The sequence below is a fragment of the Eurosta solidaginis genome, chromosome 5 (assembly GCF_040869045.1).
Source record: "Eurosta solidaginis isolate ZX-2024a chromosome 5, ASM4086904v1, whole genome shotgun sequence".
Taxonomy (NCBI): domain Eukaryota; kingdom Metazoa; phylum Arthropoda; class Insecta; order Diptera; family Tephritidae; genus Eurosta; species Eurosta solidaginis.
Genome location: NC_090323.1, coordinates 274,734,947 through 274,806,655, shown reverse-complemented (window position 1 = coordinate 274,806,655; position 71,709 = coordinate 274,734,947). Strand labels below are relative to the sequence as shown.

Below are 71,709 nucleotides of genomic sequence, written 5' to 3'. Positions count from 1 at the left end.
TGCCGAACGATCCTTCTCGCAATTACATAAAAAGAATCAAAGCTGCTGAAAGAGCTACAACGCGACAAGAGCGACTCGAGATGTTAGGTATACTTTGCATTGAGTCAGATTTATTGAACAAAATCTATATTGATGATATAATTGATGAATTTGCCGAAAACAAATGTTGAAAATGACATGTTTAAAATGTAGATAGTAATTTTACTGATTTATTTCATTGTGACAATAAAATTTTTATGAAAGATATAAGTTTGTATTTTTTAATCGAAAAAAGAAGGGAACGGACGTGAAAAAAGGGCCTCCAAATTTATGGTTGCCTAGGACCCCGTTGAGGGTTAATTCGGTCCTGGACAGGTTTGAGGAAATAATGATCCATGCTCCGGCTAAATTTTTATACTCAGTTGAGCAGAGCTCACAGAGTATATTAAGTTTGATTGGATAACGGTTGGTTGTACATATATAAAGGAATCGAGATAGATATAGACTTCCATATATCAAAATAATCAGGATCGAAAAAAAATTTGATTGAGCCATGTCCGTCCGTCCGTCCGTCCGTTAACACGATAACTTGAGTAAATTTTGAGGTATCTTGATGAAATTTGGTATGTAGGTTCCTGAGCACTCATCTCAGGTCGCTATTTAAAATGAGCGATATCGGACTATAACCACGCCCACTTTTTCGATATCGAAAATTTCGAAAAACGGAAAAATTGCGATAATTCATTACAAAAGAGAGATAAAGCGACGAAACTTGGTATATGAATTGAACTTATGACGCAGAATAGAAAGTTAGTAAAATTTTGGACAATGGGCGTGGCACCGCCTACTTTTAAAAGAAGGTAATTTAAAATTTTTGCAAGCTGTAATTTAGCAGTCGTTGAAGATATCATGATGAAATTTGGCAGGAACGTTAATCCTATTACTATATGTACGCTTATAAAAATTAGCAAAATCGAATTACGAACACGCCCACTTTAAAAAAAAAATTTTTTTAAAGTCAAATTTTAACAAAAAATTTAATATCTTTACAGTATATAAGTAAATTATGTCAACATTCAACTCCAGTAATGATATAGTGCAACAAAATACAAAAATAAAAGAAAATTTCAAAATGGGCGTGGCTCCGCCCTTTTTCATTTAATTTGTCTAGGATACTTTTAACGCCATAAGTCGAACAAAAATTAACCAATCCTTTTGAAATTTGTTAGGGGCATAGATTTTATGGCGCTAACTGTTTTCTGTGAAAATGGGCGAAATCGGTTGATGCCACGCCCAGTTTTTATACACAGTCGTCCGTCTGTCCTTCCGCATGGCCGTTAACACGATAACTTGAGCAAAAATCGACATATCTTTAATGAACTTAGTTCACGTGCTTACTTGAACTCACTTTTTCTTGGTATGAAAAATGAACGAAATCCGACTATGACCACGCCCACTTTTTCGATATCGAAACTTCCGAAAAATGAAAAAAATGCCATAATTCTATACCAAATACGAAAAAAGGGATGAAATATGGTAATTGGATTGGTTTATTGACGCGAAATATAACTTTGGAAAAAACTTTATAAAATGGTTGTGACACCTACCATATTAAGTAGAAGAAAATGAAAAAGTTCTGCAGAGCGAAATAAAAACCCTTAAAATCTTGGCAGGTATTACATATATAAATATAAATTAGCGGTATCCAACAGATGATGTTCTGGGTCACCCTGGTCCACATTTTATACAACTACCACTACTCCCTTTTAAAACTCTCATTAATACCTTTAATTTGATACCCATATCGTACAAACACATTCTAGAGTCACCCCTGGTCCACCTTTATGGCGATATTTCGAAACGGCGTCCACCTATAGAACTGAGGCCCACTCCCTTTAAAATACTCATTAACTCCTTTCGTTTGATACCCATATCGTACTAACAAAGTCTACAGTCAGCCCTGGTCCACCTTTATTGCGATACCTCGAAAAGGCGTCCACCTATAGAACTAAGGCCCACTCCCTTTTAAAATACTCATTAACTCCTTTCTTTTGATACCCATATCGTACAAACGCATTCTAGAGTCAACCCTGATCCACCTTTATGGCTATGTCCCTAAATAGCGTCCACCTATAGAACTATGGCCCACTCCCTCATAAAATACTCTTTAATGCCTTTCATTTGATACACATGTCATACAAACACATTCCAGGGTTTCCCTCGGTTCATTTTCCTACATGGTTATTTTCCCTTATGTTGCCACCATAGCTCTCAACTGAGTATGTAATTTTCGGTTACACCCGAACTTAACCTTCCTTACTTGTTTAAATTATATATGGCTAGAGAAACAAAATACCCTAAAATGACGGTTCTCTCTATTATGCTGGTTTACTTCAAAAGTGCACATGTGACATTGTGCCTTTTTGCTGGGCCAATTCCAAGTTGTGGGTAATTGTTTTGCCAACACTCAAATTATTAAGTAAAAAACAAAATAAAAAAAACACATTAAAATTCAATCAGAGGCTTAACACTAAAACCATTATTTAAAATTATCCAAAATTAAATCATATACATATGTATGTAAGTGTCGTCTCGCCGCAATAATGCGTATTTTCAAAAGTGGGCGCCACAACTTATCGTAAAGTTAAATTCTACAGCCGGCAGTTGCAATCGGATCCGGTTGGAAGCACTTGACTTGGAGTGCCAACAATTTCATTAACTCCGCACATGATGGGACGGACAGACAACGGAAGTGAAGTGATGCAGCATGAAAATGGGTAATTGAGCAAATTAGAAAGGGTGAAAAGGCGAGAGTGATTGGCGCGTCGATTTAGCGTATTGCTCTCAATTATACATATACTTATGTACATATATATGTATGTATGTACAAATCTGTTAATACGTATCTGTGACCTTGCGTCATATACATATCTCAATTCAAATTACATTGGAGTATCTTTGAATATATTTCAGTGGGTATGCATAATCTTTATTCAAAAAAAGTTTATGTTGCAAAGGAACCGAACTTAAGCTATGCATATACCCAGTTGTAATTATTAATGTACAGCAATTTACAGTTTGCCTTAATAATTAACATAAGTCTTTGGCGGTAGATTGTCCAATTTACATAATATGTATAATATATGTATGTATGTATCTGGCCTAACTTTTCACTTTCATTGCATCCAACCGAATATCCAGTGTTCTGAACACGGTGTTAGCAGTAATTTCGCTGGAGGAATTACAATTTCCTTACCATGACTATTTGTGCCATAGTTGGGCGCAATATTTTTTTTCCAGCCTAGTGATAGCGCTGCCTTTCACTACCCCTCATCTGAGTGGAAAAGTTTTAAATTATTTGAAGCTTTCTATGTTCGACTCAAATGAGAGAAGAAAACTGTTTGTACAGACCGCATCGTCACGGATCTGAAAGTGATCGAAATCAATTTTTTAAATCCGAATAGATCTAAAATGGTGAATGGGATGGGTGATATATTTGGGCTAGCGATTATTATACCCACACATTAGATCCACAATTTAATATCATTTTAATAAATAGTTTGACAGTTTCGCATCTTGGTTTAGTGAAAATTGTTTTTCGATACGTGGTCGTATAACACGACACGGGTCCACCTTTTAAATTTTAAGTGAATTTCAGCTTCACTACCACTCATTGTGAATTCATACAAGTAAAAAATCGGTCTATTCCTCCATTGCCATACCTACTTGTCAAATACTTGGTGGCCGGGAGAACGGCTGTCGCGAATGCCCAGGAGAATGGAAGAAAGGTGTGTTTTTTGCTTGCGGTTAAAAAATTGGAGTGCCATGGATTGCCCATTTGTGTTTCAAACCAAAATTTCTTCTACAAAGAGAGAGACTAGAAATTAATACTCATTTTTAAAATCTAGTTAATAGAGAAAATATGAGCAGCTTATTAATAAAACATTTTAAAATACACACAGGTGATCCAGGCTGTTTATTATTGTGAACGTTTTTATCAAACATTCGCCACTTGTACGAATTCACAATGTTACCACTAATGCTGATGGAGGCTAAAAGTTTTTACATTACCACTCAAATGTGAGCGAAGGCTTGTGCATTAATGCACTGCCCACAACTCTGATTTGTGATTGCTTGAACTTGTTTTAATACTTCATATTTCAATCTAGGGATTCAAATAGTAATTGATTTACCAGGCAAAGAATCCTAGAATATAAGGTGGAGTGGCATAAGGTCAACGGCCATAACATCAATTGACCTTATGACCACTACAAATAGCCACAGAGTAAATTGAAGTGTGATCATAAGAGATGGCCACAACGCCAAGTTTCAATTGATCACAATGTCAACGAGGCTTTTCCCGAAGTTGTGATAAGCTCAACTGTTTTTCAATTAAAAGTTCAGAGAAAATTTAGATTAAAAAATCTTAGAAGTAATTTGTGTTGCAGTACTTAGCAGTTTCTGGGTATATGTTGCTGTTACTTAATGCAACTGGGTATTAAAACGGGCATACAGTTGTAGCAATAATCGCGCACAGCCATTTGTTGCTTTCCTACAGAGGGTGAAATGTGTAAATGGCTGTACGGTTGGCACAGGACAAGACACGTGGTTGAAAAACGTAAGTGGGGTAATTGAATGATTGAGGAGTATTTATTAAAGTAAACTCGAAGTTGTGACTAATGAATTGTATTTTGGCCATAAGCCAGAATGAATCTTATAGACAACGTTAATGATACTTCCAAAAATGTAACGTTATATTTAGATGTAGGATCATTCAAGTCCGAAAACGGTATTAAAAACCCAATTGCCTGATCAACAAAGGGCTAAATATTAAACGGAAAACAACAACCAACATTTTGCTGTCTCACCGAGAACGGCATCTGCAATGTAAGAAGCTTTTCATGGCAAAAAATACACTCGGAGTGCTTAGAAAACTTTTTCTAAGTGAAAAAACTTTTTTTCTAAAGATAAAGATGTTTCTTCTCCTGGTTCTAGAATCCCCCAGAACCTTCGCTGTGGTAGGTGTGTCGCGCTTCCATCTCACCAGGTCGGCCGCCAATTCCATAGTACCTAACTAAACCCGCTATGGAATTCCGTTTTAATTTCTACATTCTTCAGTAAGCCCGAAATTGTCGTAAAATCTGTACCACTGGTTTGCAATGGGAATTGTTTATCAAAGAATAGAAGTTATAGATTACAAACAAATTATCTTCTGGCCTTGTTTCATTTGCCAAAGTAAGATTACAGACGAAGTTTCCTGGTCGGGTACATCGTTACTATTCACCATATGGGTTTTTATGTAGGTATGCATATTAGGTAGGTTTACATCTGTTTTTTTTTCGTCATATAAATTCCAAGTGTTTTGATATTATTCCAACTATTGGTTATTCACAGTCAGCAGCACTTGAGCATTCGCTAAGCGGACACTTGATAAAGGAAGAAGTTTACTCACTTATTAGCGCCGACGGGACGGTTCGACCTCCAGTGGTGATTTGGCACTTAATCGTCTTCAAGTGGCCAACTAACACATCGACAATTTTGTGGAATATGAGATTTCGGTGTAACAAATTACATACTTACATACAATGGGCATGTATGTATATTACTCTACATACATATATATGTATTTGCTTTCAAAGCGTAAAAGACATTGTAGCAACAACAATGTTTCTGTCATAAAGTGGCAACAGAAGCTGACTGAAGTAATAGCAAAGCATCAACACTCCAGTCAACAACAATATCAAGTAGCGCAGTTCCAAAGTTTATTATTTACTTATGGTAATTCGAGAGCAAACATAGCCATCATCATTATTACTATTCACGTTCCCAGTCATAGAGATCGCGTTCATACTCGTTGCCAGTAGATATTTATGTTAATATGTATATAAAGGGTGCCTTAAAATCATGAACATCCCACCCAATCAAAAGGAGGGTCAATACGCATTGTTCAAATAAATCACCCCTTCGGAACCCTTTTAATAGTCATATTGAAACATTTTTCTGAAGTTTTATTAAAAAAGATTTGAAATCGGCAGCTGTTAGATATGATACGAAGCTGAAACATGTCTGCAGGAGAGTTTTTTGCCAGCAATAAATGTCTCGAAAGAATTGGCTTATTCACAAATTTATAAATTCGAATTTGCTATGAACCCAGAAAACCCGTCTCGTTCCTGGCCGACCTGATTTTCAATTTTAATATTGAAGACCTCGAAAGGAAAACATACCAAATCCACTGACAGCATATTAATGCTCTTTATAGATACCCCAGCTAGTGCTGCAAATCTAGGAACTATCAAGTTTTTTCTTGGGTAGGCGCACAGTAGTCGAGCTGGGCCATTGACAATTTCTTAGTGCCTTCTACTGATGGTCCCTGTACTGTCTAGCTTCCTCTAGGTTGACCCGGTCAAAAAAGGGTTAATTTCTTAGAGCTCTATTGCTACAAGTCCTTGATTGAAATGTTGTTACAAATAAAAGCTGCCTTTATTAAATAGATAAATGAAGACAAAAAATTTAGCTTTTGAAATATTCTAAAGAATGAATTTAAGGGTTCTTATTCACTCTGTCATTAATACTGTGACGAATATTAGCAACACTAAGGGATACTATCATCTCTAAGCCGATACTAAGCAGTCACTTGTAACTACATAATCAAATCAATCATTATGTCTACACATATGTACATACAGCAGCGGACAGATACTCACAAAAGTATGCAATCATCAGCAAAGTAGTTCTCACACATACACATGCATATATCTGAGATGCTCACAAAAGTATGCAATCATCGGTCGAATTATCACTCACATATACACGCGCATATGAGAAGCTATAAACGTACATCTGTAGTTGTAGCTGGTGAGTTTATAGCTGGTAAACAAGTAGTAAATTTTAGAAGAAGAAATGCCTAGAAGTATGCGAACGACACAGCACAGAGTATAAAAAGAGCAAAAGCTGAGGAAGCTACACCGTATGCCCGGAGTCGGCATAAAACATGTAGGTCCCGTCCGGCCAATTTGTAAGGAAAATCAAGAGGAGCACGACGCAAATTGGAAGAGAAGCTCGGCCTTAGATCTCATCAGTGTTATTGTGAAGTACTTTAATAAAGGCCATTTTGCATTATTGAATATTGGAGTTATTTATTCAACAATTTAGCGATACGAACATTAGTAGAAGGTTGCAAATAAGCGGAATTTCCCTAAATTCGTTACAATACTATACAGAGATCGATATTCAAACTATTTATGTTTTGTTTGTTTAATGGTGTGTTCAATTTATACTTATTATTAAGAATTCATGAGCTTAACACCGGCGTATAATAATTGAATATTCAATTATTATGTTTTTCTAAGAGAAACTGAAAAGAAAGAAAGAAACATTTACTGGCATATTGCGATGGTACCACTTCGAAAACTGCCAACGTAATCATCATCAGGCAATTTCGTAATGTTATCAAAGGTTTCACCGAGAATCGAACCGAACATTACGAAATTGCCTGGTGATGATTACGTTGGCGGTTTTCGAAATGGTACCATCGCAATATGCCAGTAAATGTTTCTTTTTTTCTTTTCAGTTTCTCTTAGAAAAACATAATAATTGAATATTCAATTATTATACGCCGGTGTTAAGCTCATGAATTCTTAATAATAAGTATTCACCACGAGAAACAATTTTGCTCATAAAAATCTGTATACCGCCTATACCAAGTTTATAGGAAAGCTCCACATGGCACCCAAATCTAATAAAAGGTGGAAATTTATAGAAAAACTTAAATGGGCTCACTACTGCGCGTGGATAGAATTGTCTTCGCAAGAAACATCCAGAATAATAAAGAAAAACTAGAAAGGCACCTTTCAACACTTAAATGAATTTAGCTGTCCATCCAGGATATTTAACAACCTAGGAAAAAATTAGGCAAACCCAATATGGCACCTGAAGATCATTTTCTGTTCTAAAGGACTGGACTCAGGGTACAAAAATTAGTAATTTGGCTTCACCGTGTAGATTAACGCCGAACTTACAAAGTTCAGAACATATTTTGCAAGATTAATTTCTTGCCGGGAAGGTTTTTACAATTGCATTTATAAATTTGCTCACAATTAAAGATATATTCACGCCTCTACTCATTTATGCGTTTGTGTTCTAAAGCTAATTAATCCTAAATAACACGGAATGGTCTAATAGAAACCCGCAAGGATTTACTCAAATAAACATTCAAACATACTGCACCAACATGTTGATACAGTGATAAGATATAACTTTTGTATATACACATTCATATGCATGTATGTATGTATGTATATGGCTCAGTATGCATATAAGTATGTGTGAATGCCGATCACCGAAAAATACGGTGACTAAGCCAGCATTCAGGTAGGTCCACAAATCTATTGCACATACATTTGTACATCTTTAGATACGAATCCGGTACGCTCGCCCACAAACAAACAATCTGCGATTTATGAGATGCGGACATTTAAAGAATACGTGTGTATATGTGTGCATACACATACCAAAACATTGCATTAAGTGAGGATTACACTGTTGTGGATTTTCCGGCCAAGTTTCCGGTCAGTATCAATTTAAAACTGAAGTTACCACCTACTGACTAAAAGGCGTCGCGACGCAATTTCCTCGTCATTCATTTGCGATTTGTCAGCATTCCTAATTGCTCGTTGGCCATATACAAATGTATGTATGTATGTATATATTAAATAATTATGATTATGTGTATATGCGCTTGTACATGTCTGTAGAGGTAGGCGTACTTCCGCTGAGTTTATGAAATCAATCTTATCTACATGGAGTAACATTTCCTTTCACGTTTAAAGTGCAAAATTGCGTATCATGGTTTTGTAAAACCTCGTAAGTGGTATCGGAGAAGGGCGAAATGTATAATTTTATTTTACCAACCAAGATATATTTATTTTCTACTTGAAGTAAGCTTTTGTTAAGAGGATGTCGAAAAATGAGTCTTAATTTTTTTATCTTTGCAAATACAAACGAAATTCTTTTATTGTAACTGGGTTACTTGGCATTCCATTTTTATAACACACACTATACTGGTCCTGAGAAGGTCTATAATGCATTTTTAGACTCTTTTTTATTATTTTTCAAATCGAGAAGCATACATTAAGGAGCTTTAGCTAGTTTAACAGAGAAAAGTATATGAAAACGACTTTAGAGCTCAAAAGGAAATTAGGAGGGACTAAAATGATTGACACATGAATTTTGAATATATGCCATACTTTAAAAACAATTTCAGATGTATTTGCAGGATGAAATATAAATAGCTAAAAAAAAGTTCCCGAAACCTGCTCACCTGTCTTTCAGCTCGATTTCCTTATATGTATGTATATGTACATATAATTTAAATAGTAAATAGCTAGCCTTTCCTGATTTGCTGATTTGAAGGGTGAACTCATTGGATTGGCATTCAAACTTGTAATTCTTGATGTGCCTTTTGCTCTCTAAAACTCTACAACTTTACTTAGCGTGTGTGATATCGCAGATAAAAAGTACCCATCAAACATCAACAACAAAAAATACATACATATGTATGTATGTATTTCTCCAGCCTTCGTTAAAATTACCTAATAGTTTTTAAATTTTTCTCAAACTTTAGAGAACGTTATAAATTTCAAGAAAAAATACTGAAATTTACAAGGGGGAAGTTCTATAAAGTGTATCAAATTGTTTCGATACAGAAAAAATAAAAATTAGAAATACTGTGTTGGCATTTTTTCAAAATTCTTATAAATTTCAGAAAATTTCACCCTACAAAATTTATGTCAATATATTTTTGGCGTTAAGAATTGAAACTTATATATGGGCATTTCCAGGAAATGGTGAACCAGCACGGAATTTAAAAGTTAAAAAACTTAACATTTTATGAGCATAGTTTAAACTACAGTTTAAGTTGATATTTTTTTCTTAACTCACACGTCTACGCTTCTACGTTACCATGTCCGTCAATGCAACAGGCCATAGACATAGAATAAATATATTACTTTTATTTAATCTATAACGCTTTTTTAAAGAAATAAAATAAAGATTTAAGTAAAATTTTCTATTTATTTCATGTTTATATTGTATTGGTTGCAGCTATTTACACAATTTAGATAAACGTTTGTAAAATTATATTATTATTTATAATACTGTGTTTACGAATGTCCAAATATAAACATATGCAGGGTTGCACCAAATGAAAAATATAGTTGATTCAAAAGTAGACTACCTACCAACTTTGTTGCATGCAATTGTCGCACGGACCTTTATATTATTCAATTGTGAGAAATGGATTCGAAAAACGATCAGTGTAAACGGCCTTTTACATATCTACACCCAGCTTATATTTATGCATATGTACCTATGTATTATAAATTGAATCGGATAACGTTGGAGTGTAATCGTATAATGAAGTCAAAATAGATATAAACTTAGATAAAGATTTTGATTGGCCATGCCCATTGAGCCGTTGAGGTTTTTGATTATAACTACCGAAGGAACAACATCATGGCCTTCGAAATGGAACTCTGGCCTTCATCCACTATTATAAGGCGTAAACATGAACCCTACATCCAAAACACTAATATTTTCTTTGATCTTCAAAAGCCTCTATCAACAAAAAAAAAAAAACAATCTTGGAACAAAAAACTGATAAACTGATTTGATATAAAACGGGATCTTGTATCATCCATAAGGATAGGCACCTAATTTTTTTTAGCAATTTAAAATATAGCTCTGAAGCGGTTTTTTTTGCCCTCCTGAAAAACTGGGTTTTTGCTAATAGAGTGTTCATGGTTCTGGTGAGTAGACAACGATATTTATGAATTATTATTACCAATTTAATTATAAAATGCTTGATACAATCTCCACAATAATAAAATTAGATTAGATAATACGTTTGGGACTCGCTTTTAAGTCATTCAATAAATATTGGATAAAGATATTTCAATATTAATTGGTTGAAGTGTTGTATTTTTATAAATATGTACATACTAGAGATATACGCCGTCGATAAAAGCCGCCGCCGAATGTCATAAATATCGGCGCGGCGGCGACGGCGGCGGCGTTTGGCGCGTTACTATATTTTCTACTCTTTTAAGACTGTCTAGGCCATTTATTGTTCATCTCGAAAATTGGTCCGATATGGTCGAAAGGGGTATCAAGGGATGCGCATCACTGCCAGTTATAAAAATCCAATTGCGAAATTTAACACTTTCTAACCGTTCAAAAGTTATTTGAGAAAACAACCGATTTCAATGCCAGCTTAGCACGGATTTGGTATCACCGAATTCATCAGGTTATTAAAACAAAACAATTAAAGAAAAGCTATATAATAAATTTAAATGTTCACTTCGCAAAATTTTTTCAAAAAATTAATGAAGTACAATGAATTTAAGTAAAATGTCCCAAGTCGAACATATTTTTAAATTGTCCTCAAGTTGTTAAAAAAACAAGTTGCGCGAAAAAGGTGCCGAACTTTATATCCCGATTGGCTGAAAGAATAAGCGAAATCAGTTATGCAAAATCCTTTAGTAGGCTCCAGTGGTTTTATTATCCTTTGAAATGATTCTCAGCTCACACTTAAGTTGCATATATCTTCAACACGTATGAGAAGGGTTTGAAAAATCGACCCTATCCCAACTAGTCCCTTGGAGTGAATCACATTGAATATAGCCTATCAAACATGTTTAAATACGACCTACACGTGACGGCTCCAGTTACACATGTGAATACGTAGGCACATTTTTTAACCAGGTTAGGCTTTGTCCTTCGTAAGTTCTTACTCAAAGTGGTGAAGCAAAAGCTTTCTCAAGACAGTCGGCCAAATTACCGGGTGTTCTACTATCCTAACGTAAGGGATAGTCGAACTTGTCTGAAAACTGAAGGCGGTTATCCATAATGAGCTCTTATATCATAAGGCCGAAACGAAACTCTTGAGGTCAATGTATCGAACACAAACTTTGGTCTACATTTCTAAACTTTTATCTACGGTCCTTGTAAAGTTAAATTATATAGATGCGCCAAGGATTATACGATTTTCCTCCATGAGTTACGTAATGATATCCACTTAGACTGCTTGTGATTTCGAGGGCGGCATCCTTGACCGAATAACTACTCCCTAACGTTTCAAGATATTTTTTTTTTTGTGTAACTCGGAAGCATAGCGCGACAAAAATATCCGTCAAAATGTCTTCGGAGTTACACCTAGACCTTCTAGCAAAGCGACGAAGGTATGTATTCGAAGTCGCAGTCCTATGGCTTCTGTGCTGGCATATGGTTGCGCGGTAGCGACTGGTGGTCGGGATTGCTACTGTTCGCACGTCGGGAATTGTAGCTCTTAAAAACAGCCGAAAAACTGAAGGCGCCCTTTGGCACGATCAACAATAAGCCAGCTTGATGCTAATCGTTAAAACTGTGCCACGAGTCATGTCTATTCGTAGATAATTGATAGCAACCGTAAGTCGCCTTTGTGCGTGACCAGCATGTAGCCATGAATGACTTAAAGAAATCTTGGCGCCGTCGGGTATTAGAGTTAGCCCAGAATATCTCCTTCGGTGAAACTACGCTACAAAAGTGTGACCATTTTAAGTATTTCTACCTCTCTCCGTAAGGAGCTACTCCCGAATTTTTTTGAAAGATTTTGAGGCAAAAACCGCGGATCTTTCCGAAATGGCCGAAACGTCGACTTCCTTAAATACTTATAAACAAAACCTTTCTAAATATTTTTTTTAAATTTTCGCTTTACAAGACTCCCACATACTCATCCGCAAGTTAATGATATTGTTCCAGATCGTCAAAAATACCATTGACGTCAGCAGTATGTTTCCATATTCATTAGTTGTGGACAATATGATACTCTGAAATCAAGCCATTCAATTCAGAGGTTTACGCCCATCACTTTGTCGGCGCGCCGTCGCCGCCGGTATATAATAGAACCTACGCCGCCGCCGCCGATTAAGTGACCGGCGTAAACCTCTCCTACATACATACATATGTGATGAATTTCCATACGAACAAACGTATGGTTCGTGACTCTGAAAGTACCCACATGAATGTTCGTATTTACATATATACATATAAATAAATTTTTAAAGAAGAGGATTGTTTATCGCAGATAGACCACCATCATCGGGTCCAACTCACCTTTAACACGCACAAAAAATGCAGACGCTGAAGTTTTATCTGTCAAATTGTTAAGAATCATGGCGTGTAATTAAAATGTACCTATTAACTATACAACGGTGTAACAATCTACAGCCTATCGAAAACCACAACAAAATAATAGCAATAGTAACAGCTTGAATTCTTCTATGTACATATACATATGTACATGTGTGTGTGCAGGCTGGCGAGTTCGCACTTCATACTTATCCATTGGCGTGTGTGTTTGTACATATGTATGCACATAAGAAGCTATACAAATTTACAAGCGAAGCGACATAAACAACACATGCAGCATCTGCCACAACTCTGCCCATAAAAGCATAATAAAACAACACGACCCCTATTTGTATAGGTCCTTTTGTTGTAAATAGGACATGGTGTAGTGCGCACAATGTGGCTGCTAATTAAACGATGCAACACAACACACCCGAAAAGACGCATATGTACGCATTCATACGTACATAAACATATACCACATACTTACATATGCATGTATGTACACGGACCCGTTCATACACATATCGCCATTATAATGGTCGCTACCTGTAAAGGTCCAAAGCCGTTGCAAGGGGAGGAGTCAAAAACACTATAAGCACTAAAGCAAATCCAGGCACGCATTTACATTTACATTGATCGTTATGAAAATGGTCTAAACTCTTGAGTACAGAGACGGCGACGACGACGACACAATAGCAACGGTGTTGGAAGTCAACAGCCGTAAGCGTTAATATCATCACCAGCGCTGAGTACCTATGCGATTTTCAAAATGGAGGCACAAACAAACCAACCAAACCAGCAGAAAAACCGAGTACAACACACAATAATTTCTCCCAGTAATTCTGTTTGGAATCACAATAGCCAATCAGAAATCGTTCTGCTACACACAATTTGTACACGTACTCTCAACGCTCTCAGATATCAAAAAAAAAAGATGAGAAAACAGCAAAAGTAAACGTTTAGTTTTTTTGTGATCACCAGTACTTTTTGGAAATAAAGACAACCGGCTTTGGAAAACAAGCTACAGACATATAAACATACATACATATTTAAATGCCAATTAAAACTTAATTGTGAGCTGTAGAAAATGTTGGCGAGCACTTCATCTCAATATTTGTAGATTTGTTGTTTAACAAAATTCATATCACAGCCTGTGAAGACATTTTTACGCTCACTTGCACATCTTCGTTTCAAATTGAGTCGAACTTGTGGTACTCCGATCTTCTGTGCCATGACAAGCTCTATTAGCGACATATTGAATGAGAAAACCTACCCGGTGGTACTCAGTTTATATGTTAACTTTGCAAAGAACGGGCACAACTATCGGCCGGTAAACAGACACGCATTCGGCTCTGCAGCTGAGTATATACTCTATTGAGTTTATGAGCATAGACGTCGAGTTAAGCTTCGGGCAGCAACACTATTTGATTAAAGCCAGGTGACAAGGCTTATTTAAATTTCACTACCGTTATTATTGTTAAATTGAAGTTGCTGCTAAAAGCGCTATAGCGGCTTTAATCATATTAACACCCTCGCGCGTTTACCGACTACCTGTTGTTTACATACATACATACATACATACATATAATGGCATAAGCATATACATATGCATGCATACTTGCATATGTGTGTAGGTGTGCATGTGTTTTAACACACGCCGCACGAAGTGATGATCAAATTTACATATCTAAGCATCATTAACACTTTTTGAAATTAATAATAAATGATTTAACGAGCTGTCGATCTGTGTGACAATTTTTGTAATTTAGCACTTCATTCGCTAATGAGAACGGTTAACGAATATCGCGCTAAGAATACCAATAAGCAAATACTTGCAGATTGCCGACGTGACCGTAAATCTATTGACGCGCCTTCGTGAAAGTTTGATGAGTTGTCTTTATATATGAAATTAACCATCGTTTAGTGTTCACCATACAAAATAATAAATGAAGTGATTAGAAGGTGTGAAAGCGAAATAGAAATTGAGACATTGAGCAACTTGCGCAACCATCAAATACAAGGAAAGCAACTTCAATACAAACTTAAAATGATGACAATGAATGAATTGGTGGATCTGCGCATGCAGCAGCAAATTGCCCACGAGATCTATCGCCAACAAATTATGCAACGAATACCAGGTAAAATTCCAAAAATATAAACTTAGCTTAAACTTTCCATTATTTTCACTCTGGGCTAAACTTAAAAGTTTAAACTTGTCTTGAAACACTGTTCCCTATAGTGTCCGATGGATGCCATTCGAGGAAACGCGTGTATTCGTGATAAAACAGTTGCTTACTTAATTGTCTAATACTCCAGGTCCGCCAAATCTTACCTACCGTACACATACATACATCGTAGCCTTAGTGTTTACTAAGTATGAAGGTTAACATAGGCGCTAGCTTGGAAGGCCGGCCATTTTTTAAGTAATTAAGGTTAAAATCACGCCAGCCAGTTTTTCGACACGCTTAGCGTGTTAGTCTCCCGTTTCAAAGTTTCAGACTATGATACTATCTACAAATCTGAAATATATGCATTTTCATGGGGTCAACCGTTTCTACGATAAAGCGCCGGAAAAGAGGGAACCCTTAACCAAAATTTGTATCATCCTAGATCAGTGATACATCAAGCGAATTTGTTCTCTGGTTCCAAGCCGCGTTGTCGATTGAAACACTATCTTCGGCTTCGTTTATTACCCTAACATGGCCTAGCAAGATACGCTTTTAGGGCTTTTATTCGTTATCTTCATATAGGTCATCATTATATCTCCTTCGATACTCGGCGTCGGCATTACTGACAGAACCATAAATCTTCGGAGAACACTCCAAGAGCATCTCATATTCTATTGTAGAGCGTGCATTTTGTTCGTCGAGAGAAGTAAAGTTACTTTTCAATTGCCTACTCAGTCCAGAGTAGATCTTGTTGGCAAGAGTTATTATCCGTTTGATTTCTAAACTGACATTGTTTTTGTTATTAAAGCAGGCCAATTTATATCTGTCAGCAGTCACGTGGATGTGACGAGTCGAGTACGCCGCTTCTTTCTTCGATGACAGTAAGCACTTAGTCTTGCACTCATTAACCGCAAAGCCTACTTTTTCTGCCTCTTTATCCAATCCAGAGAAGGCCGAACTTACGGCGCGTATGTGATGGCCAATGGTATCAGTATCATCAGCATACGACCGCAGTTGTACGCGTTTATGATAGATTGAACCATCGCGGTTGAGATCAACTAGAATAATCTTCTCCAGCATTAGGTTAAAGAATTCCAGCAAAGGGGCGCTGCCTGGTCGGAAGCCTCTTTTGGTTATAAATGATTCGGAGAGGTCGTTACCAATCCCCAAGGAGCTGTTGGTGTTGGTAAACATCATTTGGCAAATTTTAGCTATGCAGAGAGCTTAAACTCAAGCGTAGCAGCATACAAGCAAATCTTTTTCTCGCTGTCAAAAGCTTGTCTGTGCTCTTATGGCTAGCCTTCTCCAGAATCAGGTGAACCAATAAGATGTGATCGTTAGTAGATTGACCAGATCTGAAGCCTCTATCCCTCCAATCACTTTGTTGACTTCAGGTTTCAATCGTTTGCACAGAACGTTGATGCCGCAAAGCTAGCGCAGTTTGCGGTATCGCCTTTCTTGTGAATTGGGTAAATCACTCTGAAATTCTATTCTTCAGGCATGCGTCTGTCCGACCAAAGTTTGCATATGCGTTTGTGCCTGCTCTTTGCCAACTCTTCGTCTCCGTATTTGAACAACTCGCTGGATAGTCCAACGTTACCCGGCACCTTGTTATTGTTCAGCCGGTATATTAGCCGTCTCACTTCGCCGCAGTCGGGTGCCAGAACGTGTTTTCTATCATCAGCGATTGGGGTATCGGGTTCGTCTTCTCACTCTACAACTTAAGCATATACTTCCACCGTTTCAAGGTCATCATTCTCATTCCACCAGATTTTTTGGTAGAATTTTCGGACACTATTCCTATCAGACAGCAACTGGAACTCTTCGCACTCTTAAATAGGAATATCTCTTCCTTCTTCACGCCACGATAACGTTTCAATATACCGCGACTTGCTTCGCCCGTACGCAGCGTGGCGCTATAGGCAGCTTCCTCATTTCTGAGGCAGCATGACATCCGTATTCGTGAGTAGCATTTCGACGGCAGACTTTCCTTGTATCACTTTCTTCACTTCACAGAGTGGTGTTGTCTATTGGGTACCACGTGGCAGTGTTGTGGATACTGGTACTACGCGTATCTTCGGTCACGACATGACTCATTTGGGTTTCGTGTTCTTCGATCAAGAGACAGCCAAAGAGCTTGATGTATTGTTTTACGTTCTAACCTTGTACTACGGATGACCATATTTCGAGCCGGAGCCAAAATGAATCTGTCTCACCCCATTGGGGGATTTGACATTAAGGAGGCCGCGTAAGCGCATATAAACGTTCTATTAAAAACTCTTGCCTTCAGGGCGATCTTAAGGCCACAATAGAGGTGGACGGTTGCCCCAAGGGTGCTCAAATGTTGGACGAGGCTATACATTTGTACACAGATGGTTCCAAAATAGTGGAAGGAGTAGGATCTGCGGTATACTGTGCTGATCCGGAAATGAACAGATCCTACAGGCTGCCGGATTACTGTAGTGTTTTCCAAGCGGAAATAGTAGCCGTAACCAAAGCAGTAGAAACCCTGGAAGAAAATAGCCCAAGCTGCAATCGTGTTAACTTTTATATTGACAGTCAAGCAGCAATTAAGGCTATAATCTCACATAGCACAGCATCTAAATGCGTGTTAGAGTGTAAGCAGTCCCTGGAGAGAATCGGGACAGGGAGACGCATACATCTATATTGGGTCCCAGGGCATATGGGAATAGATGGGAATGAAAAAGCGGATGAACTAGCTAAAAAGGGCGCATCCCTTGAAGCTGGCTCCGTAGACGTCCCAATTAGACTGGGCGAGCTTAAGCGAAGGCGAGAGGTGCACATGATCGACAAAGCAGGAAAGGCGTGGGTTCAAGCGCGGGGGTGTAAAGTGTCGAAGATTATGTTTAGGTCTTATAACCTTAGACTAACGAAGTTGCTTATATCATTAAAAAGGGAGGACTGTAGACTCCTGACGGGTATTCTGATTGGGCACTGCCTTCCGGCATCACATGCCTTTAACTTAGGCTTGGTCAGTGATAGCAGATGTAGGAAGTGCGAGCTGGAGGAGGACACGATCGAGCACGTTTTGTGCTCGTGACCTGTGCTTGCCGGGCTAAGACTCCAGCTATTAGGAGTGATACACCTGTCAGATCTAGAAGCAGCAAGTGACTTAAGTCCTAGGAAGCTTCTAGTATTTGCCAAGAAGACGTAGTTATTTTATAACATAGGTCGTGGTTTTTGATAGGGTTTTTTAGTTTGGTCGTTAAAACAAACTTCTGGTAACACTAAGGACTTATTCAGTCTATGTAAGGTACTCATGGACCGGCCAGTTCAACATAACCTAACGTAACCTAACCTAACCTCGCCTTCATGCGATAGCAGAGATCCGCCCGTTCACAACTGATAACGACAGTACTTGGTGGCGAAATTTCTTTCCTACTACAAAAACAAGACCTTAGCTCCTTTTAAACGACCTTGCAAGGCCCTATCGTAATTCTGGCTTGGCTCGTCCATCCTGTTTCCTGTATGATGGTGATGTCGGCTTTTGCCTTGACGAGGACAACAATCAACCGAACAAGCCGGGTATCGGCTACTTCTCCCAAATGAGTTCGAACACTCCAGGTACGTGCCTTTAAATCATGGTCTTTAAAATAAAAGCCGTTAAATGTTTGCCGTGGGCGTAACCAGAAAAGAGTTCTCATCTGAGATTTGCTATTTTATATTTCTTTGGAAGGCGTTTTACGTGACAGGCCCCAAGTCTAGCGAACAGCCCAGGAATCGGATTCTAATTTTTGTTGCCTTTTTACGACAGGCATACTTGCCGCGGGTATATTCTAAGCCCCCTAGCCGGCGGGGGCTATGAGGTGCTATAATATTTTTTGCAACAGATGTAATAACTTAGTGAGAGAACTCCTTTGCAATTCGGATAATATCGGTTCGAAACCCGTCCACTGCCCGGAAAATGATCCTTTTTCAAGGTTCGATTCGAGCTCAAGACGGAACAATATTTTTTTTATTGATAATTATTGGCTTTTTATACTCAGCGTGCTTTGCACACAGAGTATATTAATTTTGATTGGATAACGGTTGGTTGTACATATATAAAGGAATCGAGATAGATATAGACTTCCATATATCAAAATAATCAGGATCGAAAAAAAATTTGATTGAGCCATGTCCATCCGTCCGTCCGTCCGTTAGGACGATAACTTGAGTAAATATTGAGACTTTTGATAAAAATTTGGAAACATTTTTTAAAATGGGCATGGCACCGCCCACTTGTGATAAAATCAATTTTACAAATATTATTAATCATAAATCAAAAATCGTTAAACCTATCGTAACAAAATTCGGCAGAGAGGTTGCCTTTACTATAAGGAATGCTTTGACGAAAAATTAACGAAATCGGGTAAGGACCACGCCCACTTTTATATAAAAGATTTTTAAAAGGGTCGTGGACGAATAAAATAAGATATATCTTTGCAAAAAAGAGCTTTATATCAATGGTATTTCATTTCCCAAATGGATTTATAACAATAAATAGGAAAAACTTCAAATTTAAAAAAATGGGCGTGGCACCGTCCCTTTTATGACTAAGCAATTTTCTATGTTTCGGGAGCCATAACATAATAGAAAAATTAACGGATCGTAATAAAATTTGGTACACAAAATTTCCCTACAGCAGGAAATGTTTCTAATAAAAATGGGCGGGATCGGTTAAAGACCACGGCAACTTAGATATAAAACAAGTCACTTATCAAGTTTTATTGTAAGGGGAAATGGGGAGACATTTTTTTTTAAACGGGCGGTGCAACGTGTTATGTAGAAAAGTAATTGATCTGAAATGAAATATACAACTAAAGTTCACGCGGAGTATATAATGTTCGGTTACATCCGAACTTAGACACCTTTACTTGTTTTTTGTTAATTTTTCTATAATTGAAAAATTGTATTTTGTTTTTGGAATATTAAGTAGAACATTTTTCAGACAACCTGCCATAGCTGCGCAGAAAGATCAATTTCGAAGAAAAGCAAGATGAGAAATGAGTTGGGACTTCAGTCCAAGCATATGTATGTAATACCAAGATACGACCTTAAACGGAGTAGAAATTTACCGCTAGTTCAATAGCAGTCATTTCAGGCGAATGAACATCGTATTAAAGAAAATAACATTTTATTTAAAATTGAAAATGATTGTAAACCTGAAAACATAATTCAAATGGCTGTTCCTATTCATCCGAAAATTTTAATTAGGGGTATTCTCTCTATATAGAATCCATAGGAAACCCAGAAAGTTTTTCATTTCACTGCCAAAAGTTTTCAACACACAACAACAAAATACATTTGTGAACAAATTTCGACGGTTTCTACATTTGCTATACTCAGTGGAGGATTCACTTGGGGGCGGGGGTTGAACTTGGGGCGAGTTCCTTATCTTCTCAAGAAGTTTTTTCTGACTGTTTATTTCATATTTGCGACATGGTAGCCACGACCGCTAGTGCCTGAACGTATGGCGAATAAAAATCTGGCTTAGAATTATAATGACAAATTTTATAGTAAGAGCATTCCACTGAAAATGGTAAATTTTCGCTGATTTTCGAATCGCTGTCCTTATTAATTTTCAGTGCCAATATATTTCGAATGTGTCACACCTCAACATACCAATGAGAAAGAATTTAAAATTAGAATAAGCTTGAGAAAAAAATTAAAAATCAAATAATTCTCGATAATTCCTTAGTAGCTATTTTGTTATTCCTTCATATTAATAAGCTGACAAAATGCAGAATGTTCATTTCTAAGAATAAACTAAGCTTGTACATGGAATACGTATGTGAATATAAGTAAACTGGAGTAAATTTCCATGGGTAAATATTGCTTTAGATAACCACTGCATCAATTTTTCTATATAAAATATAAGGCACGATATACATCCGAAGAGAATTTGGGCCGAGCTTCTCTTCCAATTTGCGTCGTGCGTCTTTTAATTTTACCTTCGAATTTGAGGGACTGGTCCTACATGTTTTACGACGACTCCGAACAAATGACAAAAATGTGTACGGTTTGTGCCGTTTAATCCGTGGAGTGCTCCAGTAGCAATTATTGTGAAAAGCGGGTGGAACATTATCACCTTCGTTGGGTGTTTCAACGCTGCCTTCGTTTAAAACGACGTAGACGACTTCTGTCTAGAATCTGAGCTCTCTCTGAATATTGATTACCAGGTCGCCCTTTTCGTTTTGATCAACGAATGAATGAGCTACCGAAAAAAGCGGATTTATTTTTTCTTAAATTCCCTCCCCCGCCCCCAAAATGTGTCTCTGGATCCGTACATGGCTATACTCAACCCCATATATAACTGAATACAAAATTGATAAATGTGCCAAAAATGTTAAATCATAACTTATACATAACTGTACATAACTTTCAGATCGAATGCAAATTAGTACGTTCTCTGAGTGGTGCATATTTGGTCTAGAAGACCTCAAACATTTTCTACTTTTACTACGCTTCCTAGACTGAGAAATCCGCCATATTGTAAAATAATTTCCGGACGATAATATTTTTTCTTATTTTTCTTCCTGTTTTGTTTGCGTTTGTTTCTTTCATAGCATTTTTTTGCTGGCGTTGCTTTTGCTGCAAATTGTTGAACAGATATTCCAATTTAAATATTTGTATGTTGCTCATACGCCCTGTCAAACACTCACAACTTATTAACACGTTGGCTGCCAAAGCCATTTTAGAATTTTGATCGTTCAGTGGCAATGTCATTTAACCATTTTGGTCACCTGAGGCCAACAACTTGTTTTTGTTCTTTTTTGTTTCTTAGTTCCTAAAAATAAGTTTTGACTACTCGCGACTTTATTTTGGTCCCTAATTTTGCAGTTATAACGGTTTTTTTGTGTCGCACATTTTCGTGCGACGTCGCCCCACAACATGTTTTATGTTGTCCCAGGCCACAAAAAAAACCGTTATAACTGCAAAATTAGGGACCAAAATAAAGTCGCGAGTAGTCAAAACTTATTTTTAGGCACTAAGAAACAAAAAAGAACAAAAATAATAAAAATAAATAAAAATAGACACCCTTTTGGGCCAACAAAAATAATTGTCCGGCTGAAGTTATGAAAGCTAATATGAAAAGAGGCGAGATGGTAGCCCGTAAGGAGGAAAATGGAGTGGTTGTGCTAAATTGGAAGGACACCAGAGATGTTAGGATTCTTTCGACAAAACACCCTCCTGTAAAGGTAGCCACGCTGAGCCATCCAAATGTAGACATTAATTAACCATCCAAACCAACAATCCACCATCCACCAGGAAGCGAAGGCAACGAGCTATTGAAAAACCACGTGCTGTTATTAATTACAATAAAGCCAAATTAGGTGTTGATATATCCGATCAAATTACCTCCTACGCCACCACTCTCAGAAGAGGTGTTAAGTGGTACCGCAAAGTGGCTTTTGAACTGTTACTTGGAATGTCTGTCGTAAATGCCTTTAAAATATATAAAAAGGCTACAAACAAAAAAATTTCAATAACCAAGTTTCGGCAGGAGATTTCAAATGCTTTTTTGGACTTCATGTCTCCAGAACCCATAACAGAAGGAAAACAAAAATTTTAATTTCCAACTTTTTTATTACCCAAAAAAATACCATAAAAAATACACAGCGGCCATGGGAAATACACCAAACTGTTCATCACAGGCCAGAGAATCCAAATTCCATGTAAAATTCCATATTAAAATGTACGAAAACGTGCGACGTGGCAGCCAACGTGTTAAAATTCGTATCTATTATCTATTTATTATCGGCATGTTGCGGGTTTTCTTTCCAAGTGTTTTCGGTTTGCTACACATACAAAAACATTCGGAAGATCCAGACAACATTCTGAAAAGATCCTATACGAATCCCGAGGAAGACACTCAAGCTAAATATGTACATATAGGTAATTAATACAAAATAATAATTGCTGCCCGTCTGGCGCCCCTTTCCGTTAGCCGCTTCCAATAAATGTCTCCATACAAATACGTAGCACCCTAATATATCTGCAAAAAGATAACATATAGAATGCATATTACAGATCCGTTCCCGCCAATGTTGCCGATACCGATGCCTCGTCACGTGATTATGCCACCAAGAATATCTTTGCCAGGAGCAGACGTGACTTTACAAAACGATGAGCTATGGAAACAATTTCATCAAATTGGAACAGAAATGATTATAACAAAAAGTGGCAGGTAAGAAGCTAATTAACAAAATTTGTTCTTATTTTACTTAAATTAATTGCAATGAAATGAAGAATAGGCATTTCTTAAATTCTTCAATGCAAAATCAAAAAAAATTATTACTAAAAAACAGGTTTTGCGCATTTAAACATGTGTTTGTAGTTCATAAGCGCCCTGCAGGAAAATGGGCTAAATGTGGGTAAACTATAAACTCATTTTTCATAGCTTACTTCCTTGCTTAATTGACGCTTAACCGTTTAAACGGTTATGTTATGGCCGTCCAACGAGGCGCGCTAGTCGCTTCTGCGCCAATTGGTTACACCAAGGGAGTTTAAATCGTTTTCCACCTGGTCCCTCCATCGAAGTGGAGGCCGCCCTCTTCCCCTTCTCTTAACAATGCTTTGCCAGCGTAGCTGCTCATCATTAAATCTTCTTCGGCACTCGCCGTCATCGACGCGTAGATCTTTCGAAGAATATTTCTCTCGATCACTCTCAGAGCCAACTTATCTGATGTTGTAATGGTCCACGCTTTTGCATCATATTTTTAATAGCAATTTGTTATATTTGGAAAAAGGAAATAATTTTAATGAGGCTAATTCTTATATATGTTGATTTCACAACTGCCCACGATGATTCTTTATTACAGTGATTAAGGTCAAATTTCAGCAAGACCCAAAATATTAAAAAAAAAAAAAAATACGTTAGGTAGTACTTATTTCAATGTTATAAAAACAACCAAAATTGAATTAAATAAAAAAAATTAATAGAAAGCGCGATAACCTCCGAAGCGATTTTAGGCTGAGCTTCTCTCCCAATTTGCGTCGTGCTTCTTTTCATTTTTCCTACAAATTGGCGGGATGGGTTATACATGTTCTTATGCCGACTCCAAACGGCATCTGCAAAGCAGTTGAGTTTTCACTGAAAAGTTTTTCATGCCAGAAATTCACTAAGAGTGCTTGCCAAATTACTGCCGAAATCCGAACCCGCTTATAAAAATTTTCTTCTAATTTTTTTGTTTGCCCAGGGTGTGAACCCAGAATTTTCGGTGGGGTAGGCGATCACGCTACCACTACACCGCGGTGGCCGCGTACGTTAGTTCTTTATAAACCACGGATCTGCATTCCATAGTACAATTGTGAGCTCTCATTGTGCTCTCATTGGAGACGCTATGTTATGAACCAATTTGTAGTTAAAGCCCCGTCACATAAGCAGTTTTTCATATACATAAACGCGCTTAACTCAATTTTATGCATTATGAGTAAATTGCACGTATTTTTATGGAGAACGCCAGATCGAGGAACTTACGCGCCATCTGACATGAAAAAGTAACCAACTTCCAACTTTTGTTGCGAGCAAAGCATTAAACCCTTTGCAAGTGAAATTATTTTTCCCACTTGTTGCTATTTTTCTAACATTTTTCACAGTTAAAAACTGCAATTTAACAGATAAATAGGACATAAAACACCTATGCTAGGAAGTATATTTCTTGTATAGTGAGAATTCTTATAACAGTGATTCGCAAATTGTTGTATGTGAATGGGCAAGGCGAAATAAACTTTAATTGCCTAGTATGAAGTTTCTTTATATTTAAAAACGTAACATCTTGGTTGATTGGCGGGCGATATGCATCTATCTGAAAAACTCCATTGTGTCTCGGCCATTAGCTTCCTTTTCTGCAGAGTATATACGTAGATACATAGATTGTGCACAAAAAAAATTTAACTTGTCCTTAACGGTTATATGTATGCATGTACATATGTATACATACATACATATGTAAGTAGATACCAACTTAACACATCGCCTCGAAATTAAACTGTGAACGCGTCGTAAGCGGTATGCGGCATGCCGCCACATAACAGCGCACTTAGCGATCCTCAATGGCGCGACGACATTAGTCAAATATGCTGTTAAGTGGTCATCAAAGAATGGCGCCTTGGTAGTGTTTACGTTGGTAATGGCGGCAACGGCGTCGGCGCGACAAGAATTTCTCACAAACAAATGAATGACGCGAAAATTCTATAGTAAATGCCAAGTACACGCAAAATATATACATACAAACATGAGCGGACCTAATTACACATACCTATAAATATGTACATACATATGTATGTATGTACCAATGTCCGTATGTATTTAAGGGCAAGGTTCAAAGTGTACCTTATTTTGCCCATATGTATGTATGTGCAAGTGAGTCCAAATGTGTTAGAGTTGCCAGCTTTTAAGTAATTGTGTATAGATTTTTATTTATTTTTATTAAAGAAATTATGTTACAAATACCTAAATACTACATACATATGTACTCGTCAAAGCCCAAAGTCGCTCCAAAAATATCTACATGTGTACATATGTACGTACAATATAATTTCTTAATTTTAGCCGCATGGTATATGTATATGTACATACATACATAAATGTATATATATTTTAATTCACACTTTACAACTTTTTCTCTCCCATCATCTAAGAAATATCCACTTTCCAAAACTAATACCCAACTACGCATTTTCAACAATAATCGATACAAGTTTGAGATAAAATCTGAGAATTGGGTTATCTTCGCACCTGCTACTAAATACATACATACATATATATGTACATAAAAACATATTAAATATCTATGCTTGCAGGTACATATGTATGTAGGTATGTGTTTTTATGTTGTTAGTGTAAATTCGTTAGATAATTTTTTTCAGTGCCTACCTCGAGCCATTGGTCATTTCGGCGCCAATAATGCGCCTCACAGTCCTTCTGATGGGCTCATAAAAAATGATGCGTTGACAAAGTCCGCAGCGTGTCATCCATGGCCCGACAGGTACTACGAGCAATTTCACACTTTCAACAAAAATTTCGATCGGACGAGCGATAAGCAAGAGACAACTGCAATGTGTTAAACGATCGAACGAAACAAAGCAAAATGCAGACACAAAGAGACAGTAGCCAGACAAAGAGCTACCACCACAGCTCCAAAGTCTGTTCAATTTGAGTTGATTGGTGTGCGCGCCGACGTTCCGATGCAACATTTCTGGTAGCGCTTTAAGAATTAGCATAATTTGGAGTTGACCAAAATCTGGAGTCACTTTTTTCTCACACATTTAATCAAATGGTCGAAGAAACGCACAAGATTTAAGAAGGAAGCTGCATTCGGACTTTATGAATAATTTATGAGTGGTAGCGAGTGACGGAATTTCGTGTTCCTTACATCAGTTTGAAGAAATATAAAATACTGGTATACATACGTACATACATACATACATACCATAGAGGGCAGCGCAAGCGAGAGGCCAGTATTATGCACCGATAATTTTTTTATTGATTTTATTTGAATTTATAATTGTTGGGCGCCAGTCGTCAGTTGACGATGTAGGTAACGCGATGTGTGTAATCGATATCTGGCCGGCGTGTGACATGTGATGGCCATCCAAAAGAGTAAACCTACACAAACAGGTAGGGTGCTGCCGAAATCACTGTGTTTTAGATGCTACAACAACAAATCGCTGTCCTAAAGATGCTACAACAACAGTTACTCTTAGACAAGTTGCTACCGATCACGATCTTATGATCAAACCGACTAGTTTTAAACTGCCTCTTCTATTTGGGCCCAAATTTTTTTTCATTTTGTGGCGTGGTCGCTAAACCACTGCCGAGGGGCAGTGAATTGAACCCACGGAAATTGAGACCAGGACCTTTGGCATGGTAGGCAGGCACGCTACCACAATACTACATTTTACATATATATGTACATATATCCCCACAAGATGTCAATTCACAGTTTGAACCTAGTTCAAACCATTATCGTACAAAAGTACTAACTTTAAAAAGGAGGAGTCATAGAGTCGACCATGGTGAAGGAAGAAAGAAAATTAATATACTGGAAGTTCTCAAACTTTGGTCTCTCCAGCATCGGCAAAAACTTAAAGTTTTGCAACCACAAGTTTGGTGTCTTTTGAACTAGTTTGATGTCCAAATTAAAATTGTAGCTGAAAACTAGTGCTCTGCCTGACCAGATTCGCGTTTCACTGCATGGCGTTTATACAAACATCACTTTCGATATTAGCATACATACATACATATGAATGTACATATGTATGTAAGTAAAATTGTTCGAAATTCAAAAACAGGCTGATTTCATAATTAATCACCGAGCAACGATTTAATGTCACATTGTGCGGTACGAGTATGCCCAGCGAGCTGAGATTTTGATTCACTTGTGCTCACAAATGACTTCACAATTTTGAATTAAAGATAAGAAACGAAATGGTAAAAGGTAAAGCACACAAATATACAAAAATAATAAATGCCGTCTCTGGCGCCAAGTGATTTACCACCTGCTGGCCACTCCTCGCGTCCTTTTATATGTTGAAGCTAATATTTAGGACTTATAAATACATATGTATCTAACTATGTACATATGTATATTCATACATATGTACATATGTTTGTATGTCAATCGACATACATACATACATATCGAACACCTGCATAGATCGAAAGAACGATGAACAGAAAAGGCAAACAACTGATCGACTTCCCAATATGAGCCAATGAAATTTTTATATTTTATCATACCATTCCTGGGTAAGCAGTGGAACTAATATTCAAAAGTGTATACAGATCAGTAGGTATTGAATGGGGGAGCCCGGTGGTGTTGATAACTTCAAAATTTCAGATTTTTGACTTAGCTCTCTATTGATAGTTGTGCGTACAAACCAAAGAACGTCGGATTTACCAGTCTATACCGGTGGCCAGAATGTTGCATTAATCATTTTAACAGTTCAAGACTTGGAATAGCAAACTTTGAATACATTTTGAATAGCTCAAATCATTTTTGAACCAATTCTCGAATATATTCTTTAATTTTTTATGTCAGAAATACGTTTTCGAATAAAAAAAACTTATTTTTAAATTGTTGCTGTTGGTTTGCCCGAAATTTTAATAGGGACGCGATATCAATACGGTACTCATAACAAGTATCCAAGTATCGGATACCCGATATTATCGAATCGAAAAGACTCGATACTCAAAGTATAAATACTGAATTGAGATCTATATATGTAAATATATTTGGTTATGTAAAATACACGTTGAAAAAAGAGTGGATTTTTAAAGACCGCTCTTCCAAGATCTTCAAAAGTGTCAGAAGAGTTTTCAACTTTATTCTTCGTGACATTTCTCGTTAAATGTATCCTTCAAACACACAGATGGATATATAATATTCGGTTTCTCGCGAACTTAGACTTCCTTTTTTAATTATAAGGATTAGCAGCGCCGCCGTTAGTTCTTAATACCTTATGATCGCGTGTACGATTTTTTGCTGGACCAGTATGAAGTTACATTTTTATGTATGTATGTATGTATGTATATTTGCATGTTCATAACCACAAATCTAATGAAGACAACTTTAACTAAGCTGTCAATAAACATTTGGCAAAGCCTTAAAAAGTAAAAAAATGTTGTACCACAAACTTCCCATATGCCTTAACAAATATGACGTGCCTCCTTAGAAAGGCAAACTTCAGGTTATTAAAAATGCCCATGGTAGTCTATGTTTCTCTCATGAAATGTATCTATAAGGGAAAAACTTAATAAACAAGCAAACATTTCCTCACTACGCTCTTGAATATCGTTTCAACTTTCAAATTAGGCACTCACGCTAAGGTCACCAAAGTTTGTTAATAGAGTTAGGTTTGTGGTTTAGTCTAAATATGTATATAATTCAAATTGTCTACTCATACATAACATAATTTTTGTTTTTTTTATAGACGAATGTTCCCATCTATGCGCCTTTCGCTCTCTGGCCTAGAGGACGAGTCACATTACTGTGTATTATTGGAAATGGTCCCCATTGGCGATTGTCGTTACAAGTTCTCAGGTTCGCAATGGATACCCGCTGGTGGTGCGGAGCCGCAGAGCCCACAAAGGATGTACTTGCACCCGGATAGTCCAGCATCAGGAGCTCATTGGCAAGCCCAGCCCATACTCTTTAACAAAGTGAAGCTCACCAATAATACTCTGGATAGTAGTGGCCATGTAAGTATGTAGTATGTTTGTATATGTACATTAATATGCCCTGCAATACATACATACATTGATCTACATAGAAGTCATTGAATTTATACGTCCGAATAAATAAGTACACATTCACACATTCAAGCGAGAAAATTTATATGTTTGCAGATTGTTTTGGCAAGTATGCATAAATATCAACCCCGGATACATGTGATACGGACTGCAGACTTAACTCAAATTCCCTGGGCACCGCAACAGGCTTTCGTATTCCCCGAAACTGAGTTTGTAGCTGTGACGGCCTATCAAGTTAGTATTTGTAGCAAAGTCCAATTTCATTTTTCATTTGTTTGATCACAAAATAATATAAATACACACTGGGCACGTGGATATCGACCTATCCTAATAGAAAAATCGTAAATGAAGAAACTCATTGAAAAGGTCGTATCTCAGCGAAATCATTAATCAAATCGTATTTCACGAAGCTGATAAAAAGCTTGCAGCTAAAAAAAATAAATTCTTTGACTAAGAAAATATCGTCGAAGCCTTTGCGAAACCGTTTATCGACCAGTTGCATTACCACCCATCTTACGGCATTTAAATTACACAGTACAGTGGAAAAACTTATCTAGACTATTGTATCTGATTGTATGTATGTGGCTGATTGTATGTGATACTCTGTGCACAAAGCTTTTTGTGTTGTTGCTTTTGGTTAAGCAGCAACTGTCACCTGGACTCTGGGTTGGTTACGATCTTTGATTTAATCGCCTATTCATATTCATAAAATGAAATAAAAATAACAAAAACAAAAACAAGAAACGGGAAAAACTGAAGTTAAGCCACATACAAACAGATGCAGTGATAGTCTAATGGTAGGCCCGCGGTGTTAGAAAATTGATGACTCGAGTTCGAATCTCACTCGTGGAGAATATAATTTTTAATTTAAGAATACAGAGACATCTGAAGAGATTTTTTGGCAGGGTCCCATGCACATTTTCATTATACTCATTTTGTAAGAGCATTAAATTTTTATAAGTGGTGGACTATCCTTAGATTTTGAGGTATGGAAAATAGATAAGATCCGATTCCCACACCTACTCATATGCTCACAAAATTTCATGAGAATCGGTCGAGTCGTTTTAAAGGAGTACAACGACTAACGCTGTGACAGTTCTTCCAACACTGGCACTGGGCGAACACTATTTTTGTTGATACATTCCAAATATGTCTCCGCCAGCTGAGTGATAAAATATTTGTTCTCTGAACGGCGAGTTGAGCCAACTGCCAAAGGAAATAATTATCCTTAAACTTTAGGAAAAAGGGCTTCTTACATTATTTTTCACGCTTTACTATAGTATGAAGAGGGAAAAATTGTATTCATAACCAGCATTTTAAAAGGTTAAAGAACTGTCAATTTGTAAAAGAATATCAATATGTAGCCAGATTCTCTATAGACTCATTTAAAGGAAAAGGTAGTTCAATTCATCTACCGCGAGCAAAAAACCCTTTTAAATACGTTTCTTCCATTCTCTGGCCATTCGTGGTATATAGCTCCCCTGTGACCCCCTGGACCCCCCAACTGGATCCGTCCCTGAAATTACCAAATAAAATTAACAAAGTCGACGCACTCAAATTAGCATGTCACGCCCACTGCTGTTTTAAAATTGCAACTAATTCCTTAGACTCACATTGAGTTTTTGTATTTAATATTTGTCTGGTTTCTTGCTGTGTTTTTCTTTTCTGTCACTTGGGGCGCCTGTCTGAACAAATTTAATTAGCCACATATGTATGTACTTACGTATAACCATATACATACATATATACATACATACATACCTATATTAGTACATACTAATTAAGAGTGTTAGGTGCATTTTTTTCTTTAGTCTACAAGTACTTTGATTGAGTCCATAGTAAGAGTATTAGCGATTTGCAGACGATAGTGTTTGGCTAGAGTTATTCTTCTTCTTCTAGCGATAAGGATACTTCGCGAAGGTGTTGGGGAGTTTACCGACGGTGGTGATCCGGTACATTCCGGTTACAAGCCTCACCCACACGACACGAAATATTACAGAAATTCTTACATTTATTGAAGAAATGCAGCATTCCCCACCTTTTATCGTGATTTTTTGTGTACACTGAAAGAGGGGAACTTTTTTTTACAATTTTTGTAGTGCTTATAACCGGAAAATGCTTATAACCGGGGTGCATATAAGCGGGAAATACTGTATTTGGTTTGCAATATTGTTCTTGACATGTTTTTGGCATATTTAGGGAGTATTTTTACTGAAACGCTTTGTCTCAAATATTTGTGCAATATTTTATTTTCGAATTTTTGAAATGTAGACCAATATTATGAACATATCGTTAGCTTATATTCTATACCCTCTTATCAGCAATTGTAACGAAGATAAGCATTAAAATGATCTCTGACTCACCTTTCATATATGACATTAAGCCCAGCCTGAAAACTTCGTTCAGGAGCCATTAATTCTCATTTTGAAAATTTCACTATCAGCAAAGAAATATATTTTCATATGCAAAAAAAACCTCTATATTACCATACATTTTCATTTTCATGGCAACAACAACACGAACAATTGTATTTATTCGGTAAAAATACTCACATTGCAAAGTCTGGATCTTCTAGACATCCGATTAAACTATTTAAGCCCTAACATGAGAAGAGCAAAGTTAAGATTATTATGTAGATCTCCGAACTTCAGTGTAAAATATTTTATAAGAGCGGAGAGTACAATTAGGAATATTGAAACATATTTGTCTAAAAAGAGCTGGGCAGTCAATTACACTAGCGATAATGTCGACGATGAACATTAAATTTTGAACAGAGCCTCTGACTTCGAGTGGCAAAACGTTGATAAGCATGCACATAGCAGTATAGGGGGGAAAAGAGTTATCCCAGTAGAGAGGTTGAAGTTCAAATCGAATGAATTTGCGTTGAACCCTTTAAATACTGGCCGATCGTGTGGACTAAAGAGGATCCCAAATGACAGATCCATACTCATTTGTCTTGGGAAAGTTTTTACCACACCATTTTGAGTATTCTTGCTAAGGACAAAGCCTCACCTGTAAATACATTTGCCTACTACGCATTCACTCAAACACTATTTTATAGTTTCGCAAATAAACAACAGATGTTTGAAGATAAGGCCAAGTGATTTTTCAAACCCTTCTCATACATGCCAATATCTTTAACTTAAGTATGAAGTGAGAATCATTTCTAAGAGGTTTTTAAACCCCTGAAACCTACTAAAGGATTTTGCATCACTGCTTTCGCTTATTCTTTTAGCCAAACGGGATATAGAATTTTTGAAAACATCTGCACCCTTTTCGGGTAACTTGCTTTTTTTAACAACTTGAGGACAATTTGAAAACATGTTCGACTTTGCTAATTTCATTTGAATTCCTTGTTATTTATCATTTTTTTGAAAAAATTATGCAAATTGAGGATTTAAATGTATTATATTAATTTTCTTTTCGTGTTTTGCTTTAATAATTTGGTGAATTCGGTGATGCGAAGTCCGTGTTAAGCTGGCATTGAACGCACCTGTTTTTAAGTAACTTTTGAACGGTTAGAAAGAGTTAAATTTCGCAATTTGATTCTTATAACTGGCAGTGATGCGTATCCGTTGATACTCCTTTCGACCATATCGGACCAATTTTCGCCTAGACCTAGAATAAACGGCCTAGAGGGTCTAGAGGAGGGCATGCGAAAAACGACGAAAATCGGCGGCGGCGGGGTATAGCTCTAGCCGTGTGAGCATTGATGTACTATCTCGACAATCGTGGGAACGATTTATGAGAAACTTGAGGTCGCCAGGGGCCCTGCCTGCTTCATAAATATTTGTATGATCATTCATACATATTTGTAGCAGGATTCCCCTCGGGTAGATGATGTTGAAAACTGGGTTGGGGAAGCTTTAAATTTGTAAAGCTTGTATTTCGCCTAAACCCTTGAATCCCAATAGCCGAAAAATATTGCCCTTATTATTATTTTTCTTTGGGATTGCTACCGACAAAGAGTTTGCGGCAGAACCGGATTGCGGATATTAATTACTGATTTTCAAAGTAGAGTAGAAAGGTACGAACTATTCCAAAACATTTTTTGTTACAATTTTGTTTAACCTTCATCTACATACTTTTAATGTTTTAATTATCGCCATAATAACATAACACATATGTACATATATATGTACATATAATAAGGTAATTCGAAACTTTAATCTTTGCACTTTACATTTCACAGAATGATCGAATCACAAAATTAAAAATAGACAACAATCCATTCGCGAAAGGCTTCCGCGAAACAGGCCAATCACGGAGCAAACGTAAAATGTCTTCATCGCCTTCAGATGAAGACTCTGATCAACAACAACAATTACATAATCAACATAAAAGTGGGCGCCAACAGGGAGCAATACAATTGCCAACACAAATCGACCAAACAAATTCCCACAGCCAACGTAGTGCTGTGTCGCCAATAATGTCAACGTTGCCCGTGACCAGCGATTCGGGATCATCAATTTGTTCCGATAAGACAGCACAACCAAACAGCGACGACATTGCCTATGTGGACGTTGACAATGTAGCGGATACCGATACCGATGACGATGGACCACATATTAAGCGCTTGAGATCAAACGAATCCACCGGCTCGATAGCATCGACACCGCTCGACCAAATGTTCGCTAATGCGCATGTGGGTAGTGAATGCCGACCTCAATTGCCTATGACCGAAGAAACCAGTTTACAACCGTCATTGTTTGAATGGCAACAGCTGCCAGAGCAATCTGTTGGTATTGCCTTCGCCAACGGTGGCCACTCGTCGTTCATGCAACATTTGCAACAAAACATGCAATCAATGCTCCGACCTTCGCTGGTTGATTTGGCTTGCACATATTTTGGCCGATCACAGCCAATTTACACACGACATGTTTATCCACCACATACAGTTGCCCAAGATCAGAGCATAAAAGTCGCGATGCCACCAACTGCTGAGCATTTCCCACATTCAGCGTTTGTAGATGCGACGTTGCCGACACGTGCTAACGAAAACCTCCCGCATTCATTTATCCATGACTTTGAGGAATCACAAACGCGAACCGTTGACAATGATGAAGTGCATAGAGATTCCGATCAACAAGCAAATGTTACACAGATGTTACAATTGGAGACTATAATGAGCCATTCGCCGTCAAAGCGCAAAGGATTCAGCATTTCCGCCATCTTGGGTGGTGGTAGCTAGTCACACATATCCATTCACATGGCCATCGTTCTCGAAGTCCAGTCGCTTTTAACAAATACTCCTTAAATTTTTATGGATGTGTGTCCATGATGTTAACAATCTATAAGTGTTATGTTGTATATAAACTCTTAACATAACGATGTATGGATAAAAAAAAGTTGAAAGGATTTGAATCCCTACTTTATGAAAGATATTAAAAATTATGTTTTCTGTATCTAATGCATCACTCATTGAAATCAATTTTGCTGTTTTCACAGGGTGCTGGTAAAAACATTTTTTTAAATTTATTGAATCTCGAGCACGAGGGAAATTGTCCATGAATTTTTTTTGACTTTTGGCCGCTGCGTGACATTGTGCAACGAGTTTTAATTTTTTTTTTATTTAACACATCTGAGCCCAGAATGTATTAAATTTATGCAAGTTTTTCAACAGAATTCCAAAGGCATTTGTCAAATAAAATCCAAAACACGGCATTCTTTCAAAAGTCAGCTGAGGGCGTGTTTAAAAGGACAGCTGACATAAGGTGATAACACTGGTTTACAGCCAAAAAGCAACAGAGACGCCATTATGAAATTCCTATGTAGAATCACCCCCTGATTTCGAAAATCATGGTTATTTTTAGTTCTATTGTAACGTTTTTGAGATATTTACGAATTACCGTTTTTTCAAAACAAAAAAAAAATTGGGTCCACTTGATCATATATATCTCAAGAACCAATTGAGCAATTCCAAAACGGTTTGAAGCTTTTAAAAGGTAATAAAATTAGATATAAACTGTGCATACAATGCTAGGCCCTGCAGATTCAAAGATAACGAACAATTATTATGGATCTTTTCCATTTTATTTGTAAAAATATAAAAAAATTTGTACTTTGCGAGGAAGGATCTCGAAAACTTTTTATTTTTTTGCAGATTTGTTTTTTCTCTCTAAGCTCTGTTTTATTACAAAAAAATAAGCTTTCATTCAACAAAATCGATGCACTAATACAAAAGTTATAAGCATTCAAGTAAATATATCCATTTAATACTTAAGTACCCTACTGGTACATATGTATGTGTTAATATTCGCTAACTAACTGATACACGAAATTTTCATTATGAATATTGCTCCTTGGAGCCAAATCGAATTCAGTACCAGGTGTTGTTATCCTAACTTCTTCTTGATTATTTTCCATACAACGCCTTGTACATCAATGTGTCAGTTAATCGAAATCAATGAAAATTTTCTTTTGACTTGACATTCTTCTGCACGATGAATTTGTTGAATGGCATCACCTTGTATGGATTCACCTTGCTTGGAGCGTAGTAAATTTTGAAATTCGAGTAGAACATAACCCATTATTTAGTCAGCTAGAGTAATCAAATTGTATTGATATGTAGGGAAATTCAAAATTTAATCACCTAAATGCTGAGTGGGTTGGTGAAGCGCATACATCAATTTTAGATTTGTACAGTTTTATTCAGTAGGTTGGTAGGTTGAACTGGCCGGTCCATGAGCACCTCACATAGACTGATTGAGTCCGTAGTGTTACCAGAAGTTTGTTTTAACGACCAAACTGAAAAACCCTATCAAAAACCAGGACCTATGTTATGAAATAACTCTGTCCTCTTGGCAAATACTAGAAGCTTCCTAGGACTTAAGCCACTTGCTGCTTCTAGATCTGACAGCTGTATCACTCCTAATAGCTGGAGTCTTAGTCTGGCAAGTGCAGGGCACGAGCACAGAACGTGCTCGAACGTTTCCTCCTCCAACCCGCACTTCCTACATCTGCTATCACTGACCAAACCTAGTTTAAAGGCATGTGACGCCAGAAGGCAGTGTCCAGTCAGAATACCCGTCATGAGTCTACAGTCCTCTCTTTTTAATGATAGGAGCAACTGTGTTAGTCTAAGGTTGTAAGACCTACACATAATCTTCGACACTTTACAGCCCCGCGCTTGAACCCACGCCTTTCCCGCTTGGTCGATCATGTGCACCTCTCGACTTCGCTTAATCTCGCCCAATCTAATTGGTACATCTACGGAGCAAGCTTCAAGGGATGCGCCCTTTTTAGCTAGTTCGTCCGCTTTTTCATTCCCATCTATTCCCATATGCCCTGGGACCCAATATAGATACATGCTTCTCCCTGTCCCGATTTTCTCCAGAGACTGCTTACACTCTAACACGCATTTAGATGCTGTGCTATGCGAGATTATTGCCTTAATTGCTGCTTGACTGTCAATAAAAAAATTAACACGGTTGCAGCTTAAGCTATTCTCTTCCAGGGTTTCTACCGCTTTGGTTACGGCTACTATTTCCGCTTGGAAAACGCTACAGTAATCCGGTAGCCTGTAGGATCTGCTTATTTCCGGATCAGCGCAGTATACCGCAGACCCTACTCCTTCCACTACTTTGGAACCATCGGTGTACACATGTATCGCCTCGTCCGCCATTTGCGCACCCTTGCGCCAACCGTCCACCTCTATTGTAGCCTTAAGATCTCCCTCGAAGCGCAGATAGGGAATCATGTAGTCTGTTCGTCGGGGCTCAAGCTGCCCCGAAGCACCGAGCCTGGTTGCGGTCGTTAACGCTTTGTTCTTTGCTACCAGGTCTACAGGTGGGATGTGCAAAATGGCATACAGTGCAGCCGTCGGGGTTGTTTTCAGGGCTCCCGTAATGCTAAGCATCAATAGTCTGGATACCCCCTCTAATTTTTTGAGGTATGTTGTTTTTTGTGTGGCTTTCCACCAAACAAGAACTCCATAGTATAGAATAGGGCTTACAATCGCTGTAAAAACCCAATGAGAAAGAGAGGGCGATAGGCCCCACGTACACCCCAGCATTCTTTTACATGCAAAGAGTGCCGTTGAGGCCTTCTTGACCCTCTCCTCCACGTTGAGTTTCCATGACAGCTTACTGTCTAGGATGATTCCTAAATATTTTGTGCAAGGTTTCTCCTGTAAGGTCACCCCTCCTAACTTAGGCCTGGTCCAATTTGGGACCTTGTACCTCTTTGTAAACAAGACCATATCCGTCTTCTCCGCATTGACTTTCAACCCGACATTAGATGCCCAGGTATGAATATCGCGAAGCGCCCGATCCATCAAAGAACTAATCGTTGGAAAGCACTTTCCACTTATGACAATTGCAACGTCATCTGCGTAAGCCGTAAATTTTAAGGTTCCCTCACCGAATCGGTTGAGCAGTTGGTTGATGACCAGCGTCCACAGCAGAGGTGGTAGTACCGCTCCCTGCGGCGTGCCCCTGTCCACCCTGTCCTTGAGACTTGTAGCATGGCCGGGAATATACCATCTGGGCCCGGTGATTTAAACTTAGAAAACGTTTTCACTGCCCATTCGATCTTGGTATCGGTCCCCAAGCCCGGCACTACTAGCTCCGTGATCGAAGTGCGAGTGATGTCTGCTGGCTCCTCTAAACCGTCTGCCGATGGGAAATGTGTATCGAGAAGCACCTCAAGGGATTCCTCACTATTACGTGACCATTCCCCGTTCTCTTTCTTTATTAGTCCCTGGACTATGTTTCCCTTTGCTAGGACTTTTTTCAACCGTGCTGTTTCGCTGTAGCACTCTATGTCCCCACAGAAACTTTTCCACGAGTTTCTCTTCGCCCTGGTAATTCCACGCTTGTAGATCCTCGGTAGATCCCTTTACTCGTCTCGACACGTTTCGCTTTCCGCGGTCTTTGCGAGCTTAAACATTTCTTTTACCTGTCTTCTTAGAAGACTCAGCTCATTGCTCCACCATGGCGGCTTTGCTTTTCCTCTGAATCTTCTTAGAGGGCAAGCTTTGTTATACGCAGTCATAAGCGTCCTTGTTAGGAATTCATTCGACTCCTCCAGTTCCTCTACATTAGCAACCTCTTTGGGTTGTCCCAGTTTTGTTTCTACATGTTTATGGAATTTAGTCCAGTTCGTTGACCTAGGGTTTCTAAAGGTTCCTCCCTTCTCTACCCTCTTTAGGGGGATGTTGAAGCTGATATACGCATGGTCGGAGAAGGATGGTCTATCAAGAACCATCCAATCATTACTTGATATATCACGCTCGGAGCTCAATGTAATATCCAGAACATTGCTGGATGTTGGACCAATGTATGTAGGGACATTTCCCCTGTTGGCTATCTAAAAATTGGTTTGCAGGATGTAACAAAATAGAGATTCGCCTCTCTCGTTCGTATCTGCTCTTCCCCTCGCATTGTGGTGCGCATTTGCATCTGCGCCTATGACCAACCGCCCTTTGCGCCCTTCCTCCTATACTAGCCTTTTGCACTCCATCGGTGGGACCTCCGCAGCATGGGCCATGTAGCAGGACGCCAGGATAAATGCCTGCTTATTCTTTTGCTCAACGGCCACCGCTACGAGATCCTCAGTGGTGTAATTAGGCAGCATATATGAATGCAGCTGTTTCCTTACCATTACTACAGCTCGCACCCGTCCTTCCGTTTGCGCTGAGTCAACGCCAAACCCGCGCGCACTAAGTCCAGAAACCTTTCCTCCCGATGAGAGCCACGGCTCCTGGATCAGCGCCAGGCCAAAGGAACCCTCCTCAAGGGTTAGGAGGAGTTCGCTCGACGCCACTTTACTGTGTTGGAGGTTTATCTGTAGGACTCGCAGCACCATTGGGACTTCTTTTCCTGAGTCGCATGTAAATTTTGCCAGTTCCAAAGGACATTTTACCAAGCTGCGTGTACAAAATATCCTCCGCCTGCTTGTTTATTTGGAAGATGTAGAACTGACCATCCTCGGTAGGCCGAGATACAGTAAGTACCTTCCAATCCTGTGTCGGTATGTTCGGATTCTGATTCTGCAGAAGTCGCAGTGTATCCTCCGCCTTCATCACGCATGGTATCCATACCTTAACTTTTGGTACCGTGGGGATTTGCGCTTTATCCACCACCTCAAACCGCGCGTTCGTGCCTTGCCTTTGGAGGTTTGGAACCACTTCCTCCAGCCACCGCAAGCTCGCGATGTTGTCGCACGCTATCATCTTCACACCATTATACCAACCCCCCGAATCAAAGGTTGGAAGGGGCTTACTTGGTTGTTCCCGCATCATCTTAAGCATTAAGCTAATAAGCTCCCTTTCCACAGATCTCCACCTTTCAGTAGTCATTTGTCCGAAAGCACTGCTACGATCAACCAGCGCCACAGTCAGTGACTGCTTTGCTACATCACTCATCTTCTCGGGAAAAGCAGGAGTCTAAGAGTTATCTCCCTTTGGCACCTCCGAGAAATCCGGAGTCTTAGCGTTAACTCCCTCTAGCGCCTCCGAGAAAGCCGGAGTCTTAGCGTTATCTCCCTTTGGCTTATCTCCTACTTCCTTAATTGGAACTTCCCTCTGACTCGCAGCTTTCGAGGTAGTTGCTACCTCGCTATTGGAGCCCATCTGTTTTACAGCTTTGGGCCTACTTGTCTTGTCTATGCGACTGCCCTGCCTCGCGGCTCTAGGACTGGGTCCTTTCTGCCTCTTGAAAGCAGGCTTGTCGCCTTCCGCCGAACGTTGCCTCTTCATTCTGCCATTCGACACTTCTTCCTCCTCGTACCGGTTGCAGAACCGAGGGTTTCTCGCAGAAAACCTTTTGAACTGCCTTCGACCTACTTCTACCGCTTCATGGGCCCACTCCAAGCACTCGATTCTTAGTGCTGCACGGTACTGCGAGAGAGCTCTTTTACTTCCTCTGCTCCGTACCCTTCTCCACTCTTCTACTCCGTTTTCATTTGTGTGTTTCTCCAACACGGAGTTCTTTCAATCAGCACTACTCTCGCTCCCCGAGTCCGACGCATCGCTTAATTCGTATTTGTCGTCCTTGGATTGCGACTCAGTCCTCCTCTATACATCGTCCTTATTACAGTCAGGGAATGAGTCGTTCATCTTGGTCGTACGACCAAGTTGCCCGACAAGGTGGGCTCAGCGGTTCAGTATTATATACGGGGAAAGAACCGTCCGCCACAGCAGCGCCCCTTACTGTGGTAAGGCCATTAATACTTCCCGAGGTGGCCCGGTATCGGGAAGGCTCCGTTCGAATACAGCCGAATTTATCCCCTGGCTGCAAATCGTCCAATAGGAACGGTCCGCATAATACCCTGGATTAGGGGGTTGGAAGTTCTTGGTCACCGACATCCCGCCGCCCTCGTATGAGGCGAAACGGCGTAGATGTCAGTCCTAAACAGCTCCGCCTCATAGTCGGGCGCTATGGAGTTCGGCTAAGCCCTCACACCAACGACAAGGTGCCTACCCAGTAAGTAATTAAATAAATTTATAAAATTAAGCTAAATATAAGCCAAGTACAAATCCGCCAAACTTTGGTTTTTTGGAGAATAAATTTTTTTTTGAAACATGGTATCACGCAAATATCTTTTTTTTTAGGAACATTGAGGGGTAAATTGGAGCACATAATGCCTCAAAAAGATATAGTCAAAATATCGGCCAAAATATATATAAATTGAGGTCTCAATGTTAAATATACATTTATTTCAACACTTCTGTACCGATTATATCGAAATTTTAACAAAATATGGAGATATATGCAGCTGTTAGCTATGTAAAATTTTTTTGATACACCAGACCCGGTTTTGTAGATATCGGTAAAAATATAAAACCGAATAACCGCTAAAAAATTTTTACTGCAAAATTTGCAACACATTTATTTTAACACCTTTCTACCAATTCTTTTGAAACTTTAAAAACATATAGATATGTGAACGAAGTATGTTTAGGTAAAAAAGTTTTAATACCCGAGATACGGGTTTGGAGATATTGATAAAAATATAAACCCGGAAAACCTTAAATTTGTTTACTTATTTAAACACTTCTTAACCGATTGTGTTGAAATTTTATCAGGATGTACATATCTATGTGGGGTATATTTAGGTAAACATTTTGTTGATACCCGAAACCCGGTTTTAGAGATATCGGCAAAAATATGAAACCGGGTAACCGTCAAATATTTCATACCCGTTTGTTAATTTTTTCTCTACACCACAGTAGTATACCATCAATTGCCTCATCTTGGAATATTCGCTCAAGGAAAGTTATTGATGTTTGTACATGGGGCAAATATACGAAATTTCCGACAAAAATTGGCAACCGTCAAAAAGTGTAGAAACAAATTTTATTTTTTTTTTTAATTTTTGTACAAAATTTGTGTTTTTTTTCATTTGCTTTTAAATAAAAGCTGGTTTAAAAAAATACAAAAAAAAAAAATGTGCACTTTTTGACGATTGCCAATTTTGTCGGAAATTTCGTATATTTGCCCCATGTACAAACATCAATAACTTTCCTTGAGCGAATATTCCAAGATGAGGCAATTGATGGTATACTACTGTGGTGTAGAGAAAAAATTAACAGACGGGTATGAAGTGATAAAAGTAAAATTGTAGCTGTGTCCACGAAAAAACAAGCTCCTGAAAAAAATTTACGCAACCAAGTGCTTCCACTTTTCTGCCTCTACCTTCAAAACTGAAAGGGGCACATCGAATTTGAAGCCCCAGGTATTTTTAGTCCCTCATAGGCTATTATCGTGCATAATCCAAATTTCAATACTCAGTTGCCTCAAAAAGCTATAGGCAAAAAACTGTCAATATTGAACTATTTTGATTGATGATAGTTTTGAGTATTGGAGGGGCACACTAATTTTGCTCATACTTTTAGAAACTCCGTCTCAAAAACAACATTCAGTTTAAATTTCATAGCGTTTCAGCGATGCCTCAAAATTTTATCGAAAAAATTCAAAAAAAAAAAATCAAGGGTATCGCTTGGAAAAGTGTAAAAATCCACGTTTTTTACGTTTCGAAGTTCTGCAAAAACTTACTATCAACTTTCTTGATTTTAAAATCATCAGATCGGATAGTCAAAAGGTCAAACTTAATGTCCTTGTACTTTTTTCTGGCCTTAAGTTTTTTGCCCGTGTGTAAAACCCGAGTATCCAAAAAAGTAAAGGTTTTGCGAATTTGCCCATATATAAAAGAAAGTCGTGTTAGTTACACTACGCATAACTCAAGAACGGATGAACCGATTTGGCTGAAAATTGGTGGAGAGGTAGCATAGGATACTTTTTATCCCGTTATGGCTAGGGTCTTGAGATCAAAACGTGGACCTGGGTAATCCTGGGATGCGTTTGTACAATATGGGTATCAAATGGAAGCTGTTTATGAGTACTTTGATACTGGGTATTTTTGGTACTCCTGGGTGACTAGGGTCTTGAGATATAGGCCAAAACGTGGACCCGGGCACCCCTAGAATCTGTTTATATAATATGAATATCAAATGAAAGCTGTTGATGAGTTCTTTAGTACAGGGTAGTTTTCATACCTATTGTTGACTAGGGTCTCGAGGTATAGGCTAAAACGTGGACCCGGGCACCCCTAGAATGTGTTTATACAATATGGATATCAAATGAAAGCTGTTGCTGAGAGCTTTAAAGTAATTTTCATTGTCATATTCGATTTAGTCGCATCAACCTGGCAAAACTGATAAATATGCATGCGAAGCCGAAATAAAGGCAAGAATTAATAATAGCCACATACCTATTTACATACGTCCTATTCGATTGCCTGAAATTTGGTATATAAATTTGCCTATATTAGTATTTACGATGCTTTTTCCGGGAAGTAGACCAGGTACGGACTGGGACTGAGACTGAGACTCGGAGTGGGACTGGGACTGAGACTCGGAATGGGAATGGAACAAAATACATACCACCCTCTGGGACTAGCAATAAGAGATGAAGAAGAAGGAGAAAAACTTGAGAGAGAAGAGAAAAGAGAGAAGGAGACTGAGAAAGACATAGAATGAGACGAAGATGGAGATGAAGCGAAAAAGACGGAGATGAAGCGAAAAAGACGGAGGGAGGAAAAAGATTAGGAAAAAGTGTAGAGGGATAGGGCAGAGTTAGACAGAAAAAGCTTATTAAAATGTATGCATATAGGCCAAATTTAGGGCAGAACAACGTCTGCCGGGTATGCTGGTGTACATATATCTTTAGATAATAAAGATGGGTAAAGCTCCTACTGAATCCCAAAAAGCAAAGCATAAGCAGTATTTGCAAAATATTATGAGTGATCCCACAAAACTTTAGCAGTATCGTAAGAAAGCAGCTGAACGAATGAAGAGACGAAGGGGAGAACTAGCGGAGTTGGAGAGAAACACTAAGCTGATGAGGGAGTTTAAAGAAAAAGAACGTAAGCGGTTGATAATATACCGTCAAAAAAAGAAAATTGCTTCTAGACAACAACGAAATGGTACAAACTATACTTGCTAACAAACTTTATACAAAGCTGTAAAAAAGCAGAAAATGCTTTACCAAAAAATGAAGCAAGAAAAAAGAGGTTGTTAATATACTTTATAAAAAGTATTTTCCAGAAAGTAGTACAACTAGAAATACTCTTGAAGAGGACATCAACTCAGAGATAGAGTTGAAATTGGCTGGAAACTTTTTATGCGGGACGATATCAGCGTTCAGGCTGCTGGAAAAAGAGAAACGCTAATATTAGATGGGAAAATTGTTGCTAAACGTTATATGCTGATAACAGTTTCTGAGGCTTACGAGATCTACAAAACGCAAGTAATCGGGAAAATCGTAAGTAAAACACAGTTTTTTGAATGTCGTCAAGAAGTGTCCAGCTTTCGAACAAAATGCCACATAACATGTGTGTATGCATTTATCATGCCAATTTTAATTATTTAATGAAAAGTTTATCTTACGCTTTAGGGTCCCTATATCTGAAGACTTCGAAAAATTCCTCAAATTAGCGTGTTGCAAAATACTGCATGCCCAACGCTTGCGATAAGTGTGCAAGCGAAATTAAAGAGATCATTCCATTGAAATACCGAGAACGTCAAATGGAAACAATGGCGGAAAGTGGATGATCGTGTAACACTGAATTACACTGTTGCTCCGTTATCTGACTTGTTACACGAGATACAAGTTCAACTGCCACTTTTCAAGGAACACTTTTTTGTAAAGCGAGCACAACAAAGCTATTTCGAAGCTGTAAGGAAAAATATCCCTCCTGGAGTACTTGTTATACAAGTAGATTTCGCCGAGAATTATAGGCTAATCTGCAAAAACGAAATTCAGAGTGCGCATTTTAGTTATAAGCAAGTTTCTATTTTTACTTGCGTCGCTTGGATGTCTGACCAATTGTCTGTCCTTTGCAATAATAAGTGACAGTTTAACTCACAGCAAAACCGATGTTTACGTGTTTATAACACATCTTGTGCAAGAGATAAAAAGGCAACATGGCGAATTCCAAAACATTTCCTTTTTCTCGGATGGAAGTAGCTGCCAATTTAAAAATAAGTATATAGTTCGGAGTCTTCCAGATTTGCTGACTCAATTCAACTGCAAAAAGTTTGAGTGGAACTATTTTGCGAAATCTCATGGCAAGGGTGCAGTCGATGGTGTTGGAGCAGTTTTGAAAAGAAAAGTCTGGCAACTAACAAGAATAAAAAATCTTATTTTAAATGATGCATTATCCTTTTATAATTGTGCAAAAGAGCTCATCACTGGAGTTGAACTTAAATATATTGGAGCTGATTCAATCGCCGAGATATCCCCAACTTTAAGTCAAAAATGAACGAATATACCAAGCATTCCAGGTATCAGATTGATCCGATCAATTTCCTGTGACGAAATCTTGAAGTTACATGTAGCTCGTACGGCATATTCACAATATAAAGATATTTAATAATATTTCATTATATAGATATATATGTATGTAGGTATATTAATAATAATAAATAATACTGATGCCGCGTTTTACTCCATAATTCAATATACAGAAAATAGTAAAAAAAAATGTATGGAAAAATCGTACGTTCGCGACCCGTTCGTATATTATTTAAGCGTATATATAAAAATGTACTGAAGATATTTTAACGCGAAATAAACGTAAAGAAAGTCACTTTATGCCACTTCAATATGTTATCAACCGTTTTGAAAAAATCCATTCCATTTCGCTGAATTTTGAATTTTTCCAGTTGCACAAAAAATTCACTTCCATTTTGCGTACGTTCACGACCACATGTTTATTGCCCCCACAGTCAAAACTAAAAATCGAACAAACCTGCCTCTAGCACCTAAAATTTACCTATCAAAATGCTATCGAAGTAGCAAACAAAAAAAAAAAAAAAAAACCTATGTTTACTGTGTACTGTTCGCGACCGTGGAAACACCCATATACATGTACATATTGTTTTTACATAGATGACTGATATATACCCGATATTGCTTTTAAATTGAGTAAGCGCTTTTCACTATAAAAAAATTCGATACATATCGCGATATATCGATACCCTCCCTCTTAAATATCGAAAATATCGAGTAAGCGGAATATCGATACTTTTGCAGCTCTACTGAGCATGGCGGAACAATACAAGATGGCAGTACGGGACAGCCTATTATAAACTTTTTTTATTTGATTTGATACATCAACTTCCGGCGCAGTACGGACAATTGTCCATCGAATTTACAAAAACAAAGTGCAGTAGAGGGTAAAATGTTTACCCGCTTTGAAAAAATATGAGTAGAAAAATAAATACCTTGCTACGAAAGCCATTGCAGAAACTGCTTTTTTCAGCATATCAGTGACACCTAACGCCAATGCAAATTTGAATACAAAGGATTAGTGCGAGTTTACATTACTTTTAGGATCGAATAAAAATAAAAAATTTTATTTGGCTACTTAAACTGTGATGAGCAGTAAAATTTGATAGATGCGGCCAAAGTAAACTGACCTCAACTTCAACTGCATTTGAAACTTTCATTGAAAAACCGGACATAAGAGAAAGATGTGTTATTCATATATAGTACGTATGTACGTCAGTTATTTAGTTGAACTTTTCTGTCCTTTGCGGAACTTAAATGGGCTTCGGGTTCGATGAAAAGTTTTACAGTCACATTTGGAAGTGATCGTGATACTCTCAAATGTGTTTTCATCCCTTAAAATTAATTCACATGTTTATCTGCTTTGTTAATGTGTTGTTAAGAGTCGGGAGTAAAACATATATTATTTTTCTCTTATTCATAAGATCCCCAAAAAACTGTTCACAGTTGAATTCATAATGTTTTACTAATGTTACCAAGTTATTATTTACCAAAATATGTCAGGGGATAACCTAGCCTAGCGGCAGTCGGCCTAGGACCAGAGTATGCTGATCCGAAGCGATCTGGATTCATATATTCTAAATTACAATCCTTAAGTGTAACATTACTTTCACCTAAGTGGTATGATTTTTAAATCAAAACAGCAACAGTGAGTTCAATTTATTGGATATTTAAATTACCACTGTTTTAGCGAAGTATTTTCAAAATATGGTATAATATTTACGAGTTCTTTGAAAGTCTTCGGTAGCACTGTACAGTGGAAGGTCCTTGGTTTAATATGACGTGAATACAAATAGTTTGTTTTAACAAAGACCTGTCTTAATTTTTGTGGGAACAAATTAAACATATATAATGAAAACATCAAAAATATGGACAGCCAACACCAAAGATACCCAAATTGAAATTAAATCCAGTAAAGGTCCATCGATATTCACCTAAATAGTTTATGTGAAAAAAGTACTAAAAGTGGCATATTTTACTCCTGGAAAATATAAAAAGCAACACTTTTTCGGGAACAACATTGGTCAACATTTTTCAGATAGCCGAATGACAGAACAAAGAAGAATTTAGAGCAAGAGAACTGATGGCTTACTTCACCTGGTTATTCCACCATGCGTTCCGCCATGGTTCTGAGATTGATTTTTAAATTTTATATTGCGCAAAAACTTCAAAAACAAAAAAAAGTCATGGCCGACCAGAAAAGAGAACGGTTATACCCCGTCAGTGTTTTATCATGTGTTAATCAGCATTACCCAGTGTTGCTTAGAACAAAATTTGGCGCAAATTTTGTTAGATCAAATGACAAGAAAAAAGTTTTTCTAAGCAGGGTCGCCCCTCGGCAGTGATTTGGCAAGTGTGTTTTTGCCATGAAGAGCTTCTCAGTAAAAAATTAACTTTAATTAAATTAAAATTAATTGTTAACGCTATGTGCTTTGTTATCAGGTCTACAGGTAGAATGTGCAGAATGGCATACAGTGCAGCTTTCGGGGCTGTTTTCAGGGATCCCGTAATGCTAAGCATTGATATCCTGCATAGCCCCTCTATTTTTTTGAGGTAAGTTCTTTTTTGTATGGCTTTCCACCAAACAAGAACTCCATAGCATAAGATAGGGTTTACAATCGCTATAAATACCCAATGAGAAAGAGAGGTCTCCACGTACACCCCAGCATGCTGTAGGAACACCCCTCCTTGCTTAAACCTGGTACAATTTGGGACCTTGGCCTCTTAGTAAACAAGACCTCGGAGGTAAATTCCGTCAAATATTATTCTTTTTACTTAATATTTAAGAATTCATGAGCTCAAACCGGCTTATAATAATTAAATGTTCAATTATTATGTTTGTTTAAGAGAAACTGAAAAGAAAGAAACATTTACTGGCATATTGCGATGGTACCATTTCGAAAACCGCCACGTAATTATCATCAGGCAATTTCGTAATGTTATCAAAGGTTTCACCGAGATTCGAACTGCGAATTTGCGAAAAAGTTTCTTTCTTTTCAGTTTCTCTTAAACAAACATAATAATTGAACATTTAATTATTATACCGGTTTAAGCTCATGAATTCTTAAATATTAAGTATAAATTGAACACACCATTAAACAAACAAACATAATTATTCGTTTTCATCCTCGCAACACAGTGGCTCAGAAGCAAAATAAAGCATGGATGGTGGCAATTCTTGGGGTCACAGTCGCGTCTCATTTTTAGGAATAAGCACCATTACCTAAAATTTAACCATTTAAAAAGCGCCAGACCCTTAGGAGCATTTGGGGGGTATTATCCATGTCATAGTCGCTTTCCGGGTATTGTTTATTTCTCTTTCTGATATTCATTCATACATGCGCTATGAACTTGGTTTGATTAAAATATTAGTTATGACCTTTCTGTACCAACCGGACTCAGGTGCTGTGAGTTTAGAGTACACTAAAATATTTAAAAGTGAATCGATCTCGCATCACTGGATTAAAGCTCGACTTCTTGCACCTTGAGATAATAGCCCGATAGCCCGACTATAGTGAGATGGAATTGATTTTCTTCTTGTCCAAAATGATGTTTGAGTTAACAGTGTCTGGAGAAGGAAAAGAAGGATACTTCTTATACTTACTAGTCTAAACCTAAATAACTGGACCGTTAGAGGCAGTATTCCTAAATTCCGGGTTTCGGAGCCTAAAAAATGCCGGGATCCTAGCACTAAAATTCCTAATATATACACACATACATACATATCTAGCTCAAATTGAAAATTATGCACGTCATAATTATGTGCGCAGAAAGATATACCAAGACGAGTGTTGAGACACACAAATTAAAACATCTTTGAAATTGATCAGCATAGACCTTTTTTTACTTATGTGTAATGTATGTACGTATGTATGTGTACTAACTAAATACATCTTTAAATATGTACACCCATATATATACACATTGAATCCCTGGTTATTTATAAGTAGCAGCAATACGCCACATCGACAAGTTCAGCATCATCATTGGGATCATTAATAAGGGTGCTACTTGACGCGCATCTTTACTTTTGTAAGAACATATATACATACGTACATAATATTCCTGACCATGAAATGTGGTTACAGCCCCCGATAGTATCATTCACGAACAGAAGTCAGCAATCAGCCACAGTTATCTGTCTGGTTTCGGCTTACGCCACCGAGTTAATTGCACATCTCTTGGGGAAAATGAGGAGGAAATCTATTAAACGAAGGAAATATGGAAAAATGTAAATGAGTCTATTACTCACCCTACCAAAAGTGGGAAAAAATTACTTTTTAGCATAAAATTGTTATATGTGGATGCCCTGAAAGACGTCATGAGTAAAATGACTTCCCTGTCAGCTACAGACTTGACCTTCAGCTCAGACCAAGTTTTTATTGTTAAGAAATCAAAATTAAAATTTTTTTAACATTCTGTCTGTGCCCAAGGACACATGTCCCACAGCTCTTTGATCCATTTATAGAAAGACAATGTTTAGTATTTTGTATCTTTTTATTTTCTACTTTTTAATGCTTCGAAGTCTGGTTCTTTACTATGTTCCGAATGGTAAGTTTGCAGCTCACGGGGAAGAATTTCACTGCCACTGGCTCTTGAACCACGTCTTATATTATAATTCTAGAAACTTATCGTGAAACCACTTAAACACTGATCGCAAGGTTCAAAAGTTCGGCCGAATTTTCTAATTACATATCTCCATCCTTGCGACACCTATCTAAAAAAGTAACGTCTGATAGCCCTGGGATCTTACACTCTGAATTTTTATTTTGAATATGTGCTTGTGAAACTGGCAAAGCAGTCAATGCATTTCTCTAAGTGCTATTACCTTAGTATAAGAGGTGTCGGCCATCAAAGCAGCAAAGTTGATCTCCGTTTTGCTTAATCATTATAGCTTACAATATTTTTTGATAGGTATTATATGTAACGGTGGATATACATACATAGATATATGTAGTATTTATGTATGAATTTATAAACAAATACAGACATTTTAATATGAAAGGAAAATTATTGGTGAAAAGTAAATTAGCCGTTTGGTGTGCGTCGGTCCAGACGGAGGCAGGAAGCTATCGGTGCCTTAAACCAAGTTTACGATGACATGCAGAACCGCCTTCACGCTCGATGCGGAGGAAAAAATGGAAAATGCTATAACCCATACTCGTGTAAACATACATACATAAATAGATAAGCACTTGTATGAAAAAAAGTAGACTGCAATATGTTTCAATGTCTGAGCAAACCACAGCGATGGCGACGTAAAATGAATTGTAGGTGGACCAATACAAATAAACACTAAGTGAAAAGGCACCATGAAAAGGAAAGGAAAACAAACAAGTAAATTGATAATGCATGAAATTGGCCATAGCTCGGTGCCTCAATGAGTCGCATCCAATTGCACTTTGCTGTCGGTTGTGTAGGCCAAACCACCAACAACGCAATAACAGCAGATGTTATTGTTGCTTTTGTTCAATTTGAGTTGGTTGCAATCGTATTTTAATACCAACAATTGACAGTTGAAGATGTCAAATGCAACACGATGTTGGTGTGGCAATTGCCGCATTTGTTATTGCTGCTGTCATGCAACAGCAGCTGTAGTTGTAGTTGTTGTTGTTGGTTGATGTTAATGCTTCTGCTGGAAATATTGTAGATCTCTGCTTGTTTGTTTTATTTTATTATCTCGTACATATGTAACATTATTGTCACTAATTGTTGCATATGCCGTATATGTATAAAGGTACATATGTATGTATGTGTTTCCGTGGGTAATTTATTTTCGGTTGGATGGTGGAATCGGATATTCAAATAAAACACAAACAAAAATAAAACAAAGTAGGTAAATTAATTAATTAGGCGAAAGGGTGCAACAGAGAGGGCGGATAAAACGCTAATGACATGAAATATTTCGTTATGTTAAATATTTTAGTATCTACAATTTGACTTATGTAGGTACTTTGATTCGTGGGTGCATATTAGGGTGTCCGTAGGAGTCTTATCGACCATACATATATCTAGGCTATAAATTTGCTTTCAATAGACGAGTGCGATATTTCATCTTACTGATATGATTCTTCTGTGGAAGATATTAAAAATGTTTGTACAATTTTTAGTTATGATTACAAACAGCAAAACAAATAGAACCTATAAAAGAAAAGTTAAAAAAATCGACTATTGATTTGTAACCTAGAATCAAACTGCCTCTGAATAAGGTCGGCCTTTATTGGGATAGTCGGATGGAATTCTTCTTGAAAAAAAATAAAATACTAATAATAAAAATCGTACTTTTTGTTGATTCCTGCACTATAAATTATGTTTTCGTTCTAGATCAATGTGTAGGGAATTAAAACTCCCTCCATTGATTTTCAATAACGCTTCCTCCCAAAAACCAACCCAAACCTCACGTCACCCCTACCGCCAAGGAAAATTCATGTTTAAGTACCAATGTGTTACAACCAAAAAAAGAAAAACGATTTTAAATCAATATCTAACTTAGCCACGGTCATGATTCAAATAAAATGTCCGTTACAAATGGATGGTGTATGAATTTAAACAAATACAAAACAAGTAAGGAAGGCTAAGTTCGGGTGTAATCGAAAGATACATACTCTGCTGAGAGCTTTTGAGACAAAATTGTCTTTTTCATGGATACATACAAATGGTAATACTAAAAAGTCCAGCAATTTGCCTTTGCAATCTTACTTCAGCTATCAATTCGTTTTATTTGAATATTTTTTTTAATATGAAAATTTGGTTAAATTTAAATGCATTTCTTTATCTTTTTTTTTTTATAAATCACCCCTGAAATATTTTCGAAGCGCTCTTAATTATGAGTCCGATAAGAGTCCGAAATTGTAGACCAGGGTGACGTTTTTTGGAAAGACTTTCCTTCATCCTTTTCCAAATAAGGGAAAATCACCATGTAGGAAAATGAACCTAGGGTAACCCTGGAATGTGTTTGTATGACATGGGTATCAAATGAAAGTTATTAAAGAGCATTTTAAAAGGGAGTGGGCCTTAGTTCTATAGGTGGACGCCTTTTGGAGATATAGCCATAAAGGTGGACCAGGGGTGGCTCTAGAATGTGTTTGTACGATATGGGTATAAAATAAAAGGTGTTAATGAGTATTTTAAAAGGTAGTGGGCCTTAGTTGTATATGTGAGGGCTTTTTCGAGATATCGACCAAAATGTGACCAGGGTGACCCAGAACATCATTTGTCGGGTACCCATAATTTATTTATATATGGGGTATTCCATCCCATTTCGACCAATTTTGAACCCGACTCCTTTAGAATTGGCTGAAAGTTTTTCTTCTTTTTCTAGCTTACGAAAGACGTTTTTCAAAATTTTTTCAAATTTTTCATCCAACTCAAAAATTTTATGAATTTAAAAAAAAACTCCGTTTTTGTTTTCAAAACGCTATAACTTTTTCAAAAATTGACCGTTTGGGATCTTTTTTTTTTACATTTGTTTTTAAATGTACTTTTCGGAAAAAATACAAAAAAATTTTTCAGTTTTTTTTGTTGTAATTTTTCAGTTTATCGAGATTTTTCGAATTTCGCAATTTTTTTTTCTCATAAAAAACTTCAGTCAATTCTGCAATCATCCCCACTAATCCCGGAGTGGGCCGATAATTTTATTTTTTTTTTTTTATTTAATTGAAAAAAAAAAACTTTAAAATTTTTTTTGTATTTTTTCCGAAAAGTACTTTTAAAAACAAATTTAAAAAAAAAGATCCCAAACGGTCAATTTTTGAAAAAGTTATAGCATTTTGAAAAAAAACACCGTTTTTTTTTTAAATTCATAACTTATTTTGAGTTGGACACCGTTTTTGTAATACCACGAACAGTATTCCTGCCATGATTCCAAGGGCTTTTTGCCATTGTCCAAAATTTTACTAGTTTTCTATTCTGCGTCATAAGGTCAACACACCTACCAAGTTTCATTGCTTCATCCGTCTTTGATAATGAATTATCGCACTTTTTCGGTTTTTCGAAATTTTCGATATCGAAAAAGTGGGCGTGGTTATAGTCCGATTTCGTTCATTTAAAATAGCGATCTGAGATGAGTGCCCAGGAACTTATATACCAAATTACATTAAGATACCTCAAAATTTACTCAAGTTATCATGTTCACGGACAGACGGACATGGCTAAATGAATTTCCTTTTTCGACCAGATCATTTTGATCTTAGAAGTCTATATCTATCTCGATTAGTTTATGCCGTTACGGGGTATCGTTATGCGAACAAAATTAATATACTCTGTGAGCTCTGCTCAGCCATGCGCGGTTCCAGGGGGGGGGGAACTTTTTTGTATTGACTGTAATGAAGTCAGGGATGCACCTTAACGTTAAGCTAATCGTTTATCAAAAAATTTCCACCGTTTCCGTTGAAACACTTCGAAATATTATCGATAAAGAAATTATCAAGATAAATTGTATCTCGTTTTTAACCGAAACGAAAAGCTTTCGTTAACGTTAAAAACGTTAACAAAAACGTGATACTTTATGTTTGAATTGTGCTGGCAATGCTATAGCCATGGTGAAGCCGTAAGGTGGCAACAACGAGCGCACATACACACACAAACTCTATGTAATTTGTTTGTGTAATTCGTTGGTGGTAATGTCAAAAATGCTCTGAGAAATGTTTGTACTGTCAAAATTCATGAGAAAAGTTGCAATCAGCTTGGCTAATGCTTTCACCTTTAATGACTCCGCCATCAATCAGCTTTGCCAGCATAGTTTGAAATTAATAATCAACATAAACGATTTGATTTCGTTTGGATATGGCAGAAAACGAAACGAAATCATTTCGTTAATTTGACGTTCTTAACGTTAATAAACGAAACGAAATGACTTTGTTTCGTTTATTAACGTTGATTATCGTAACGAAATGATATCGTTTCGTTGGTTAAGCATGCCTGAATGAAGTATATAATACTAATCTACACAGTAATTTCTTATCACACAACGGATTTTTACAAATTTTTAATTTTTCTTGCTTTTTTACGTTATTATTACATATATTTATGTAGATTAGTATTATATACTTCATTACAGTCAATACAAAAAAGGTGCCCCCCCCCTCCCCTGGAACCGCGCATGGCTCAGCTGAGTATAAAAAGTATCAGAAGTAAATGGTGACTTCATTTTTGAAGTCTCAATCATTTAATTTAAAAATACGCTGCAATCATTTTACTAAAAATCCAGGGAATAATTGCTTGCAAAAGAATGCATTCCTCTATATCTCTATACCAAAGCACCTACCTCACTAGGTGCCACTTAGAAATCAAACGGAGAATATCTTCTGCCAACAAGTGCTGCTTTGGATTGAGTAGGCAATTGAAAAATAAAGTCCTCAGTCGACGATCAAAAATCATACTTTATAAGTCTCTCTTTAAAATGGCACAGAATCATAGACGGTCTCGAGAGACAATACAATAGCCCTTAGAGTGTTCGAAAGAACACGGCGAATATCGAAGGAGGTTAAAATATGAGCTCTACGCAGATATGAAAGTAATTCAACGAACAAAAACCCAAAGACTACGTTGGCTAGATCATGTGTTGCTAATGATGAAGCCGCCCCCGTTCAGAAAGTATTCTTATCTGCACGAGTCTTTGAAAGCAGAGGAAGGGGCAGGTGGAAGAATAATTGATCTTCTTAGGCGCTCCCTATTTCTGTCGTTTATCGCGATACAGGGATGGCTGGTGTGGTTTGTTACGCAACTGTAAAAATCGCATAGGCGGTTAAGCACCAATTAATTTAGGCTTCAAAATTTGATTTCTTTGTGATATCAATGGAAAACGGTTGCTAATGGTGTAATTCCTTTTTAACCTATATCCAGTAAGAACCATAACCAGATGGAAATGCTTTATGCACTAACCTGACTGTGAAGTATAGACAATACACTGAGTCCACTGTACTACACAGCAGCGAGGCTCCCTGAATGTTAGGCTCTCTTGCACTTTTGCAGGGCTGCCCACTACACCACGCACTTTATCCGTTTTTAGTATTTCTTTAGGTCCGGAAGCGCTACTTTGGCTACTCTCACATGTTGCAGCTGGGTGAGAAAATATTTCTTGTGTATATCCTGACTACGTCCCGTTTGACCTTTAAGCGCGTTATCTTATTACTGCCAGTGCCCAAGTATATCTTCCAACCTACTTTATTGTTGTGCGAAGTTTTTGCTTTCGAAAAAGGTGTTTACTTATAGATCCACAGTTCTGACCTTCCATCTTTTTCATAAAGAAATACTCCTACGGCACTCCAAAAAAAAGTAGCCGTGTCCATTTAGAAATGGCGTCAAATAGAAGTCGACCTCCTCTTATGACAATTCTAACACTGACTGAATCTCGCGGATTAGTTCCCTAGCCCACTTTTCTGATGCACTGCATCTCTCTTCCTATTGTCAGCGTCGAATCGATAACTTTTTCACCTCCATGGCAGGGTTTTCCCCCGCAAGGAAAATACTTTATCTGCGAAGGCTGATCTCTGGGCTGCTCCACCTGTTTTCATCAGCTTTCTATATTCTTGCTTTGTTTCGTACGGAGCCAACAATATTTTATGCATTTCATAGAATTTCCTACAGATATGGGGTACCTTGAAAGAGTGATTTAGGCATGGATCGGTCTCATCTGGCTCCCACCCTCCATCTACAACGAGTGATATCATTGGTGGTTGGAGACTTTACAACATAAATACTTATGGTGTCCCGTAAATGCTACCAGCTACGCCAGCTTGAGTCACCATAGTTCAATACTTCTCAATCTGCCTCGGTCTACCGGACGGTTGGTTGCTCCTAATCGAATCAAATATGATACACACTGCCGCTGACAAATGAAAAAGGCGAATTGAACGTGAACGATATAAACATCTGCGTAGATATCGTCAACTCCAAATTTTTCTTAAAGATGTTATTCAAATTTAATGGAAGAACAAATAAGCTTTTTGCATTACAAGACTAAAGAAGCTATTCAATAACTCTTAAGCGGCAATTACCCACCGACGTGTGCCGTACGTACGGGCGTTTGTCGTACGAAGCACGTTTGACCGAACCCTCAAGCCCGTAGGAATCAATCTGTGCGTCTGTGTACATGTACATAACATATTTGTGTGTGTATTGTTTACAGATAAGCACTGTTGCCATTGACCATTTTGCATGCATGCTTATGGAAACATCTACTTTTTTCAATTTAATTTTTGATGTTGTAAAAGGCTGGAATTAATATTAAACAAATATAAATAGATTAAATATTTGTAATCTGCACTTTTACATTATTATTTAGAATTATTTTCACAATTTTTCAAACTTTAATTAGGTGTTTTTGCATAAAACTGCAAACGGTCAAAAATTAGCGCACAAAAGTTTACTAGGCAACTCTGTCTAGTGAGAGAGCGATCAGCTGACACGTTCTTACGGAAAAAATCAAAATTGTTTTGATTTCTACGTTCCGGGCTACGTACGTACGGGCGTTGCACGTCGGTAAGTTTTCGTTTACATTGCACACTCATAAGATAGGTCGTGTCAGCTGACACGTTTTTGGTACGTACGTTCGTGGGTAACTGCCGCATAACTGCCGCATTAGGAGTTATTGCAGGCCAGGCAAAATCCCGTTCATTACTATTGATATTTTGTCAATGTGTAGATTTTTGCGGAATCAGCGGTGATTCTGGTGTTCTCACTGTTTCAAGGAGATTCAACAGTAGCATAAGCCTGCCCTATTCAAAATCCACAAAGAATGTCCTGCAAAAAAGAAAATCCCATTTGTGTTTAACTCGAAATAAGCAAATTGGAACAAGAACTCGGCGCATCCCAAACAAAGGCTGGTTAAATCTCCACTTCGTGCCCATGATTTGGTTACAATATGGTTTTACTTTCTTTACAATATTATTTTAAAAGCAGGTTTTATTCAGTCAACAAAAGCACACAAGTGGTTTCATTATTAGTGTCTTTATGTTTAAAAGGGAACATTATATCTATGTATGTATGTATGTATGTATATGTGTACGTGTGTATGTGTTATGTAGTTTGGTGAAATAAATAAATGATCTTCATAATACTCAAATTGTTGTCATTGTTCACGCAAAGTGCCATGAAAGGCAACACGCTCAGTAATTGCCAATCCCAATTGTTGTAATATTACAATAAATAACTGATTTGCATAGCCTCCTTTTTAAATACATTTAGATATATGTATGTATGTACAAATTTAAAATCGCTCATAAATAAAACAAACGCACTGCGCCCAAGAACTATGAGCCGGTACTTGAGTTTCTATGCTAATGCCTCTCAAAATGACAATGCCCGTTTTATTTACTGTACAATGACTATACAATGAACTCAGATCTAAACATTTTCTTTGCAAAAATGTCTGAGCATCATTGCTGGTATTAGTCTGTACATTATTTTAACTTGTCTAATTGAATGTTGTTGTATATCTATGTACATACATACACACTCGTATGTAGGTTTATGTATACAATATGTACACACATGCATATTTAGATTAAAAATTTTAGTATCGACGTACCAAATGAGGACTAGCACAGGATTTTTTAAGCTTTTCTCGTTAAATTTTAGAAAATGTATTTCACGAAACCAGAGCCGTAGAGAGAAAATCCGGGCCCGGGACTAAACAATTTACGAACTAATATAAATGATTTTTGGACTAAGAGCTGAAAATAAAATTAATACAGAATATTTACTATTTATACTATTTTATTGTAACGTAGCAATAAAATTCTCTTTTAACAGCCACATATTGTTTCAAATAATCTTTTCTAGTTATTTGGTAATATTTTAGAATATTTCTGATAAATTTAATGATGATTATAAATTTTAATTATTCAATATAAAAGGTTCGGATATCAAAGAGTGGCTTTTCTTGCTTTTTTCGCTGCAAAATTTTTTATAATAATATCAAAATTTAATTGTCTTGCCAAAACGGATTCAACACAAAGCGTGGCAAATCCTGGAGCTCGATCTTGAGATGAACACGATCTATGAAAGTTTTTGATTCTTGCATGGACGCTGAAAGAACGTTATGCACTAGTTACTGAGTGGCAATTAGCAATTCCAGTGGTGACAGACCTTTATCAAAATTTGCTTAGTAAATGTGTTTTAAGTGTATTATTTCGCATTCTAGTCTTTGAGAAACGCCTGACTTGTATTTTTCGACAAACTATGGATCATCAACAATAATCTCATTTCCATTGCCTTCAAAACTCTTCTCTTTCAAATGTCCGGAAACTTTGGCGAGATGTTCAATTGAATTGCAACTGTTTTGCATTCGTTTAAAATTGTTTCCCATTGGTTCCTGATCAACTTCAAATCAGCTAATAAGATGCCTTATGATGATGATGATGTCGGACCTCAACATCTATGGCGGTGTCTCTAGCTTGGAGTACGACGTTTCTTTCGTCTGCTGCTGAAAATAGTAAAACATTTTTGTACAACTCCGAAGAAAGTAATTGCAGCCGTACCACATTCTGCAGCATCAACACCACATAAATTGAGACTGTGGGTTGCACAAGACGAGTAATCAGCATTCGAGTTTTTGTGGGGAACGTGACGTTGAGCTCCGTTGTAAGCTCCTTTCATATTGGCGCTGTTATCGTACCCTTGTGCACGACAATTTTTAATTGGATTTCATGTTTACCTAGAGCAAATTAAATCAGCGATTTCCTGACCAGTATTTTTGTTACAATCCTCGAAAGCCAAAACCCGTTCTTGAATTGTAAAATTTGTTGCTTTCGTCTGTTCAACGTGACTTGCAAAATACTTGGCTTTCTTGCGTTGGTCTAATATAGTTTCCCTCACGTGTTTTGCACAAATTTCTGTAAATTTGTTCTGAATGTCCGGGGGAAGATAGTGAACCTGTAAACGTTTGTACTGCTGTTTTGAAATCCTAACTTTCTCCAAATTATCTCTAAGTATCGGATCATAATAGCTTAGGAGTTCTAAGATGCCCAAAAAATGTCCATTGTTTCGTTCATCAAGATATATACTTTCGCCTTTGAAAGCTATGCCTCTTTCACCCAAAAATAAAATAGTGTCCAAAATTCTTTATAAAATTTCTTTCCACTTTTGAGTTTCAGAGATTAGCTGTTCATTGATAAGTGTAGCCTCCTTTTGAATTAGATTTTCAACTGATTAGTGATACGTCGAAAACATGTTTGCATCAGTTGAGTAATAGAAATTGTGTTTTATAAACAGCGTTTTGAGCCAGCTGCCAAATGAAATATTTATTCTTAAATTTTAAGGAAAGGGACTTTTCACATTATTTTTCACACTTCACTATAATATTAAAACGAAATGCAGATATTCATTGCTTTTGCGGCTTAAAAATTGCACATGGAACTACTAAAGACTCTCCTGAATTAAAAAAAATTGTCTTAGTATCTCTAAATCGCAGGCCCCCTGAGAAACCCCGGGCCCGGGGGAATCTCCCCATTCCCCCTCCCACTCGTCGGGCCTGCACGAAACCCTCAAATTTGAAATCTTGGCAATGATCTCAATACAAGCTTTTGAGGTGTCGAGGATCTCTGCGCAGCTATGGCAGGTGTCTGAAAATTTCTTTCTTCTATTCCAATTAAAAATATGTATAAGTCTGCAAAAGGCAATTCCAAACTTATGCGTCGTTTTCATTGGCTCAAAATGAAATTTTAATATCAAATTTTCCATAACGTTGGGCAATTGTCGTTTTCACTTATTGGCCATTAGTTGACCGGATTTTATGTTATAAAACAAGTCGTTTTCATGATAATGGCCAAGTCTAAATAAAATAGAAAAATACAAAATTTTCTCAAAACCACTCAGAAATACAATTTACTTTGCTAATTGTTGTCTAATACTTGGTTTTCATTAGGTCAAACTTTACAACAGTTTTCATGAACATTTTACTAACTCAGTCAGTTTTCCACATACATAAGAAAATGTACTCAATTAATTTCCAGATTTGATGCAATTTAGGTTTGGTATATTGTCTTATGAAATAGTGCATACAGGTAGCATCAAAGTTGACAATACTCGAAAAAAGTGAAGAAAAAAATTTGTTCATTGGGAAAATTTCACAGTTGTGTAACGTTTTCCTAGTTAAAGTAGTTATAATTGAAAGAGCTTAAATCTCTTTCAGATCTGGAAATTTGGTATATAACACTCAAAGTGATTGGCTCGTAAATGGCCAAAGATAAGGAAAACCCGTTTTTTTACTCCTAACTCACGATTTTGGAGGTGTCCGGAGAAAAACTTTAATGCTTTGTATCTTAGTTCTTTAAGATCTACAAGAAAAATTGCATAACTTTTTTTCTCTAAGAGATTGTGTTTGCATTTCTTCCGATAGAAACGGTTCGTGTCTTAAGTCTTCCATTAATGGTTTTCAATAGATGTACAGTAGGGTGGCCCTTATTTTCCAAAGTGTTCCCATTCGCGATCTCACGCCTCAGAAATATTGAAATAGCCTTAAAATTTGTATGTGCAAAATTTTAGGCCAATCAAAAAAGATTTAGAGTTTGCGCTCTTTGAAATCGTAAATAGGCGAATTTTAAAATTTTTTGGTCCACTCTAATACATTTATTGTGGGCAGAATTATCTATCCCAAGTTACAGATTTTACTTTCAAACACATTTAAAATTACAAAAATTGGTGAAATAATATAAAAGTTATAAAATAGAAGAGGTGGCAAGATTCCTATTTCTTACAAAATTTTCAACTTTTTTTATGAACTAGCTAATGTCCGCTAGTTCGTATGCGAGGAAATCCAAATAAAGACTCTTCATTTTCATTTTTGCATATAAAGTAGAAAACCAAATACCAGTAAAAAAGTTTTCGTCATTACAGACGAACAAAGATTCACAAACATAGTCGCATCATTGGGAAGGAAGAAATCGCGTCTGAAAATGTCCTGAGAACGTCTTTCTTCGCCTGTAGCGACGATTTAATTAATTATATGTAGAGATAATAAAGACAATTCTATCAAATTTTCTTTAACATCTTCAATGTTCAGACATGGGATTGCTAAAATTTTTTACATATATTTGGAGAAATGACCGAATTGGCCGGCAAATACGATTTTAAAACAGCGCCATATATTAAGCACGTCGTAAATATACTACGGTCGTCCGCCGTGGCAATGAGGTAGCGTGCTCGCCTACCATCCCCCTCCTGGGTTCAATCCCCGGAAGAAGCAACATCAAAATAATTTAGAACGCGTTTTTCTAAAAAGGCGGTCGACCCTCCTTAGTGGTTTGGCAAAAACTACGAATGTATTTCTCAACAAAAATTCATTTGCCTCGTAGGAACCGTCCCGTCAATTTGTAGAAAAAAATTAAAAGAAGTACGGCGCAAATTGGAAGGAAGTTCCGCCTAAGTCTCCTCGGAGATATATTGCGTCGATTTAATTATTTTATTAATTGTTAATTAAAACATTGCACTGAAAACAATCCAATGGAAAAGCACTTCTTCATGCCTTACGCCTGATGCCCATATTGTGAAAACACATTCTAGGGTTACCTCTGGCCCATATTTAGCTGAATATTGTTTGAAGAAAGTAAGATATTGAAATATAAGATATCAGTACCTGGGCGACGGAGCTTTGCTCGGCAATCTTCGAGTACGCCGCATAACATACTTTGTTCTACATGTCATCATTAATCAAACTCTACTTTTTTTATATCTACATATATTATATATCTTTACTTACCAATATTTGATTTCCGTAGAAATAGATTTCAAAAACATATCAAACACTAACCGCAAAATGAACTGGAATGAAAAATTTGAAATGGGTAATTCCAGCCTATAGTACAAGGGATTGTTATGACAATTAGTGAAATCGAGAACTAAGTTATTTAGGTCGAGTATCTTCATGCGCCGAATTATTAATTTGAAACATATTTTAGTTATACACTATGAAAGTATCACAATTTTATTACTTTCCAAAAACATGTAAATTTCACGGATGACAACTCACAGCTATGACAACTATCTGTTAGTTTAATTAAATGTCAACTTACTTCCCTAAGCACCATCTGTTGGTAAGTAGTTAAATGGTTAGATGTCGTTTTCAAATTGAACATATGCCTCTAGCGTTCAACGGTAGCAAATTACCATGGTGAGAGATCTTTTTGCTATGGTGCGAAATCTTTCTAATAGTAATCTGTGAGAAATTGCAATTATTCATTTCATATTTGCAAAATAATGCATTTAAATATATTTTGATAGAATTTACCACGGTGCCTTGATATTGCATTTCAATTTTATTAGCATGTGTGAAATTAGGAAAATTAAGTCGAATCATGTGTAAGATTTTTTTACGAAGATTTTTAACTTTAATGTTCTTCTTTAAAGCTTTAATAGAATACGAGTAAGTAGAGTGCTATTTCGTCTAACTTATCCAATCCTAAATGGCAACCCTACTCAAATATGTCCCTATTGTAATGCGGAGTGAAATACCTTTCGTTTGATACCCATATCAGCATATCTCATGCATTTTTTTAATTTAAAATAGGTGGCAACCCTAAATGGCAACCCTACTCAAAAATTTCCCTATTGTAATTCGGAGTGAAATACCTTTCGTTTGATACCCATATCGGCATATCTTATGCAATTTTTTTTAATTTCGAATAGGTGGCAACCTTGTAAAACATTCTGAGTGGCAGCACCAAGCTAGAAAGTCTTAGAAGGTGATACATTATCTCTGTGCCAAATTTCATTTATATCGGTTAAGCCGCTCCCGAGATCGTTAGGCTATACACACATACAAATATACAAGAATTACTCGTTTAAAGTTATAAGATAAGTTAATACATCTTAACATCTTTTTTGGTACCTATTTGTTGAAAATACATTCAGGGGTACCCCTGATCCACTTTTTCGTGTGTATCTCGGAAAGAGGTTGAGATATGGAAATCAGAGTAACATTGTTTTTAAGCCTTCGTCAGGAGCTTTCATTTGATGTCCATATTGTGCAAACACATTCTAGCGTTACACCGGGTCCATGTGTTGGGGTGTAGACCCTAGTGACCTACCAGATTTGTATGCACCCTAAACTTTAAGTTAAAGCTATAGTTTCACAACGGCGAAAGTCGCATTAACTTCTATGAAGTGGTTTTTGAATGATGCCCGGTCAAACATACAGACAAACAGTCAGACAGACAAACAAACATTTTAAAAACTGTGGACTCGGTTGCTCTGATAATGACCCCTGGAAAAAAATGTGATTATTGCTTCTAAGGATTTGTTATAAAATGCGTTATGAAGGTAAGATGGCGCTGCGTTATCTATGGATAACCTCGGAGTAATCATCCAACACGCGGTTCTGATGTGTTTGTGTATTACGGTTGTAAAGTAAGAGTATTAGCAGGAATTTCAACACAAAACAAATTTTCCTTTTTGAAATCTCTACCTCTCTTTACGAATAGAACCGAATAACGGTAACCTATTTTGGCATCACAAAAACGCTGTGTTCACCAAGTTTGCTCCTATCTTGGGATAACCAAGGGAGATCAAGTCTTCCTTCACATATATGTCCCAACTCAGTAGCGGGCTTCCTCCTCATTCCATAAATCTTTTATTTTGAGTACTCTAGGAACCACCACACCTTCTTTTGACACCGTAAATAACTCCGGGTCATACATAAGGGCAGGTATGATAAGAGGACTACTGAGCGAGGTTTTTGTTCATCCAGAGAGGCATTTTAAAGTGATTCTTAATTGAATATCGAGAGAACATATACCAGAAATGCAATTAGTGGTGAAAATCGTCAAAAATGGGCGTGGCAGTGATTCGAGTGCCACTTGGATCTGAGTTAATACTGGATAAGGAGTTGCATGTCTTAAGCAGAGGGTAAAAAGCCAGACTGCTCAATTGTTACGAAATGTAGTAAGGAATTTATTTTAAACAAACTCTGGAAGTTGAGTTTATTTATCGATCAGCATTTTCACATGGATTTGGAAGTCATACAAAATTACAGATGTACCTCAATGTACTAGATTACCTACCAACGAACATCGAAACACTACGCCGATCAATAAACATTTACCCAAAATAACAAAAAACAAGCCACAGCAGCAAATAAAATAACGAAAATACTGCAATAACAATGACACGGAGCATCGAGGCTGGCTGGTTAGCTTGGCGCCATCACTTAAGATGCGGCGTTTTGTGAAGTACTGATAAGTGTGCCCTCATACACAATTTACACTCTTCATTGTGCTTCTTCACTAATACACACCTGAATATTTGTGATTTTTTACAACAACAGCGTAAGTTGATATCCTCCGTAAATTTGTTGATACTGGTGTACGGTAGTGATGGAGGACGCATTTTTTTTTTGTTTTACCATCACTGATAAACAAATACGGGAAGAAGCTGTGTACATAGGAAAGTGAAAATTAGCACTAGAAAAATTTTATTTAACAATTATTGTTTTTTAGGTTATTGTAAATCTCGAATCAATTATAATTACATAGTTATCATTTTCTTTTGGCTCGAATAGAATTCATTTTTGATGAATTAATTAACTTGATTTTTTGTTGTTGTTATTTTGATTTATTTTACTAGCGTACCCGACAGATTTGTTCTGTCAGAAAACTGGTTTACCTACATTTAAAAATGTGTCCTCGCTTCAAGTCTTCACTCTCTATCCCATTCTCTTCTACTTCATCTACCCAATTTTCTTCTTATTTCTCCACTCCCTATCCCAATTAACCCTCACTCCCAATTCCACTCCTACTCCCAATTCCAATCCAACTCCAACTCCGCCCCCGTTTCCACTCTCACTCGAACTAGCAGTTCAACTCCTTTTACAGTCTTCACTTCCTATCCTATCCCTCCACTTTTATGTTTTAGACCCTCCCCTCTCCCACTACCACTCCACCTCCCACTCCACTCCCGCTCCAACTCCCTCTGCCATTCACGCTCCCATTCCCAATCGCTGAAATGATTTTCTTATTCTAACAATTTGATTCCGATTATTAAAATCGATATGTTATTATTTTGGTCTTGAGAAACTGTGAAGTCGTATAAACCAGTTGAAGGGCCAAAAGTATGCTTGCGGCTTACCAAACTTTGAAAGATCAATTTTAGAACACACTGAGGTCAAAAGGACATTAAAAGAAAGAGCTTTTCAAGACCAAAATATAGATATATTTATACTAAAAATCGGATTTGCTTGCAGGGATAAAAAAAAATTTATACAAATTATCGAGACCCTCCCCTTCAATGTTGGTCGCCTTGTCGTGGAGAAGGGGCTTAAGTATCATGTTGGAATATCCTCTGCGGAGAGGTCCCAACACGAGACGAACTAAGAGGAAAGCCCCATATGTCCTACAGCGTCGATTGAGTGTTCAGAAGAACGCATCACTTGTCGCTGCAGGAGATGTGAGGATTGCCGCACCAACAACACCCAAGCCAAAGTGTTGAGGTACCCGTGCCGATGGCTGTGTGGTCAGTATATTAAAAGACTGATCGCGAACGGTTCCCTCCGATACCCGGGCAAGGTCGGTTGTATAAATGCCTTACCCTCGGTATGCGGGCTATGCCGGGGGCTGACTAACCATTCCATGCAAACTCGTGGGAACTGTATGCCCAAAGCAAATAAAAATAATAAAAGGGAGGGGAGAAAGGGAGCGTTCTGGGAAGCTCTCTGAAGACGATCTTCTGGCGTAGCCAACAAACTCCTAGGGGAGCTCAACCTGGCGGAGCTGGGTGAGAATGGGTCGTCAATCCTCGGAAGGCGAGCAGGCGAGTCTTAAACGAATGATCAGGGTGGCTCAAATTAACTTGCAGCACTGAAAAGTCGTCTCGGATAACCTGCTGGTCCTCCTCAGGGAGGAGGACATTGATGTCTGCCTAGTGCAGGAACCATGGGTCTTGCGGTCACAGGTTATGGGCCTAAAGACCCGACACTATAACCTTTTTTTACACACATGGAGAAGGTAAACCGAGGGCTTGTATCCTCGTTAGGAATACTATTAATGCTTTCTTTTTACCTAATTTCAGTACTTACGACGTTGCTGTGGTCAAGGTCGAGCCAAGAAGCGGCCGAAGCATGACAGTCGCCTCGGCTTATATGGCCCACGATCGGCCTGCTCATCCAGAAGAGGTAGCGCAAATGGTAGCACAAGCAGCCAAGAAGGAGACGGTCGTGATGGGTTGCGACGCCAACGCAAGGCACGAGCTTGGGGGAGCAGCGAGATAAACGAACAGGGTGAGTCTCTGTTTAAATTTATATTAGGTAACAACCTTTACGTATGTAACAAGGGCAGCTCTCCCACCTTTAGTTTTCCGAGTACGGCGAACTACCCGGGGTGGGAGGAAGTCGTTGATCTAACACTAACATCTGATTCCGGGAGCTTACGGTTAGAAATTGGGAGGTGTCGAAAAAACTTTCCCTGTCGGATCACCGGTTGATCCTTTTACACATAGACTGGGAAAAAGAAATAAGTGAGCCGTACAGAAACCCTAAACGGACGTCCTGTAGCCTATTTGACAAGATAGTTAGTGATAGGCTCCATAGAAGTAGGACGCCTATTCAATCTACAGACAGTCTTGACGACACAGTCCGGTCTCTGGAGGAAAGTTTTCAGGTGGCTTTAAAGTCGCCTGTCCAATTTCGAGGAGCAAAAAGACCTTCCCACCGTGGCGGGACAAAAATCTCAGCGACTTGAGGTCAAAGCTGAGGAGGGTCTTCAACGACTGTCACTTCAGAAACGATTTCCAGGAGTACAGGACGGCTCTGAGGGAGTATAAGAAAGCCATATGGACAGCAAAATCAAGCTCCTTGCGAAAACACTGCGATTCTATTTTCATTGAGTCTACGAAGGACTCAGACAGGCTGGGAAAGATTCTTGCCAAGAGTCATTCAAACAAGACATTTGTCAAGCGCGCTGATGGAACATGGGCAGGATCGGCGGCTGATACTCTAAACATCCTTGTAGATGCTCGGGCGGGCGGGAGGCGGGGTGCTTTCACCTCTGGTTTGGTTGATCACCATAAATGAAATCCTAGGAAAACTTAATGCAGGGGGGTTAAGATCGTGGCGTATGCCGACGACGTGGCGATATTGGTCTCTGGTTCCTTCCCCTCCGTAATGACCGAAATCATGGAAAGGGCCTTGGCTAAACTCAGAAGGTGGGCACAGGGATGTGGCCTTAGTTTAAATCGCGACAAGACGGACCTGCTTCTCTTCACGAGGAAGTACAAGCCACCTGCCTTCAGACTACCATTCTTAAACGGCCAGCAACTAAACCTGTCATCGAGTACCAAGTATCTGGGACTAACAATTGACTGCAACTTGAATTGGAAAGTATGCATCGAAGAGCGGGTACGGAAAGCCTGCATCGCCTTCTATGCCTGCAAATCAATGTTTGGTAAGAAATGGGGACTCAAGTCAAGCTAGGTACTTTGGATGTACGAGGCGGTGGTGTGACCGGTGCCTACTTATGGTTCCATAGTCTGGAGGGAAGCTCTAAGTAAGATCTACAATCTCACTAGCCTGCAAAAAGTCCAGCGCACTGCGTGCGTTGGTGCCATAGGGGCCGAACGCACTTGCCCCACAGCTGCTTTAGACCCCATTTTGCATCTGCTTCCGATCGACTTGCATATACTTTGTACATCGTCACAAATCGCACTGAGACTCAGGGCGTCTGGGTGTTGGAAGGATACTCAGCAAGGGCATAGTAGTATCCTAATGAAACTTCCGAATGGTACATGTAGTACCGAGACAGATTACTACCCTTGCAAACTGAAGTTTGAGCACGGTTGTAATACCGTCATTCAAAGCAGGAACGAGTGGAAGAGAAACCCGGGCATAAGGGTCGACGACATTCAAATCTACACTGGCGGCTCCAAGATGGAATAGGGAGTGGGGGCCGGAGTCCTCTAGATGTGTCTGCACCATTCAGACTCCCATCGCACTGCAGCGTGTTTCAAGCAGAAATCCTCGCGATTTGGCAAGCCTGCAAATCACTGGAGGGCTTGAATGTAGCTGGTAAAGTTTGCATCCTGTCGGATAGCCAAGCAGCGATAAAAGCGCTTTACTCGCCACATATTAACTCAAAATTAGTGAGGGATTGTAAGCGACTCATATCCCAGTTATCCACCAATCTAGAACTACGTATTATCTGGGTCCCGGGTCATAGGGGGATAGAGGGTAACGAGAAGTCCGACGAGCTAGCACGCAGGGGCTCATCGGAGATGAACGAGGAAATAACCAGTATCGAAGTAGGCATACCCTTAGCAGTAGCCAAGGGGAATATCCAAAACTTCTACTTGAAGAAAGCACAAACAAAGTGGAATAACATCACCAACTGTGCAATATCAAAATCCATTTGGCCAAACTATGATGGAAAGAGGACGAGAAGCCTTCTGAACAAATCCGGGCTAACACACGCAAACTGATAGCAGTTTCCACCGGTCATTGGGCAGTAGGTACGCATGCGGAAAAGATGGGCATTCCGTATAACGACTACTGCTGAAGCTGCAAAGATCCAAATGCCAGGGAGACAGTAGAACACTTTACGTGTAAATGCCCGGCTCTAGCTAGAGCCCGGCTAAGGTTCCTTGGAACCCCGCCCCCCCGCAATCCTGAATATTCTTAATTTTATCAACAACTCTGGCTGGTTGTAATAAATTGACCGTAACATTCCGTAGGTTTTTAGACGAGTTACATGGCATCAAAACAGCTTTAAATAGCTACCAGGGCGACCAGGGTCGCAGCCATTTCACCTACCTACCGAAACCCTCACAACATAAGGCTAAATTGTAGAGGCGAACCTTTGCAATTTTTTCATATGGGGACCAACCCTTCTAATGTAGATACATATAGGACGTCTTAAGAGGCAGGCGCTCGGCCTTAATCTCGGAGGTATTTTTTATACATCTTAAGAGCATATTAGATTAACGTTCAACGGTTATTTACAGCATTCCTAAAGGTGTTTCCTTATTTACACAAGATTTATTACTTTGCGATAACTGACTCCAATTGGAATGACCAATGGACATCAATGCATACATCAGGGCAGGTGATGAGAAATTTATAAAGTGTGATTTCCGTTTGTCAAAACAATTTATTGTTAAAAGGCCTACTCATTCCAAAGTGTCACTTGTAGGCAAGACTGATTATCGTTGGATAGCTCCAGTCGCGTGCCTTTCCTGCAGGCCTAAAAGCCCGGCTTGCCTAGAGGAATGCTCTATTTTGAAATATAAAATTGATGGTAGAAATATTTCTTTTAGGATTTAACATTATATTCAAAGCTACTTTCGGTTCATTACGCGAGATTTCGTGCCCTCTGTTGGTGAGTAGCTTTGCCTATACGAGAGGCGTTTTCAAGAATAGCATTGGACTAAGTTTTTTTATTTTTATTATAAAGCACTGCGAAAAACATCTATGCTTTCAAAGCAACATGTATGCTCCAATATAAAGAAAAATATTACTCATGTATAGATCAAATGTGGTTAAAATATTCTAAAGTTTAAGATGTTAAATGGTCCAAAAAATGTTAATATTTCAATCTAGAATTGAATAACATACAAAACTGTTGTTCGTTCTTTTGTATGAAAATACTTACTTGAGCATTTAAAAAAATTCAAATATTTTGAAAATTTAAAAAATAAACTAAACGTTAGTTTTAATGTTGAAGTTAAAACGGAGTTAATGACATAGTACCTACAAACACAAAATCGGTCCCAGGTCTGCGTAGTATATAGTATATACTATACTAATAAATCTCACAAAACCCCTTTTATTTATTCTAGTAACGTATACAACTGCCAGCGTATGTGTATATGATTTTCCTTTCAAGGGACTGATGTTTCGGTTCTATCTGGTTCTATCAGTTCTATTAAAATAACATCTAAGTGCACACAAATGCATGTTCTTTTAATTATTATTATTATAGTATAGTATTATACCTCCTCTGAGAAGTAGTCAGAGCTCTTTCCAAATTTTTGTCGAGCTAGGTACTTAAATTTATTCCTACCGATTGGCGGGTCTGAACCTAGGTGTTTTAAGCAATTTCGAAAGGGAGAGCAGAGAATTTTCGTTTAGAAGATTTTAATGGCAGATATAGCAGAATAGAATTGGACAAAGTGCGCTAAAAGTTGGGCTTACTGGTGGCGTATCAAAATATTTCTTGAGCATATTCTTATGACCTTGATACTCTTCATGAAATATCTATATTGTTACGAATTTGCTGCAAATCCTCTTATTTGCCCCTTTTGCTAGGTTCGTATCGCTAAACTGTTGAATAAATAACTCCAATATTGAATAATGGAAAAATGGCCTTTATTAAAATGCTTCACAATAACACTCAAACTGTGCAACGAATAGCTTAATAACCAAATTGATAGCTCAAATGAAACTCCACTAATCAAAATAATACTGGTATTGCTCGCTAGATATCTTCTTAGTCGTAACTGCTGATCAACTCAAATCAAACTGAATTACTTCTTACTCGCCTGCATCGCTTTTATAGTTTACGCTGCATACTTCTACGCTCTTCGATTTCCAGAAGTTACTAGTTGTTTCGGCTACAAAATCGCCAGCCCCAACTACGTGCACAAATTATTGCCCTCTCTTGTGACCACTGAGATAAGATATATGCATGTGTTTGTGCATTGCCGCTCCGCTGCTCGTATACGTACATATGTGTAGACGCAATTATTTATTCGATTATGTAAACACATAAAGATTGAATTATTGATGTGAATGTTTGTAGTTTACAGTCTCTCGCGCGCACATAGCCGTATAAGTAAATGCATCTGTGTGTGACATCTCTCTGGGCTGCCTTATATATGTGTATACTTGATTTGATTATTAACGTAAATACTGCTTGGCATGGCCTTAGCATCGCCTTAGTGATGGGATAACTTAGGGGTGGTAATATCCGTGACACTGCCCTCCACCTAAGTCTGATCGTCCCGATCAGACAAATCTCTCGATCTAAACGCTGCTAGCATCGGCAAATGTACCACTCTTCTACTCCGTGGTTTCTCAATGCTTTGTATGCGGTAGATGGTATCACTGATCTTCTTCACAACCTTGTACGGGCCTTCCCAACTGCACCGAAATTTGGATGGAATACCTTTCCGCCGGTGAGGTTTGTATAACAGTACCAAATCTCCCGCCAAGAAACCTTTCGAATTATTGTTCTCATGGTACCTGTGTTTCATCGTACCACTCAATAACCTGGTTCGTTCCTTCACACTCTGTTGTTTGGCCAATGAACCACTTCGTAGAGCTTGCGCTGTACGAATTTTCTTTGCATAATCGGTATCGTTCCCACATTTTACAACAGTAGTGCGCTCCGGCTTGAAACTGCCCTCGCATTCTTTCTCGGAA

At 37.9% G+C, this 71,709-nt stretch overlaps 1 protein-coding gene across 2 annotated transcripts; it reads left to right on the top strand.

Moving 5' to 3' along the window:
- The first annotated feature begins 14,446 nt into the window (after window positions 1-14,446).
- On the top strand, window positions 14,447-34,923 carry Doc2 (Dorsocross2). Of its 2 annotated transcripts, none has more exons than XM_067786905.1 (6): window positions 14,447-14,584; window positions 15,071-15,284; window positions 23,349-23,505; window positions 29,256-29,523; window positions 29,671-29,808; window positions 33,767-34,923. In XM_067786905.1, exons 2-6 carry the CDS (start codon window positions 15,194-15,196, stop codon window positions 34,763-34,765), a joined length of 1,653 nt encoding a protein of 550 aa, XP_067643006.1. In that variant the 5' UTR covers window positions 14,447-14,584; window positions 15,071-15,193; the 3' UTR covers window positions 34,766-34,923. The 2 variants fall into 2 exon arrangements, with proteins under 2 accessions (XP_067643006.1, XP_067643005.1); XM_067786904.1 differs by having other exon boundaries at window positions 14,567-14,584; window positions 14,985-15,284.
- The last annotated feature ends 36,786 nt before the right edge of the window (window positions 34,924-71,709 follow it).

Bases quoted from the DNA above. Each gene is read 5' to 3' on its own strand.
- Doc2 (XM_067786905.1), top strand. From the start codon at position 15,194: ATGATGACAATGAATGAATTGGTGGATCTGCGCATGCAGCAGCAAATT. The intron at 23,506-29,255 runs GTAAGAAGCTAA...TTTTTTTTATAG, and splicing joins ATTATAACAAAAAGTGGCAG to ACGAATGTTCCCATCTATGC. The intron at 29,524-29,670 runs GTAAGTATGTAG...ATATGTTTGCAG, and splicing joins CTCTGGATAGTAGTGGCCAT to ATTGTTTTGGCAAGTATGCA.